The sequence below is a fragment of the Elaeis guineensis genome, chromosome 1 (genome assembly GCF_000442705.2).
Source record: "Elaeis guineensis isolate ETL-2024a chromosome 1, EG11, whole genome shotgun sequence".
NCBI classification, from domain to species: domain Eukaryota; kingdom Viridiplantae; phylum Streptophyta; class Magnoliopsida; order Arecales; family Arecaceae; genus Elaeis; species Elaeis guineensis.
In genome coordinates this window covers 90,855,876-90,927,964 of record NC_025993.2, presented here as the reverse complement: position 1 = coordinate 90,927,964, position 72,089 = coordinate 90,855,876, and the positions used below count along the sequence as shown (strand labels likewise).

The window sequence follows — 72,089 nt, the reverse complement described above, 5'->3', positions numbered from 1 at the left end:
GCTGTCAAAGTTGCTTGCAGGCTAGCACCTCCAAATCCCTGATCTGCGCTTGTCTTCACGTGATCTTCCTGTAGAGGCCAGATGACTCATTGTGGCTACGAGCGATTTGAAAAACCTTCTCCAACCATTGAACTAGAAGAGATCAAGATTAAATTTGTTTGGTAATGATCTCTAATCTATTTTGATTCCTATGGTAGATCTAATAGTTAGATCTAGAATTTCAGCATCGATGAGATTGATATAATTTTTATTTTCAGATCTAAAGTATATATTTTTATATTAAAGATTCTGATATGTAGTTTAAGATAGCATCTTATACATGTGATTAGAATTAAATCATTTAATTTATTATTTTTATTGTACAAAATTTTAAAATTGCATGTACTACACTACCGTATATTTTTTCAACTGGTATCAGAGTATGGTTGTTTTGATGTGAATCAATATGACTTTAGATCTGATTTTTTTTTTAATTTGATTATTTATAATTTAGATTAGATCTAAATAGTTTATTTTTAGATTGATTATTATTTGTTTAGATTAGATGTTCTGAGTAGCAAAATACTCGGATTGGATAATCACTAGGCCATCTGATCATAGGAGCAGTAGGTTTCATGACCCTCGCATCTCATTCAATGGGATACTCTTTATGGCGTGTAGGGTGCCACTGTAGGTCCCATGAACAAAAAATGAAAAGACAAAACTTACTTTCTTGTAAAATCTTAGATCTTGAAACTCTAGGTGTTGTTGTATGTGATGCAAGTTGTGAAGAAACTACTACATCTAATGTTGATTAATCAAAATTATTTTGATTTAAAATCATAAAAATTTAGATTTGATCTAAAAAATTTTATGATTTGATATAAAAAGTTTACATGAAAGATTATTTTTAAAATCTTAACCATATTGATGCAAAACTTAATTAAGAATTAAGTGTTATACTCAATAGATCTAGAATTATGATTTAGATCTAATGATATTGCATAAAATATGGGCATGGGTTAACTCAAATTAGGTCTTCTCTTTAATTGGTTAGACCAAAGGTTAGAATCAAAGAATTGATTGACCATGTAGAGAAATTAATTAAGTCTAACCAAATATTGAATTAGATTAATCAAAATTTTCTAGTACAATAGTTGTAGATGGTCAAGCCTATGTCTTTGATTAGACCAAATAGATCTTGATTGTGCTCAATGGTTGATCAAATCATTAGGTTAGTTAAATCAAAACTAGTTAATCAATTGGTGTCTAAGGTAAGTTTGCATTTCGATCGGTGATTTTTAATTGGAGCAGCTTATCTGACCATTTCGATGGTGTCCAAGGCAAGCTTAGCAGTCCCTCCCATCGATCTCACTTACCTAACCAATTTGGTGAACTAGAGTTTGGTTAGATCACTAAGTGATTCGAGTTAGCCCATGTTATTAAAGTTAATCGGTGTGACTGATCTAGGTGTCAGTTTAATCAGCATGATCTAACTAATTCAGTGACTTGGTGAAGTCAATGAGAGGATTGGGGTCTACTGATTGACCTTTTCTTCTCTTCTTCTCTAAATTATTAAATTTTTTAAATTATTAGATCTCTAAAATGAGCTAGTTATGGTGATAACTAGATCATAGCCTTCCATTAAGGTAAATGATAATAGGTCATTATTTATGATTGACATTGCAGTGCCATCCGTCTGGTATTCACTCTGAATAATAAAATTATCATTCATCATATGATGACTCTTTGAACTATCTAATGATGGTTGGGTTGATTGAGCCATCCTCAGACCTGATCATTCATTACGTAGAATCACTGAGTAGGTTCATGTTAATAGTTTACCTAATCGAAACTTTCAGTGGAGGTCCATCGCCTACTGAAATAAAATCTGGAGCTAAATTAAATACTAAAAGTTATTTGGAGAAATAATTGTTGAAAACCTATCCATAGGTGCATATGGATTGACCGAGCCATCCTCGACCTATATGTAGTCTTTATGGATTCTAGTACCCTAAGAATTAAAGTAATTCTTTGAATTGAGGTAGAGGTTACCAATTCATAGAAAATAGTAAAAAATCTTTAGACTAAAGTCCATATCTTTATGATCAACAAATTTATATACTAATTAGATTTTGAATTTTTCTTGTGTGTGCAGATATGACCTCAAACTTATTGCTCCAATCACTGTTGGATAGTGAGAAGCTTATCGGATCAATTTTGATAATTGATATCAAAAATTAAAGATAATCCTGGAGCACGAGAGGATCCTTTATGTGATAACGGATTCGATACCTGAGGAGCCTGCTCCAACACCCAGGTGCGATCCGAGACACTTATTTAAAGTGGCTCAACAACTGCACCATGGTTTGTTGCATTATACGGGCCTCTATGAATGATGAGTTCAGTCAAAAATTTGAAGAGGCTCAACTAGATGAAATGCTTCAAGTATTGAGGATTCTTTTGATACTTTTGATGACGTTGAGCGACACAAAACTAGTTACACTATTTTCAACATCCGAATGAGGAGGGTACATCTGTTACTATCATATCTTATATATAATTGAGCAAATTGAAAAACTGAGCAAACTCGGCTTTTTCTTGCATGAACAATTGGGGAAGGATGCGATCCTAAACTTTCTACCTAAGTCCTACTATCATTTCTCAGTCATTTTAGAATGATAAAGCCTATAGTCAACTACCACGGTCTTTGGGGTTCTACAAATATTTGAAAAAGATTACCAGCTTCACAAGAGACGGTGAATCTAGTGGGAGGATCTTCTTCGGGTAGTCATCATCCCTTTAAGAAAGAAAAAAAAAAAATAATAAGAAGGTGCTGGTGCTGGGAGTCAGTCTCAGAAATCTAAGTTCAAGGATGATCAAAGTCAGGCAGAGTGCTTCTTTGTAAGAAGCAGATTATGGAAGAGGAATTTCCTCAGTATATCGCTTCTCTTGACCTGAACAGGTCAAAAAAAAAAAAGCAATCAGTTGCTAGACAAGATACTTATGTGATAACACTTTGTAACTTCTCTCTTTTTGATACAATGATTTGGGTATTGGATACTGAAGCCCTATTCATATTTGTAATTCATTGTAGGGTCTTTAGGTCACTAAGAGATTTAGAGATGGCGAGAGATTTCTGAAGTTAGAGATGGAAGATCAGTTTCAGTTCTAGCTTTAGAATCATCAAGCTGGTATTTGAGTTTCAGTATATTATTTTGATGAGTGTTATTACTATCCTAGTTTTCTTTTAAATGTTATTTCTATAACCTTTTGGTCAATTTCAATTATGAAATATCAATAAAAAAAAATTTATGTTATCATTTTGAATGATGTTATAATTTTGCGTAGACAGTTGAACAATGGTATCTATGTTGTATCTAGGCCTAATGTAATGTACATTTCAAATAAACATCCTAGAATAGATGATGTCATGGATGCCTACTTTGGTATTGTAGGCTAGGTCATATCAATAAGAACAGGATGAACAGGTTAGCTCCAGAAAAAATTTTGATAAAAATAATTATGAATCGTTACTTATCTGTGAGTCTTGTTTACTTGGAAAGATGATCAAGTCATCTTTTACTGAAAAAGATGAACGAGCCAGTGATGTGCTGAGTCTAATACATACTGATGTATGTGGACCCATGAGTACATATGTCAGAGGAGGGTATAGCTATTTCATTACATTCATAGATGACTTATCTAGTATGGGTACGTCTACTTGATAAATATAAGTCTGAATTATTTGAAATATTCAAACGATTCCATAATGAAGTAGAAAAATAAACTGAAAAAGGTATTAAAATTTTTAATCTGACCAAGGAGGTGAATATCTCTCTGATGAATTTCTGACATATCTAGGAGAGAATGAGATTCTCTCCCAATGGATCCCTCCAAGGATACCATAACATAATGACGTCTTAGGAAGGGGAATTGAATCTTGTTGGATATGGTTCGATCCATGATGGGATTTGCAACTTTGTCGATCTCTTTTTGGGGATATGCACTTGAAAAACCTGTCTGTGCTTAATAATATTCTGAGTAAGTCAGTTAGTAAGACACCATATGAGATTCAACCAAAGAGCTATTATAAATAGCATCTGGGCTGAAGATATCGGAAGAAATATTAGAAAGAACAATCAAAGTAGAAAGAAGGGTGTTATCATCGATTATAAATTATCAAAGAGAGCATTATCTTGTGTTAATGAATTTCAAGTCACTCAAAATGATTAGAGGTATCCAATTATGCAATATCTCAGGGAACCATTGGGAAGAGTGGATAGAAAGACTAGGCTAGGGTCTCTACATTATGTCTTAATTGAAGCTGAATTGTACAAGAGAATGCTAGATGGTCTCCTCTTGAGATGCACTAAAAAAGAAAAATCCTTGTTGGTGATGGGAGAGATCCACAAAGAAATATGTGGAACTCATCAAGCAGGACCAAAGATGCATTGATTAATTATCCAGCATAGATATTTTTGGCTGAACATGCAAGAAGATTGCATTCGGTATGTTAAAGGCTGTCATGCATATCAAAGACATGAGCCGATCCAAAGAATTTCTGCAATAGAGATGCATTATATAATCAAGCCTTGGCTATTTAGAAAATGAGCAATGGGTTTGATTGGTCAAATTTATCCAACCTTTTTAAAGGGACATGAGTTCATTGTGGCAACTAACTATTTCACTACATGGGTTGAAGCGATTCCCTTGAGGTTAGTAAGCCAAATATCTATAATAAATTACATCAGAGAACATATCATACATAGATTTGATTTTTTGAAAACTATAACTGTAGATTAAGGATTCGTTTTTACTGGTCAAGAGGTAAAAAATGTTCTAGAGGAGTCTGAATTCAAAATAATTCATTCCACTCCTTATTATGCACAAGATTACAAGTAGGCCGAAGCTATCAATAAACTTCTTGTTAATAACATAAAAAGGTTTATTGGTGAAAGGCCAAGGGTTTGGTATGAAGTGTTGTCAAAAGTACTTTGGAATTATAGGATTTCAAAGAGAACGTCAATAGGTACGACACCATATGCCTTAACTTTTGGCCATGATGTAGTACTTTCTATGGAATTAACGATGAAATCAGGAGAGTGATGCATCAAGATATGTTAACCGAAGAGGAATAGTCACAAATTATGATGGTCGAATTAATTAGCTTGGACAAAAGAAGATTAAGTGCTTTGGAGCAGATGATTGCTCAGAAAAGGAAGATAGCCCGAATCTACAATAAGAGAATTCAATCAAAATATTTCAGAGAAGGTGAGCTAGTTTGGAAGGCTATTCTTCCATTAGGATAAAAAGAGCCAAAATTTGGCAAGTGGTCTTTCAACTGGGAAGGACCATTTTTGCTACATCATGTGCAACAAGATAAGATGTATTAATTGAGAAATCTGGATGGAGCTTTACATGATCGAATGATCAATGACAATACTTGAAGAAATATTACCCTACAATATGGGAATGCAAAAAGAAACAAATACACAAAGGCAAAATTTGGCTAGAGAGGATGATTAAACAGATATTTGAAAATTGAATTCAGCTAGATAAGTCGATTGACAATAGTACTCTAGTAGCTTTTTACACAAGAAAGGTAAAATTGAGTAAAGTTTAAGGGATCAAACAAAGAAAGAGAAAGATTTACAACTTCTTGAAAGTCGATCGAAGCGAGCTCCACTGATTTAGCATCTATATTCTTAAAGGCTTCATTTCATTAGCTTGCTAATGTGACTCAAGAAGGCATGCAGATAGTTGAATGAGCTAGTGTTCCAAGTCCTCTGGATGTTTTAAGTTTGGTCCATGAAGGTCATTATGGTTGGCACAATATTTCTTTAAGACTAAGATCTCAGCCTTAACTTGAATGACTTTGTTCTCCAGTTTGATTAGTGTTCTTTCCTCCTCCAGTAGTTGGTTCGACCATGTCTTAGAATCATTAATGGTAAGTTGAAGTTCTTGTCGAAGCTGGGCCCTTTTTTCTTCTAGTTTGGTCTTCTTGGTCAACACAGTGTCCACCTCATCTGATAGTGATTGAAGTGACTGGATTGACTCATATTGCTCTATGAATTGATTTTGATTATTACAAAATATTTGAGGGGGTTACTAATGATTTTTACTTGAAAAAAGATTTATTGTATTTCAAAGATAAAATCATAATTTTATCAAGTTTTGATTTGAAAGTCTCAAAAGTAAGAACAGAAGATTTGTGATTTATTGGAGGTAATTTCATATTTTTTAGATATATATTTTGAGAAAAATCAAGTTTAAAGAAAAGGATCGACCCTATGAGTCGATTCCTGTCAAAAGGGACTGAACGACATGTTATTTTTGGCTGGCACACCCAAAACGGATGATCCTAGGGGTCGACCTCTATTGTCTGTGCAAGCCAAAGATACAGAATAATCACTTTCTATTCTGCACCACAGAGATCGACCCTTGGGGTCGACCCCTGTGCAGGGGACGACCCTATGAGTCGACTTCTGTGACGGAAAATCTCTGTAATGACTAGTTTTTCAGCTCATTTTGATAGCATTTAATACACATTTAATATACTCCAACGGCTCTAATCCTGTCTAGATTACTCTCTACCATCTATTGATGATATAAAGGCACTTAAAGGAAGGAAAAAGATAAGAGATTCAAGCATTCATTTCAGTCCTAAGCAAAAAATCCTCTTCAAGCAAAAGAAGCTTTCATTTCAAGTTCACCAACCCCTCAAGAGCTCATTCAAGTCTTCAACAACCTTAAAAAAATCAGAAAAGCTTCTTTCTTGTTGTGTACAGAGTACTTAAAATTTTATTTACTAATTAAAGGAGCTAAACTTGTATTTCTTTGTCATTGACTCTTACACTCTATTTTTGTCTTGATCTTTTATTTTGGAAGGGTTCTAAAACTTGGATAGGTTGATCCAAATCTTGAATCGAATTATACTGGGTTGGCTTGTACTTGAAAAATAAGTGTTCTAGCTTGAAATAGCTAGAGTCGAAGGTACCGACGTTGTATTCTTGTTGAATACATTTTAGTGGATTTAAATTCTCAAGAGGAGCTTGAGGAGTGGATGTAAGTGTAAGGTTGGCACCGAACAACTATAAACCTTGATTGTTTGTGGTGTGCTTACTTGCTCTCTATCTAATTTTTTTTATTTTCTTGCATTCTTGCATCTCATTTCTATACTTTGCTTAAATTACTTACTACATATAACTTACTTATTATTACTTAATCCTTGTGGTTCTAAATTAATTTTAAAATTTTAAAAATCTAATTCACCCCTCCTCTTGAGTTGCATAGCTGGATAATAAGTGGTATCAGAGCTTGGTGCTCTAGCCCTATTTGATTTAACCATCAAAGAGCTAAAGATCTATGGCAACTTAAGTTGGTGCTTCACTAGCTGAGGGACAGTCCATAAACCGACCTCCACTTTTCAATGGATCAAACTACACCTATTGAAAAGCTAGGATAAAAATTTTTATTCAAGCACTTGACTATGATATATGGAGTATCATAGTTAATGGACCACACACACCCATTAAGATAATTGATGGTGTAGAATTAACCAAATCTGAAAGAGAATGGAATGAGGTTGACAAGAAAATAGCTCAACTCAATGCTAAAGCCATGAATATTTTATCTTATGCTTTAGATGCTAATGAATTTAATCACATTTCAACATGCATATTGGCTAAAAAAATATGAGATAGGTTTGAAGTAACACATGAAGGCGTTAATCAAGTTAAGGAATCAAAAATTAACATGCTTGTGTACAAATATGAACTCTTTAAAATGAAGCATGATGAATCAATAATTGAAATGTTTACTTATTTTACAGATATTATTAATTATTTAAAAAATCTTGGTAAGTCTTATTCTAACAGCGATCTCGTGAGAAAGATTCTTAGATCTTTATCAAGGACTTGGGAGGCCAAAGTGATCACAATCCAAGAAGTCAAAGATCTGAATATTTTATCCTTAGAAAAGCTTCTAGGATCGCTAATGACACACGAGCTAAGCATGAAATAACATCAAGAAGATGTCAAGAAGAAGAGGACAATCACCCTCAAATCCACTGCTCAACTCGATGAGGAATCTGATGAAATAGAAAATGAAGAGCAAGATGAAGAAATAGTCCTTATCACTAGAAAGTTTAAAAGATTTTTGAAGAAAAAAAAACAAGAAATGAGGAAGAGGCCACTTATAAAAAGGAAGCATAGCAAGGAGAAAGATATGGAGTAGCCCCTTATTTGTTATGAATGTAAGAAGCCAAGGCACTTTAGGTCCGAATGTCCACAATTTAAGAAGGGCCTCAAGAAGTATAAGAAAAAGACTATGGTGGCTACATGGAGTGATAGTGATGAGTCAAACTTCGAAGAAGAAGATTCGCATGAACAAGCCAACTTGTGCCTTATGGCACATAAAAATGAAGTAAATATTGAAACTCCTAATGACTTTACTTTTGAAGAACTTCAAGAAGTATTTTATGATCTAGTTGATGATCTAAAGAAGTTAGGAGTAAAGAATAAAGAATTAAAATCAAAGAATCAATCTTTACTAAAAGAAAATGAGATTATTTCAAATAAAAAATTGATCTTGACACAAGAAAATCTGAACTTGAAAAATAAAATTGCTAAGTTAAAATCTATGATAGAAAAGTTCACTCTAAGTTTAAATAAACTTCAAATAATACTTGATAATCAAAAGGTCGTTTATGATAAAATCGGTCTTGGCTATAACCCTCTAAAGAAACAAAAATTTTTGAAAAATATCTTTGTGAACTCATCAAGTAACACGTTTTCAAATATTACTTGCTTTAAATATGATAAAGTAGGATACAAATTCTATACATATTTCTCTAGTAAATCTAAAAATTCTAATATGAAAAAAATATGGGTTCCAAAAGGAACCATTGTGACTAACCAAAAAGGACCTAAGAAAATTTGGATACTTAAAGTCAAAACTTGATTTTTGTATATAGGTGTGTCTTGCATCCTAAAAAAAAAATCAAAAATAGTATCTTGATAATGGATGCTCAAGACACATGACGGGTGATGAAAGAAAAAATGGGATAGTAGAAAGAAAAAATAGAATCTTTGAAGAAATGGCCCGTACCATGCTATGTGAAAGTAACCTCCAAACATACTTTTAGGCGGAAACAATTAACACGACATGTTATATTTTAAACCATACTTTAATTAGACCAATTCTAAAAAAAATACCCTATGAGCTTTGAAAAGGAAGAAAATCAAACATTGCATTCTTTCATGTTTTTGATTGTCGATGTTTTATTTTGAACAATGGTAAAGAGAGATTAGAAAAATTTGATGCAAAATCCGATGAAGCTATTTTTCTTGGTTACTCCTCTTCTAGCAAAGCCTTTAGAGTTTTCAACAAAAGAACTTTTGTAATAGAGGAGTCAATACATGTTATTTTTTATGGGACTAATGATCTTTCTTCAAGAAAGAGTGAAGGTATTGATGATGCAAATCCTCTTATAGAAGGGATGAAGGAGCTCACCCTAAAAGACTCAACAATTCAAAATGAAGAAGATTATGAAAACAAACAAGAGGATGAATGTGAAGAGCAATAAGAACAACTTCAAGGTACAAATGATCTACCCAAAGAATGAAGGCATGATCAAAATCATCTCAAAGAATTAATCATTGGTGATCCTATACATAGAGTAAGAACTCGTTCTTTCCTTAGAGATGCATACAATCATTTTGTATTTGTTTCTCATTTTGAACCTAAAATAATAGATGAAGCTGAAAAAGATTATAATTAGATAAATACAATGCAAGAAGAATTTAATCAATTCAAAAGAAATAATGTATAGACTTTATTATCAAGACCTAAAAATTATCCAGTAATTGGCACAAAATGGGTATATAGGAATAAATTGGATGAACATGAAAATATAATTAGGAATAAAGCAAGATTGGTTGCAAAGGGTTATAATCAAGAAGAGAGAATTAATTTTGATGAAGTCTTTACACCTGTTGCTAGATTAGAAGCAATTAGGCTTTTACTTGCATATGCATGCTTTATGAATTTTAAGTTATTCTAAATGGATGTCAAAAATACTTTTCTAAATGGTTATGTTGCTGAAGAAGTATATGTAGAACAACCTCCCAATTTTAAAAATCATGTTTTTTCTAATCATATTTTCAAATTAAATAAAATATTATATGGTTTAAAACAAGCACCTAGGACTTGGTATGAAAGGTTAAGTAAATTCTTACTTAATAATGGTTTTTCAAGATAAAATGTAGATACAACCCTTTTCATTAAAAGAAATCACGATGATATCTTAGTTATACAAATATACGTTGATGACATTATATTTGGATCTACTAATGAAACTCTTTGTCAAAATTTCGTTAAGCTCATGCAGGGAGAGTTCGAGATGAGCATGATGGGAGAACTTACATTCTTCCTCAAACTCTAAATCAAACAAACAAAGGAAGGGATCTCCTGAAGCGAAAATTTAGTGCAGGGGCAAAATGGTAATTTTAAAACTTTTTCAAAATTACTATTTTACAGCAGAATTATTAATTAATCTCATTAATTAATACTAATTAACCCTACACTAGGATCTAAATATGATACAACAGCATGCATTTAAATTTGAAATTCAAATTTGAATCAGTAAACATTTTACAGTACTGTGTTCAGAACACATCACCTTTTGCGGGTAGTCGATCACCGCAATCTGATCACCGTCGAAGGGCTCTGATCGTCACGTCGCAGCCATCCAACTATCTGGCCTCTGCGGATCGTCCACATGAAGCTCCCGTCTGATCAGCTCCTCACGAATGCTAGTTCGTGATTTCACCCTTTTGATGGCAGATATTGATCGAACTCCTTCGATCGATGTGTGCCGACTTCTCGAACACTCTGGATCGTCTGCACAGTTACTTGAGAGGCTGATGGATCTCTCTCTGAAATTTGGTAGACTCACGACACTCGTGGCACACCAATCTCACTTCCCGAACCCTAGGTAGAAACCCTAGGGTACACACCAAAAACCCTGCGCCCAATTTTCTCTCTTTTCTTTCTTTTTCTCTCGGAAGGTTTTGGACCTTCACCTTGCGCAGAAGCCTTCCTCACGCCCCATCGGAGCAAATCTTGACAGCAGAAATAGCTCCGGAGTTGGTCACGTTCAGTGCAGATGTACCATTACATCTCACCTGTATGCCATACCAGTGTCTCCACACTCTTTGATTATGAGGACAACCAACCCATATGGCACACAACGATCTATGCTCGATAAATATTGTCGTCCTTGGTAACAACGTATCATTTGGTCGCGAACATGTTTAAGGACTAAACGACAAATCCTCCTTTGTCGAGTCTAAATAGTCCTAAGGACTTCACCACAACACAGGAGTTCATTAGAAGATGAAACATTTGTGATGAAAAAATATCAAAATAACTTTTATTTATTTATAATTCATGTACTAATACAAAAGGAGCACAACCGTCAACAGGCTGACGATTGGCTTTGGGACACTATTCTCAACAATCTCCCACTTGGCCTAAAGCCTATCGGTGCAGTATCTAATACCCATCTTCGACTTGTAGTCGTTGAACTCCTTCACCGCAATGGCTTTAGTGAATGGGTCGGCCAGGTTCTCCTTCCCGTCGATCTTCTGAAGGTCGACGTCACCTCGATCCACGATCTCCCAGATGAGATGGTAGCGGCGCAGAATATGCTTCATCCGCTGGTGTGCCTTTGGTTCCTTCGCCTGAGCAATGGCTCCAGAGCTGTCGCAGTAGAGCAGAACTGGACCAACAAGGGAGGGTGCTACTCCAAGCTCGGTGATGAATTTTCTCAGCCACACCGCTTCTTTGGCAGCATCTGATGCAGCAATATACTCCGCCTCGCATACTGAATCAGCCACAGTGTGCTGCTTGGAACTCTTCCAGCAGACAGCCCCACCATTAAGGGTACAAAATAAATCCTGACACACTCTTGCTATCATCTCGATCAGACTGGAAACTAGAGTCTGTAAACCCTATAAGTCTCAAATCCGATTCACCATATATAAGCCACTGGTCCTTAGTATTTCTCAAATACTTCAGGATGGTTTTAACAACCTTCCAGTGATTCTCTCCTGGATCAGATTGGTATCTACTCACTACCCCTAGTGAGTATGCCACATCCGGTCGTGTACATGTCATGGCGTACATGATAGATTCCACTGCCGAAGCATATGGAATCCTACCCATACGCTCTCTCTCTTGAGGTGTTGTCGGACAATCCCTCTTCGAGAGAGAAATTCCATGGCCTATCGGTAGATAGCCTTTCTTAAAATTTTCCATGCTGAACCTTTTCAGCATAGTATCAATGTACGTGGACTGGGATAAGCCAAGCAACTTTTTGGATCTATCCCTATAGATCCTCATCCCTAGGATGTAGGAAGCTTCTCCCAGATCCTTCATGGAGAACTGTGACGATAGCCAAATCTTTATTCCCTGTAATGCAGGGACATCATTCCCGATTAAGAGAATGTCATCCACATACAATACAAAAAATACTACTGCTGGACCATTAGCCCACTTATAAATGCAGGGTTCTTCTCTGTTCTTAACGAAGCCATACGTTTTGATCATCCTATCAAAACGTATGTTCCAACTCCGAGATGCCTGCTTAAGTCCATAAATGGACCTCTGTAGCTTGCACACCTTAGACTCATCTGTGGATGTGAACCCTTCAGGTTGTATCATATACACCTCTTCGTCCAGCTCTCCATTTAGGAAAGCTGTCTTCACATCCATCTGCCAGATTTCATAGTCCAGATGGGCAGCTATCGCAAGCATAATCCGAATGGATTTGAGCATTGCCACAGGAGAAAACGTCTCGTCATAGTCTATACCATAACGTTGCGATATCCCTTGGCAACCAGACGGACTTTATAGGTCTCCACCTTTCCGTCTGCGCCCCTCTTCCTTTTGAAGACCCACTTACACCCTATGGGTTTTACTCCTTCGGGTGGGTCAACCAATGTCCACACATCGTTGACCTTCATGGACTTCATTTCGGATTTCATGGCCTCTAGCCATTTCTCAGAGTCAGGTCTCTGCATTGCATCTATGTAGGTGATCGGATCCTCATCATTTTCATCAAGTTCGATAGGATCACCATCCCGAACCAAGAAATCATAGTATCTGTCCGGTTGATGTGGTACTCTACCAGACCGCCTTAAGGGTGCATAATCAATGGGCTCCAGATCTGATCTAATCAAATCCGGTTCAGGTTCAGTAACATGTGTCGGTTTTTTCACCTGTCGAACTTCGTCAAGTTCGACTTTAGAGGCAACAGTTCCTTCACTAAGAAACTCCTTTTCTAAAAAGATTGCCTTAAGGCTGACAAACACCTTTTGCTCATCAGCAAGGTAGAAATAATACCCTTTGGTCTCTTTTGGGTACCCTATAAAATTACACTTGTCAGACCTAGGTCCAAGCTTGTCTGTAATTAAACGTTTAACATAAGTCAGACACCCCCAAACCCTAAGGTGCGAGAGTACTGGCTTATGTCCTATCCATATCTCATATGGCGTTTTGGCTACAGACTTACTCGGAACTCTATTTAGAAGGTAACAAGCCGATTCGAGCGCATATCCCCAGAGGGAGATCGGCAGACCAGCAAACCCCATCATGGATCGAACCATGTCTAACAGGGTCCGATTCCTCCTTTCAGACACACCATTATGCTGTGGTGTTCCAGGAGGAGTCCACTGAGAGAGAATCCCATTCTTCCTTAGATACGTCAGAAACTCATTGGAAAGGTATTCACCTCCTCGATCAGATCGAAGAGTTTTAATACACTTCCCAGTTTATTTTTCTACCTCATTTCGGAATAGTTTGAACATTTCAAATGATTCCGACTTATGCTTCATTAAATAGACATACCCATACCTAGATAGGTCGTCTGTGAAGGTTATGAAGTAGAAAAATCCATCTCTTGCACTTGAGCTCATGGGTCCACATACATCAGAATATACCAGACCTAAGAGTTCACTGGCTCGCTCACCTTTTCCAGTAAAAGGTGACTTGGTCATCTTTCCAAGAAGACAGGACTCACAGGTTGGAAGTGATTCACAATCACTAACTTCAAGAATTCCTTCTTGAGCCAACCTGTTTATCCTGTTCTTATTGATATGACCTAGCCTACAGTGCCAAAGGTAGACTTCTGACACATTATCTATTCTAGAGCATTTACCGAATTTTTGAACCACATTAACAGGCTGTGATAGTAAGTAAATTCCATTATTTAATTGTCCAACAAATATTGTAACACCATTCAAAATGATATTGCAAATATTTCCTTTTATTAAAAAATCATAACCGTACATGGCCAAAAGGCCTACAGAAATAATATTTAATAAAAAACTTGGACAATAGTGACATTCACTCAGAATTACATTACGAGAATTGATTACAAGACTCATGATTCCTAAAGCTAGAACTGGAACTTTGCTTCCATCTCCAACATTCAGGAACCTCTCACCTTCATCAAATCTCCTACTGACCTGCAGACCCTGCATCGAATTACAAATATGATAAGGGCTTCCGGTATCCAATACCCAGGCAGTAGTATCACAAATCGAAAAGTTGCAAGGAGTTATCATATAATTACCTTGCTTCTTCTTTGGCCTGTTCGGGTCCAGGGAGGCAATGTATTGAGGACAGTTCCTCTTCCAATGCCCGTGCTTCTTGCAAAAGAAGCACTCTGCCTGGCTCTGGTCATGCTTGCGCTTCTTGGTCTGACCCCGTGCTACTGTCCCAGCATGAGATTGCACCTTCTTATTTTTCTTCTTCTTGTTCTTCTTCCCTTTCCCAAAGGGTTGACGACGAGAAGAAGACCCTCCCACTACATTCACCGACTCCTTATGGAGTTGGTGATCCTTCTCAAAGTTCTGCAGCAACCCCAACAATCCATGGTAGTTTACTGCAGGCTTTGTCATTCAAAAATGAGTAAGGAATGGGAGGAAGGACTTGGGCAAGGAATTAAGGATCGCATCCTTACCGAGCTGCTCGTGCAGAGGAAAGCCCAATTTGCTTAGGCGCTCAATCATCTCGATCATATACAATACATGATCAGTGACTGAGACCCCATCCCTCATCCGAGCATTGAAAATAGCACAACTAGTTTTGTGCCTTTCAACGTCGTCAGGCGTGCCAAAGGAGTCGTTCAACATTTGAAGCATCTCCTGTGGCTGGGCGTTCTCAAACCTTCGGCTGAACTCGTCATTCATTGCTGCCAACATAATACATCGAACGGTGGTGCGGTCATTGAGCCATTTCAAGTAAGTGTCTCGGATCGCTTTACTAGCGTTCGGAGCTGGCTCCTCAAGTGCTGGATCCGTTATTACATAAAGGATCCATTCATGCTCAAGGACAATTTTCAATTTTCGATACCAGCTATCGAAATTAGGTCCCATGAGCTTGTCATTATCTAATAATGACCAGAGCGACAGGGTAGTGGCCATAGCTGCTTAAAGAAAAACGAGACCTCTATTAGTACATAAATTAATACTAAAGACTTGGACTTTAGTCTAAAGTTTTTCCCAATATTTTTACGAACTGGTAGCCTCATCCTCCAATTCGAGGAATTACTTTAATTCCTTAATGGGTACTAGAATCCACACAGACTACACACGAGCCCAACTTTGGTTGGTCAACCCATGTGCATCTATGGGTAGGTTCTTAACCAGTTGTTTCTCTAAACAACTTCTAGTAATTTATTTTGCCCCAGAACCTAATCAGTAGGCTTTGGCCTCCACTGAGAAGATCTGGTTAGGTCCAACCATTAACATGACTTAATTTAGTGAATCGGACCAATAAATGATCAGGTCCGACTTTGGCCGGCCAACCTAACCACCATCAGAAAGACTCAATCAAATTATCATATTATGAATAATAATTCCATTAGCCAATGAGCACCAGGCCTTTGGGCCTCCAATGATCATTAAACTAATGGACTCGTTATCATTCACTTAATGGGAGGCTATGACTTAGTTATCATTATAACTTAATCATTTTAGGGACCTAATAATTTTGAGGATTTTATTAAAGAATAGTAGAGAAGAAATCATCCAGCCAATTTCAATCCTCCCACTGACTTCACCAAGTCAGATTAAAAAGGATTTAATTAAAGCTGGCATTAGGAGCACCTAAATCAGTCATACTGATTTACCTAATAACATGGGTGAGCTCTAATCACCAAGTGATCTAATCAAAATCTAACTTACCAGATTGGCCAGGTAAGTGAGATCAGTGGTGGGGATTTGCCATTAACTCGTCAATGATCGAATCAATGCGAGTAGCTCCCGCTTAAGAACCACTGGTCAAAACTGCCGAACTTACCTTAGACACCAACCGGTTCATTAGTTTTAATTTTGATCAACTTAGTAAATAGAGCTCCACCGCGTAGCCATGAATTAAGTCCATCTTGGTCTAGTTAAAGACATGGACCCATTCAACTACAACTATTGAAGTTGAGTCTAGAGTATCCTTGACCTAATCTAATTCAACTTTTGATTAGATTTGACCAATTACTCCAATTAGTCCATTTTTTAAACTAACCTTAGGTCTAACCCAATTATGGACCTAATTCATCTAACCCATTGATCCAAAAGTTTATGCAATTGTCTTAGGTCTTAATTCACAATTCTAGACCTACTAGACAACACTTAATTCTTTTAATTAAGTACTTGGACTGATGGGTCAGGGTTTGGCATTTCGAAAACAATTTTTAAATTTGAAAGATTTTATTTTCTGTTCACCAAATGTGTTAACTCATTTCACAAACGGGTCAGCACATTTCATAAACAGCAATACTATTGCTCATTTCATAACAGAAAATAACTCAAAATAAATCATAAATTTTTTTTTAGATCTAATCTAACACATTCATGATAAATTTCTTAATTAAGTCCTTTCGCTGCTTCATCGGCATGGGATATAATTGCATCGGCACCCCTACCGCCATAGGAGACCCCATCGAATGGGAAGAGAGGACCTTTAAACTCTACTTTTCTCCTATGACCGGACGGCCATGGCAACCAACCCAATTAGATTACTTGCTACTTGGATCATGTATATCTAAATATACAAATTTCAAAATTTAAATTTTGAATTTCAAATTTCAAATTTCAAATTTCAAATTTTAAATTTCAAATTTGAGATTTCAACCAAATTTCAAATTTTGAATTTTCAATCTTTGAATTTTAAATTTTGAATTTTGAATTTCAAATTTCAAATTTCGAATTTCAAATTTCAAATTTGAGATTTCAACCAAATTTCAAATTTCAAATTTTGAATTTTGAATTTCAAATTTCAAATTTCGAATTTCAAATTTTAAATTTGAGATTTCAACCAAATTTCAAATTTCAAATTTTTGAATTTTGAATTTCAAATTTCAAATTTCGAATTTCAAATTTTAAATTTTAAATTTGAGATTTCAACCAAATTTCAAATTTCAAATTTTGAATTTCAAATTTGAAACTTCTAACAAATTTCAAATTTCAAATTTCAAATCTTTTTGAATTTCGAATTTCGAATTTTGAATTTCAAATTTAAACTTATAGATTACACCTTAATCTACGCATGCATATGTATATCATATTGTAGAACCTGCTCTGATACCAATTGAAGCAAAAATTTAGTGCAGGGGCAAAATGATAATTTTAAAACTTTTTCAAAATTACTATTTTACAGTGGAATTATTAATTAATCTCATTAATTAATACTAATTAACCCTACACTAGGATCTAAATATGATACAACAGCATGCATTTAAATTTAAAATTCAAATTTGAATCAGTAAACGTTTTACAGTACTGTGTTCAGAACACATCACCTTTTGCGGGTAGTCGATCACCGCAATCTGATCACCATCGGAGGGCTCTGATCATCATGTTGTAGCCACCCAACTGTCTGGCCTCTGTGGATCATCCACACGAAGCTCCCATCTGATCAGCTCCTCACGAATGCTAGTTCGTGATTTCACCCTTTTGATGGCAGATGTTGATCGAACTCCTTCGATCGATGTGTGCCGACTTCTCGGATGCTCCGGATCATCTGCACAGTTACTTGAGAGGCTGATGGATCTCTCTCTAAAATTTGGTAGACTCACGACACTCGTGGCACACCAATCTCACTTCCCGAACCCTAGGTAGAAACCCTAGGGTACACACCAAAAACCCTGCGCCCAATTTTCTCTCTTTTCTTTCTTTTTCTCTCAGAAGGTTTTGGACCTTCACCTTGCGCAGAAGCCTTCCTCACGCCCCAAAGTTTCTCTCCTAATTTTTCTACGCACGTCCCACCTTTCTCCTCTTTTTAAAACAACGTCGAACGTGTCTTATCCGCGTGAGAGGATAAAGACAAGAGGTTACACATTTGAATTCAAATCAAATTTGAATTCAAACGAAAACCAACTTATCCCTATCCTTTTGGGCATGAGAAGAGAAGGGGCGTGGCTCTTTGTGTGTGGAAAAGTTTCACGAGAAACCTTTTCTCATGTAAGTAATGTGGCGCACAAAATGGATAAGGATGAAAGGGCAAGTGATAAGTTATCCATTTAAATTCAAACATGCTTTGAATTTGAATGGCTAACTAATTAATTTATCCATCCATATGGCGCACAAATGAGGATGTGGGAAAGGGTTTTACGTGAGAAAAATTTCACGAGAAGTTTCTTCTCGTGAATTCAAATGGGTGCAAGGAAGTTGGGTGACGCAGGGAATTTAAAACAAGGTGGTTTGATTCAAATTGAGCCAACCTAGTTTAAAATAGGTTGAGTACAATTAGAGCAAATTAAACCCAACATAATTAGGCTTAATTAGGCTTAATAAAATCCTAATCAAATCAGGAATTAACTAAACCTAACCCCTGATCAAATCAGGGACTAAACCACCTTAGCGATTAGGTCAACATTTAACCTAATCGGGTCAATCCAAACTGAATCCAATTCAATTGGACTTGATCCAAAAATAATTACTCAATCAAATTGAGTTAATTAGTGATTAAATCACTAATTAAAACTCTCATAAATATTGAGTCCAAATCCGATGGGCAATCAGGCATCAGAGACCATCGATATGAAACCCTGATCAAAGAGTTCAAATTTCAAATTCAAAATTCGAAATTCAAAATTTTGACCCCGGTACCCAAAATGTGTGGAACTCATGATTAGAGAATCCTAATTCTCAATCATAGAGTCTCAGATAGATAAGACTCATAATCAGCCATCAGATCAGAAAGGAACCTCTAATGTGTGTGACCCCGCAGGTTCGAACCTAAGCCGGTAGCACAGGAACTAATTTCTGTACTAATCGAAGTGACCATCTAGCAATGGTACCCGACGACTGGATAGGTCGAATAATCGCAATCGCAACATTCAGAACCTACGTGAATATGGTTACCGTATAATTCATCCCTTTTGACCCCTGTGTTTAGGATGACTCAGGGTTAAACTGTCAACCCTGATGATATCATCCGAATCGTGCTCAACTCAATTAGTCCTGTGACTCCTCACTAGGACTACCCTGGTCAAGGTTTTGCTAAATTGAAACACGACTGTACACAGCTCCTAAACTGGAGTGGTCAATCCCATCTTGACACACGCACCGACAAGTCAAGTACTTAACTACACCCAGCAACCTTCCGTCACTGAATTAGAAATTCAGGTAGTCCAGTGCCTAAGTGCAGTGAGTTGCTTGCAAGTCACCGTGGCGGTCTCAGGTCGGAGGGACATTTATACCCATATCCCATCGGAGCAAATCTTGACAGCAGAAATAGCTCCGGAGTTGGTCACGTTCAGTGCAGATGTACCATTACATCTCACCTGTATGCCATACCAGTATCTCCACACTCTTTGGTTATGAGGACAACCAACCCATATGGCACACAACGACCTATGCTCGATAAATATTGTCGTCCTTGGTAACAACGTATCATTTGGTCGCGAACATGTTTAAGGACTAACGACAAATCCTCCTTTGTCGAGTCTAAATAGTCCTAAGGACTTCACCACAACACAGGAGTTCATTAGAAGATGAAACATTTGTGATGAAAAAATATCAAAATAACTTTTATTTATTTATAATTCATGTACTAATACAAAAGGAGCACAACCGTCAACAGGCTGACGATTGGCTTTGGGACACTATTCCCAACATCTCCATCATCCAAAGCAAGTACACAAAAGAACTACTTAAAAGATTTGGAATGGAGGGCTCCAAAGCAATTGGTACCCCCATGAGCCCATCATGTAAGCTTGACAAAAATGAAGGAGATAAAAATGTAGACTCAAAACTTTATAAAGGCATGATTGGTTCTTTATTGTATTTAACTGCTAGTAGATCAGATATTATATTTAGTATTTGTCTATGTGCTTGCTTTCAATCAAATCTAAAAGAATCATATTTAAATACAGTTAAATTTTTTTTAAATATTTAAAAGGTATACAAACTCTAGGATTATGGTATTCTAAGGACTCATCAATTTACTTAATAGGATATTCAGATGCTGATTTTGTTGGATGTAGATTAGATAAAAGAAGTACTAGTGAAACTTGCCAATTTTTAGGAGTTAACTTAATCTCTTGGTTTAGCAAAAAGTAAAATTCGGTGGCACTGTCTACGACCAAGATCGAATACATTGTAGTCGAAAGTTGCTGTACTCAAATCTTATGGATTAAGCAACAACTTGAGGACTTTGGCATCAAACTCAATGAAACTTCCATAAGATGTGATAAACTAGTGCTATTAATCTAACTAAACATCTAATTCAGTACTCTAGATCAAAGCATATTGAAATTAGACATCATTTCATAAGAGAACATGTCCAAAATAATAATATAATTCTTGATTATGTATGTACTGAAAAATAATTAGCTGACATCTTTACCAAGACCTTAAGTGAAGATAGATTTTGTGAAATTAGGAGAGAACTAGAAATCTTGATTCATCAGCTTAAGTATCTTTCTGATTTCAAGTTCTTTTTGTCAAAAATTTATTGAACCAAATTTTGAGCTCAATTCTCATCTCTCCTTTCTTAAAAAGCTCAAAACTATCTTTCATATGATCAATCTCTTAAATAGATACCCTTCCCTCAAGTTTCATTTTTTTTTCAAAATTGTTTCATCATTTTTTAAATTTTTTAGCCATGAGTCGACCCCAGGGTCGATCCTAAGGTAAACATATAATTTTCATTAAAACCATCAGGCACTCTATTTTATTGAGAAATCTCCGTTAGTTAAGAGGCCGACCCTTTGCCTTTTGTCTTTTCTTCCCACCGAACAAAAATCTCCTCCCTCTCCACTCTCTCAACCGCAAAATTTTTCTAAAAATTCCTCTTTCCATCGGGTTTCTCCTTTCAAATCACCCTTTTAGAACTAAATTCCTTTTCTTTTTCTTCTTCATTTGGTGGATCAAGCTTACCCTAGCTTCAAACTCTCTTCTCTAAATCGGTGGTCTATTTCTCCAAAATCTTTATTTTTTCTCTAAAATCTTTTCCACTCTATCTCTCATTAGGTCTTCTAAGCTGTTTGCAAGTCTTTTTTGTCCGAAATGGTTCCAAATTGAAGCTACCACAGAGAAGAAGTCTGTTCGTGGGTTAAAGGAGGATGTGCGCAGAAAAAAAATGGCAGCCGAGCCCTCTCCTGCTCCAACCCCAATTTCAGGTCCTACTCCAGCTTCTTCATAGTCTTCACTTAGTCCAAATAAGGTACCACTCTCCAATCAAAAAGTAAAACCCAGGAAGAACATAGATTTTAAGTTTTTTGAAAAAGAGGGATTCTCAATTGGATCAAAAATTAAAAGTTAAGGATGGGAGTTTTACTGTCTATTGAAGAAAAATACTTATATTGATTTAGTCGGAGAGTTCTATTGAATTTAAGTTACTATAATAGAACAGTAAAGTTTCAGTGAAAGGTGTTAATATTATTCTTGATCCATTGCATTTGGATAAATCTTGCACTTGCCTTATGAAGGTTATACTCATATGGAGCTCCCAATCAAAGAAGAGGGACTAAGTTTATTTTAGAGAGAGTATTTACTAAAAATTTAAATAAATTAGAAGCAAGGATACTTTCAATAGAGATGAGACTTTTGCATCACATGGTGATCAAACTTTTATTCCTAGGAGTGACAGGCATGACCTCTTATCTGGTAGGGATATATGCATCATGTACCATGTAATCACAAGAGCCCCTTGAACCTTCCTACTCTGATCATTGAGGCCATGAGAGAGATCCTAAATAGGTCTAAGGCTCACCTGCTTTATGGTATAGCACTCACCCTGATCTTTAGGAGGTTTGAAGTCTGTTTGAGGGGACAGACATCAGATTATCGCATTCTGACACCATCAACCCCACACACTGCACTGCATGGGTTTTTCAAAGACTGATGGGTTGGTCGAAGGGTGTTGAGGAGAGAGCAGAGGAGGAGGGACCGTCTTCACCTCTTTGTGATCACAGAGCATCTCCTGATATTCAGTTCGTGTCTGATCACGAGCTGTCCCTCAGAGTCAGTGAGGAGAGATGCTTCTGTACCATATTAGGCAGCAAATAGATCTTTCAGTGTTCAAACTTACAGACGATCAGATTCAGTTGATTTTCTAATAGGTTGCCTCTATCTCTTCCCAGCAAGTTGCCTATCTTATCCCAGCAGGTTGCCTCTATCTTATCCCAGCAGTTTACCACCTCAGATTTTACTCAGAGGATGATATCTCAGGCTTTTCAGATCATACTTGATCCCTCATGTCTCTACTATCTTTCAGATGCTTACAGCTCAGTCTGCATGACTTGAGGAGCTTGAGGGATGTGTTCTGAAACTAACAGGCAGAGTTTTTATTTACAGAGACAGGTATTAGTCTTAGCCTATCTCCAGCACGAGAGGACATCACGGAGGTCTCCAACCTGTCTGCAGAGGTGGCTAGACTTCGAGGTTTTTGGAGAGTGGCTTTAATTTTTTGAGGAGAGAGATCAGGGGCTCCAGTGAGGCTATCTCTACTCAGATTGGTACCTTGATACAGTCCATGTCGAGAGTTTTGGATCAATTGGACACCATCAGACTTGTTCTCCTAGCATAGTCCATATCTCTCCAGGCTCAGGGCCTTCTCGCCCTTCTACTCGTGCCGGTACTTCTACCTATGGTCGAGGGAACATGGTCGAGGACGTGCCCGTGCTTTTATCCTGAGTCTCCTCATCACATCTCTGACTCTTCTGTTCTGATGCTTCTAGCCATGATATTTATTAGATCTAGCATAGTTAGTCTTTTATATCTAGGATCTAACTTTTGGCCTTTGTATTTGTTGGCTGATTGACTCATGGATAGTGGTATTTTTTGTTACCATGATTTTTGTATGCCTATGTATTTTTGACTTGACTCTTATGTATTGTGGTACTTATGTATCTATAACTCTTCAGTCATATTTTAGATATATATATATATATATACTTTTAACTTCTATGAATGTCATTTGGATTGATTTTTATGAATGGATCAATTGAAATATCTTAATTATGTGATAAGAAAATATCTTAATTATGTGAATGGCAATATCTTCTATATGAGCAAATTGAAATATCTTTATGATTGCTATAGTGAGGGGAATCTTTTTCATTTTTCTTTAAAATTCTTAAGATTTAATTGATGTTGTCAAAAAGAAGAGTAGAGAAATAAAATCGGATAATAAGCAAATTTATCAAAGAAAATAATCTTATAAGTAATTTTCAAACTAATCTTCAAACTACTCATGATTATTTTATTCAAATAATTGACTATAATGTTTAAGTGATGCATCTTCATAAATTTAAAATTCTTAATAATGCTTTATATATTTATATTTTACTTTTGCTCAAGTATTTTGTCATCATCAAAAAGGAGAGATTGTTGCTCCATGAATTGATTTTGATGATTATAAAATATTTGAGGGGTTATAATGATTTTGGTTTGAAAAAAGATTTATTATATTCAGAGGTAAAATCATAATTTTATCAAGTTCTAATTCGAAAGTTCAAAAGCAAGAACAGAAGATTTGTGATCTATTGAAGATAATTTTAATTTTTTAGATGTATATTTTGAGAAAAAATCAAGTTTAAAGAAAAGGGTTGACCCTGTCAAAAAGGACTGAACGCACGCTATTTTTGGTTGGCACATCCAAAGGAGACCTTAGGGGTCGACCTCTGTTGTCTGTGCAAGTCAAAGATACAGAATAATCACTTTTATTCTACGCCATAGAGGTCGATCCCTGGATCGACCCTGTGCAGGGACGACCCTATGAGTCGACCCTGTGATGAAAATTTTATAACGACTAATTTTTCAGCTCATTTTGACAGTATTTAATACTCATTTAATGTACTCCAAGGCTCTAATTCTATCCAATTACTCTCTACCATCTATTGAAGATATAAAGACACTTAAAGGAGGAAAAAAGATAAGAGATTCAAGCATTCATTTCAACCCTAAGCAAAAAATTCTCTTCAAGCAAAAGAAGCTTTCATTTCAAGTTCACCAACCCCTCAAGAGCTCATTCAAGTCTTCAACAATCTTGAGAAAAATTAAAAAAGCTTCTTCCTTATTGTGTAAAGAGTACTTAAAGTTTTATTTACTCATTAAAAGAGCTAAACTTGTATTTCTTTGTCATTAACTCTTATACTCTATTTTTGTCTTGATCTTTTATTTTAAAGGATTCCAAAATTTGGATAGGTTGATCCGAACCTTAAATTAGATTGTACTGAGTTGGCTTGTATCCGAGAAACAAGTATTCTAGCTTGGATAGCAGAGTCGGAGGTACCGATGTTGTATTCTTGTTGAATACGTTTTAGTGGATTTAAATTTTCAAGAGGAGCTTGGAGAGTAGATGTAAGTGCAAAATTTGTACCGAACCACTATAAACCTTGATTGTTTGTGGTGTGCTTACTTACTCTTTATCTAAATTTTTTTATTTTTTGCATTCTTGCATCTCATTTCTGTATTTTGCTTAAATCACTTATTACATATAACTTATTATTACTTAATCCTTATGGTTCTAAATAAATTTTAAAATTTTAAAAATCCAATTCACCTCTCCTCTTGGGTTGCATAGCTGGCAACAACTCAGCAAGAGTGAGCAAATTTTTCTTTAGCTTCAGCAAGTCCAAAGATGAAAAAGACAAGTATTTTTGAGTAAGATATCTAAGGCTCTTTGGGCTTCAGATAGTGCGGATGAAGATATGAGGTCATCCAAGGATAAATCAGCAAGATTGGATAATGTATAATGGGCTTGAATGACCTTAGCTGGGGTACCACTCAGGGATGGTCTTGAGGAGGCCAAAGAGGCAGAGGACATGGCTAACTTAGCTTTTAGCCATGCCATTGAAGCTAATGGAGGATAGTGAGATGGTAGAATATCCTATAAGAGAAGGAAGTTAGAACTACTAAGCAAAGAAACATTGGCATTCATAGTAAAGACTTATAGATTGGACAGCTGATGCTGTAGGTTTCAGAGATAAGGACACCATAGGATGTGAGATTGAACTAAGAACAATTGCAGGGATATATTGATCTATAGGGGTGGTTGGTGGAAGTGGAAGTGGTGATGGTACTGTTGAGGCAGTATTATGCATCGACAGGGAATCTTTTCCTTCTTCATCCAAGTCAACTTTAGTGAATATGGGATTTTTGGTTTTCCATTGTGAAGACAAAGACTAATAGCCAAACTAGGGGGGAGACAATGTGCTAATGGTTTGCATCTCTTCAATGCAAGAGCCAAGATAGGTTCAGGTTCGGGCTTGGACTTAGGTTTAAGCTCGGCTCCTTGATAGGAAGAGCTTCTGAAGTACCTGTAGAAATGAAGAATGATGAGTTGGCACAGAATAAAAGATTGAAGGATGAAAATACTAATCTTACCCATGAAGGAAGGGTCGACTGCTATTGCATTTTGGTAAGTAGGCCACTCAATGTCTGAACAATACAATCCGAACCAAGCAACCTTGGGGTCTTTTGTAGACTCAATGAGTGTAACAAGATCGGCCAACCCAAACTTAGCAAAGGGCTCAGGAGGCCAATACTCGTCTAGCCACTCATAAAATTGCTATAGCAAGAAGACCAGTCAAGCACCTACCTAGGATATTTCTAACTATGTTTTAGAATGAAGTTGGAATTTATGTTTAAAATCTTTTGACATTCGATCTTTGGCCTTTTTTCTACAAAGCATGTTAGTGTGCTCTTTCCATCTAGTGTACTTGACTCTATAAAATTTTTCATATTTTTTGATTGATTGTAGAGCTCCAGGAGAATACCTTTGTCTGAAGAGAATACTAATGAAGTTCTATCTGTATGTTGCATGAAAACTAAGTTTTAGCTGGTAGAGAAGCTTCACCTTAGACAATTTAGGTTAGGACATTGGAAATCAGCTCTCGTCGGATGGTCTTCAAGTGAGCCTTCCACCATGTCGGGAATTCTTCAGCAGTAGCCAATTTGTATCGAAGGGATGGAATTCAAAAGTGGTATAGGACTGATTGTAAAAGTAATCGGCTAACTCCACGGTGGTAGGATCAGTAATGGATGTTCAGTCAAATAGATTGAAATTCAAGGAGAACAAAAAAAGACAGTATAGCCTGAGTGAGACTGAATTAATGAGCTACTAAATTAAGAGAATACCGTTCAATAGAATACCTATTGTTATCGGATCAATTCTATTACTGAGCCAACAGAAAATCCTAAGAGAGAAGAAAAGATTGCCAAAGCAAGCTGGTGGATTTCATTTCATCCTCGAAGGCAGTGGTCGAAGGCATGAGGAGCCATGAAGGATAAGGGGCACGGAGAAAAGGAAAGAAAAAAAAATCTTTTCTCAGAGAAGGCCCTTCATATAATTTATAGAAGTATTTAGAAAAAAATAGAAAAGAACTTTCTAAGTGTGCCAGTTCAAGTTTGAGAGGTATCGAAGAGAAAGAAATAGCCAAAGGCTGGAATTCGAAAAATAGGCATAAGCCAAACCTAAAGCAACCAAAGGAGTCACCATAATTTGTGGAGTCTGAACAAAATTCTTTCAAATCCCTGAACCAAAAATCTAGTAGAAGGGGTGAGAGATAGAATGGGTAATTTTCGACTAGCATTGCGACAAGCCTAAGGTGGGTTTTTACTACCTTAACGGATTTATAATAGAATAAAAACTTATAAAGCCAAACTAGGTAAAAGCCACTCGTTCTTAGTGTGTAAGGGGCCACTTCAGTAACTATGGAACTCAACATAAGATGAGTAACTAGCTATCTTACCTAAATAGAGACTAAAGTTGTGGCCAAAATGAAGACATTAGATGCAATTGAAAAATTTTCATCCATCGGTCAAAGATCTAACAAAACCTTAAATCAAGAAGGTTGGGGTTGATATGCCATGATTAAAATAGAAAGTATTGGTTGAAGGACACGAGAAGCATAACATAGCCAGTAACAAAAGTCGATTCTCTACCATTTCAAGGATGGAAAACTTTATAAGGTTCGAGAATCCATGCCATTTCCAATTGATATTTATATAGGTTAAAACACAGTAGATCTAGCAGTCCCAAGAAAGGGAGAAGATAAGCTAAGGTCTATGAGGGTTGGTACCCTCCCACACAGTAGTCCTAAAGTTAGTTTGTTAGTAAAGAAAGGCCTCTTTCTAGTGGAGTGAAAAAAAAAGACAAAGATAATGGAACATTAGAATTGAAGATGCGTCCTAGGATAGTAAAACGAGAGGATTTGGGTATCAGTACCCAAAGATTTATAGAAGCAAGAATATTAGAAGCTTCAAGTTCCTTCTTCCATTTCTCATACCACTCGGTAGAGAAGGGATGATGATGCCATGAATGGAGTTTGAAATAAGGGTACAGGAGTCAAAGTGGAGCAAGGTAAATGAGAAAGGGACTCATTAAGATATGGCATCCTAAAAACATCAATTCAACGAAAATATCCAAAGAGAGTGACATGCATAAGAGATTTTTAGTATTTTGGAAATAATGAATCATGGCCAAATTCTTATTAATTGCTCATTAGTTAACTGAGGCTGAGAAAAGGGGATGCCAAAGTTAAAGTCATAGGTATATTTTAGAACCCTCCTACCTATCAATTATAAGATGTAGGAGGCATTATTTGCACCACAAAATTGTACCCACATACTATTTGAGCTTGATGAACCAACTATTGAGGCCCGATACAAGAAGTGACATATGAAAAATGCAAAAACAAAAAGTTGAATAGTGGTGGGAACTGTTTAAGAAAAAAAATAAGATTATTAAGAAGTGGGCAAGTGGGATGTAATCGTGTTGCAAATCTATTTAACATGGATGTAACCATACTATGAGAGGTATCAAAAATTAATGGAACTCTTTGGTTATCTTTATCCTTATCTTTTTCTTTTGAACTCATATTTCTTTACATTTTCTTTAGGAGTAGGCGGTAGTTTGCAATCCAAAAGTCCTTAAAGTTTCAAGGCAATTCTGAATCTAGTCTCTCTCTTCGAATTTTCAATATCACGCTGGTGGCACACCATGTGATTTTCTTTGTGTTGCCAAATTCATTGATTTTCCTATGCTTTGGCCACAAAAAAATAGAAAAATACTAGCGAACACTATATTAGAAAAATTATGTATCGATTTATCTATAGGTATGTAATGGGTCGCTACTGGGTGTGTATAAAAAATACTTATAATATATATCAGTAAGCTATCAAGTGTATATCATTTGGCCATGTTCTATGTACCAATGAGCACTATGTTCTAAAAATTGTGTATTGCTTTATCTAGAGATGTGTATTGGGATATTAGATGAGTATTTTGCTAGGTTTGTATCAACTAGCTATATATTATGTCGTGATGAACATCATATTCAAAAAACTATATATCCATTTAATTATAAGTATCTATTGAGTTGTTGTTGGGTGTATATCAAGAAAGTTTATAGTATATATCAATAAGCCATTCAGTGTATATCATTTAACCATGTATTGTGTACTAGTGAGCACTATATTCTGAAAATTATATATCGATTTATCTAGAGGTTGTATTGAGATCTCGGATGAATATTTTGCTAGGTGTGTATCAAAAAGAATGCATAATTTTACAATATTTGAAACAACCATGCCATTTCTATTTGAATGAAATACCCTATATATACATACATACATGCATGTATGCATCGATGCATACATACATATTGCAATTTTGTATATTTTTATCTACTTATTTATGTCAAATCATGGCAAAATAAGTTTGTATTATTTACCCATGGAGTGCATATCCAAATCTGTATTTATATTTAGAAAAAATTATGGGAACACCCCTCAACTTTAGTCTAATTTCACTTATATCGCTTGTACTTTAAAAAGTAAAACTGATCTTTTTAATTATCAATATATTCTAATATGGTCCAATTATTCACCTATCAATAAATAGTGTTAGCTTTTCTTCTCAATGGATGAAAATATCCCTTACTCATATGGAAGGGGTTGTCGGTGAGGAAAAGGTAGAGATGGAGGGAGCCACTATCGAGGGAGAGGATGGGGTCGTGGAGGTCGGCATGCATGAAGGAGGAGGATGGCATTGAAGGCCTCATGGATTGAATTGGAGAAAAGGTGAGAAGGAAGAGGAGGGGGAAGAGGTCACTGGCAATACATGAGTGGACATGGAGTGGGAGGGCTCATGGCGGCCTTAGAGGAAGTGGATGACAAGGAGATAAGGATAAGATGGAAGGGGAGAGGGAAGGATAAATTATCAGTGAGAAGGGACGGAGGTAGAGGGGGCTGCCATAGTGGGATAGGCTCATAGATAGCTTGGAGGAGGAAGAGGAAGAGGGGGAGAAGTGGGTGAGGAAGGGAGAGAGGCTGCTAGTAGGGCTAGAAATGGGTTAGGTTGTGTTGAGCCATACCTCTACCCGAGCTCGGTCCGAAATAATTTTTTGAGCTTTGGACCAAACTTAGACTTGATTTTGTTCAGACCGAGTCCATAGCCCAATCCAAAGTTGCGTCAGCCTGAAGCCCATCTACCAGCCCGAGCCCATTTCCAGCCTTAGCCATTGGCAAAGAATGGGTGAAGATGAAAAGAACCACCATGGAGGGGGAAGGCTTATAGGCGATTTTGGAAGAAGTGAATGACAAGGAGGAGAAGAGGATGGGGAGGAGGGAAGGAAGAAGGATAGGTTGCCGGTGAAAAGGGTTGGAGGTGGAAGGAGCCCTATAGAGAGGGATGGCTCATGGGTAACTTGAAGGAGAAGGAGGATGAGAAGGAGAAATGGACGAGGATGGGGATAAAGAGGTCATCAGTGAAGAATGGTTGGAGGTGGAGGAAACCACTATGAAGGGGAAGGGCCCATGAGTGAGCTTGGAGGAGGAGAAGGAGATTGAGGAGGAGAAGTGGATGAGAAGAAAAGAGAGGAGGAAGAATATGAGTTACCGATGAGAAATAGATGGAGGTGGAGGAAACTACCATGAAGGAGAAGAAATAGAAGCTTGACAAAATCTCCTGCTAACTTTTCATTTTTCTTTAACTCCATAAGCCTCTTTTCAATATTTTTTCTTGTAAGACAAAAATTAGTGGAGTAGTAATTTATATAGATCCCAGACTTCTCAAGATTGGCATTTTTTAATAGTTCTCTTTCATGGCCTTTATGTGGCAACCCTAATATGAGTCCAACATCCTCTCCAACAATGGCACCTTTCTTTTGTTTATTAAAAAAATACCTTCTTTGTCATTCTATGACTCTAAAATATTATCTAATCCAATCCTTATTGGATCTTATGTTAGAAATATGAAGAAAATGATAAAATAGGATTTTTGCCAACAATATATGGTGGTTTTCCATCACACTTTTGACCATATTAACTTTGTGCTACTTTTAAAATGGGTGATATAACATCTTATATCTATCATTTCATGTATGCCATTTTTCTTATATCATTCTCTTTTAGGTTCATGTCCCTCATGAAAAACTAATTCTGCATTTGCATTTCTAACTTTTTATAAATTCTTGATGTTTTTCTTCTCCTTTGTTTTCTTATCTCTTATCTTTTCTCTTTACCCAAATTCTCATCAATTTTTCTTCTTTTTTTTTTGTAATTCTCCCTTTTTGCTTCTCTCTCATCTTATTCTCATCTATGTTTTTTGACTATAAACCTTTTTCCTTCTTTCCAAAATCAATTTGCATAAAATATATTAAGGTAGAAAATGAATGTCATTAATTTGGAAATAAAGAAGTCATATTAATTCATGCTCTTTATTGTTACTTTTAAATTATTTTTCTGATTTTCTTGTCAATATATATCTTTTCTAGTACTAGATACAGAGTTCTTTATCTTTAAAACATTGAGTTGAGATAAAATCTCAATGAGACAACAACAATTAAAATATGAAAAAAATCATACTTCAATAGATAAAGATCAGGATTTAAAATACTAACTTCAAAATAATGATAGCATAGTTATTTCCAAGTATGAATCGAAATAATGGAGAAAAAAATCAGTTCTATAAATGTGTTCTTTTTAATGAATTAAAAGTATCATAGCAAAAGCCTAGAAAAGGGGGGTAGAAATAATGTTGTTATGGCTCCCAAGGAAGGGGCTTTCATGGGTGGAGCTCTATCGACCTTCAATTCAAGATTAAAGGGGTCAATGACTCTCCTCTCAGGAACTCAGTCCCGAAGCAAGGAAATGGATCCTCCGATACTCCAATATCCTAGTCACAAGCTGTAACAGGATAGCACAAATTTCGATGGGAGGCATCCTCAGCATCAGCAGAGGAAATAGCTATTTTGGGAGTAGTTTTCTCAGGTGGTTGCTTTTGAAGATGAAGAAATTAATCTATTCTGTGCCCGATGGAAAGCTTTTCTGCTTGGTAAGTTCATGGGTAGAGAATTTTCTATAGATTTTATCGAAAAAGAGATGAGAGTCAGATGAAATGTGAAAAAAAAATTTCAAGTGTACTCTCTCTCTAATGGAGTCTTATTTTTTGACCTTCCATCAGTGGAGATCCAAGGTCAATCCTAGCTAAAGGCCCTTGGTCCTTGGCTGGTCAGTTACTTACATTGGAGAGCTGGAGATCGAATTTCAATCCTAGCTGGGATGATGTTCACAGCTAAGGATTTGGATTCGATTGCCAAACCTACTATGGAATTATGGGATAGGGAGAAGATTTTTAAAATTATTTCTGTTGCGGGCTCTCCTTTGTTCCTTGATGATTGGATGGAATCATCTACTAGGAAAGGATTTCCCAGATTTGTGTGTTGTTGGATGCTAGGAAGGCTGTGTGCCTAGGAACCAAGATTAGGATGAAGAATAACCTCTTATGCCAGCAAATCAGCTATGAAAAGCTGCCAGACTTGTGCTTGTGGGCTTTTGGGAAGGACCTTGGAATTTTGCAATTGTGCAGTTGGTTCTTGGATCGTGTGGCCATGATGCCGTCAATCCGGAAGAATTCAAGGAGGTTGCCCAAATCCCTAACACTGGTACTGTTGGTGAAATAGCCTTCTGAAGCTTGGTCTACTCCTAAAAAGACTTTTAAAAAGTCTCCTCCTAAATCCTCACCCAATATCCTAAAAAAAAGCTCAAACTAGTGAATTGGATATCAATTTGCCCTATTGCAATCTAATACTTCAAATGAGTCTTCAGAACCTCCGGGCATGGATATTGTAGTAGCCTCACCTACTTCATCTACTTTATGGGTCCTGAAGGATAAGTGTAAAAGATCCCCTACTAAAGTACCACCAGCTAATCGATCTTCTAAGTCAATCTCTCCCCCAACTTCTAAAGTTATAATCCTTGAAGAGCCAACTGCTAGAGAGGAGGAGAGTTGACTGCAATTATCCAATGCTCTAGTTCCACCACTGAGGGGCACTCGTAAGAAAATTTGGAGACCAGTGGGCATGGTTAACATGCATGTAGTCAATCACCAAGATAAGACAATGCCTAGCACTTCATGTACATCTCCTTCTAATCCAACATCAGGTAAACTTCACTTTCCCTTGATGCTTCTTCATGTTTCAATCAACTTCGATTTACTTTACAAAACCTCTCTGGAGGTTGTTTGTCTGTGGAAGACTTTTTGAGAATACACCATGTGTGACCAAAGGGAGTTCAGAGCTCTACACCAAGAAGATCCTTATATGGAACTGTAGGGGTGCTACTAAGCCCCATTCATTACCTATTCTAAAATGTTTATTGCCCAATATAGGCATGATATTTGTTGTTTTCTATAGACACGTCTGTCTGATCATGAGAAAGGGAGGGTGCAAAAGATGTTAGGATCTGTCCGGAATCTATACATGATTTCAGCTATTGGGCTCTCTCGTGGTATTCTAATTGCCTGACATAAAAGAGTCGGTAATGTTAATTTTACTCACACTAACCAACAAGTTGCTTTTGGTATTATCTCTGATGCTCAGCATCCTCCTTGGGTTTTGGGAGTTGTGTATGCTAGTACTTGTGGATTGGAGGCGGATTTTATGGCAGCAAGTGGAAGCGATCCTATCCATGGGATTGTCCTTGATGCTAGCTGGTGATTTTAATTGTATAGTCAACCCTGAAGATAAAAAAGGTGGAAAGCCATTTTATATGGATCGAGATACCAGGGAGTTTAGAGATTTCTTGTGGAGATCTAGTCTTATTGATCTGAGGTATCAAAGTCCTAGCTTTACTTGGTATAATAATCGTCTTAAGTTGGCTAGAGTTTGGGAAAGAATCGATCGTTCTTTGCATCTCACTTATGGTTAAAATATTTTGAGGATGCTACTGTTTCCTATCTTGCTAGATTCGCCTTTGATCATTATCCTCTTTTAATTTCCTTGACTAGTGGGATTGTTCATAACTCCCCACCTTTCATTTTAAGAAATTTTGGCTTCAATATCAGGGTCTTTGTGAAGTGGTCACCAGCGCTTGGCATTGCACTGAAAACTACTCTCCTAGTGTTAGACTTATAAAGTTATTGTCTAATACTAGGAAGGCCATCATGAGATGGAAGTCTCATATTGGGAACATTTTTACAAAGGGGCAGCAATTATATGATCAAATTTATCATCTTCAATTATTGGAATCTCAAAGTCAAAGTCTCACTGCAGATCAACACTTTCAACTTCTATATCTTCTCTAATCCTATAATCAGAATCTTCATCTTCAAGAAATTTTATGAAAACGAAAATCTAGAATATCTTGATTGAAGGAAGGTGATGCTAATATCTCCTTTTTCCATCGTTCCACAATTCTTAGAACAAAGGGTAATCGGATTTCAATGCTTGATAATGCCCAAGGTGAAGAGGTGCATGACATTCATGAAATCACTGATCTGCTCCTCACACATTTTCATGATCGATGGACAGTTCAACATGATTTAGAGGACTTTGATATTCCAATTCTCTCATCTATTGTTTCTGAAGCTCTAAATGCCCAATTAACTAAAATAATCACCATGGAAGGACTAGAGAAAGTTGTGTGGAGTCTAAAGGCTGACATAGCTCTGAACCCGATGGCTTTTCTGCTATGTTTTATCAGTATTTTTGGGATATTATTAAAGGTGATGTTTTTCAAGTCATTCATTATTTTTTTACTAAGGCTATGATGCCAGATGCTTGGAAAAAAACCTATATTACTTTGCTGCTCAAGAAGCAAATCCTATTCAAATCTCTGACTTTAGGCTAATCATTTATGTAACACTGCTTACAAAATAGTTACTAAAGTCTTGGCTAATCGAATCAAACATTTGCTGCCCACCATTATATCATCTGAGCAAGGTGCATTTATCCAAGGCCAAAATATTACTGATAATATCCTTTTGGCCCAAGAAATATTACATTCTCTTGAAAGTGCCCCTCCTTCTAGGGGATTGGCTTCGATCAAGCTCGACATAAAAAAGGCTTTTGATTGTGTGCATTGGCCATTCCTCTTTAAGGTTTTATCTCAATTGGGAATTGAGATTTCATTCTCAATTTATAGCCTCGATCAAGGGTTGCATCCTTTCACCTCAATTTGCTATTCTTGTCAATGGCTCCCCATCTCATTGGTTTCCTACTTCTCATGGACTGAGGCAAGGCTGTCCCCTGTCTCTTTATTTGTTTATCCTTTTGTTCTGAGGTCCTATCAAAATTCTTACATTAGGTAGTGGATGTCAATTTTTAAAAGTCTATAAGGTTCCAAGGGGCAGACCTACTGTCTCGCATCTCTTTTTTGCTGATGATTGCTTGTTAGTGTCTAAAGCAAATGTACAAGATGCTGGGTGTATGAAGGCCGTTATTGATGCCTATTGCTCTACCTCTGGTCAGGCCATTAATCTTTCCAAGTCTCAAATTATGATTAGTTCTACTGTTCCTAGGAGAATCAAAAGATAGATTCATCAGCTTCTTGCTATGAATGAGGTTGCCGGCGTGTGGAACTATCCGGGGGTTTCCTTGTCTAGTAGGCCTTTAAGATCTGGGGCCTTTTTTGATTTACATAAGAAGGTAACATGGAGAATTCTAGTTGGCAATGGAAAGATCTCTCTTTGGCCAGAAGAGCTACTCTCCTCAATTTGGTCCTGACTTCCATTCCTCTTTATACATTGTCATGCATTCATATTCCGGTGGGTGTAATCAGAAAAATTGAAAGAGACTACAAAGCTTTCCTTTGGGGCCATGCTATTGATCAAGAGAGGCTTCACTTAATTGCTTGGGAGAATGTTTGCTCTCCAAAGAACCAGGAGGGTCTTGGTCTTATATCCCTTCATGATCGTTGAGATGCCTTTTTATGTAAGCAAGCAGCTGATCTCATTCTTAATCCTCACTCACTGTGGGCTAAGGTGATTACTGCCAAGTACAATTTCAACCAATCTTGGACTTTATATACTCCTCCCTATCGATGTTCCAAGATATAGAAGGAAATTACTGCTAAGGCCTTTATGTTCAAATTCAATTCTTTTGGCTCATTGACAGCGGACAATCTATTAATGTGCTTCATGATTCGTGGTTTTCTAATATGCCATGGGCACTTTGGCCCACTTTTTGGAATAACAATTACTCTATTAATGATCTCCACCTCAGTGATCTTATTTTTGCTGAAGATCAGTGGAATATGGATTTATTGCATGATATCTTTCCAACTGAAATGATGAATCACATTACTCGTATCCCTATTGCGATTGGTAACTACTCTGATCAGTTGGTATGGTATCCATCTAGATGCTCTTTTGTAACCCTCAAGGACATCCAACCTCTCATCATCACACTGTAGTTTTCTGACAGGTATTTACCCATTAACTGGATTTGGAAATTGGATGTCCCTCCTAGAGTTAAATTTTTTTGGTGGAAACTGCTATGGAACAGGCTACCTTGCAAAGTTTTTTGCATAATAGAGGGATCTTACAAGCATCTCAGATCTATTGTGATGTCTGTGGTAATATTCCTGAGGATGTTTACCATATTCTATTTCAATGCCATGTAGCTATGGATTGTTGGCAGCTTCTTAATCACTTTATTCACTCATCTGTGCCTATTTCTCTGTTAGGTTTGGTTGATTTTCTTTCAACTCCTGGGGTGGAGAAAGGTGCTAAATCTTTGATAGCAACCGTGGCCTGGCAACTTTGGATGGCTCACAATGAAAGGGTTTTTCAGCAAACCTACTTATCTTCTCTCTGTATTATCCGACGAGCGCATCTTTATATCCTGCCTGGGAATTCTTCAGCTAATGATACATACTTCGGGTGCCACTTAATGCACTGGGGAAGTCATTTACCGTCTCTCCATGGTAAGTTTCACACTTCTTCTCATTGGCTCCCTCCTCCCTTAGGCATCCTGAAAATCTATTTCGATGCTGTGGTGAATTAAGGAAAATGGCTGTGGGTTTTGTCATTCGTGATGCTCATGGAGCTTTAATTTGTGCTGGTGGAAAACTTTTCCCCTCTGCTCCAATCTCCTATGTTGAACTTCTAGCTGCGTGGGTAGGTTTACAGACTGCTATGATTCAGTTATAATCTTTGTATATCTGGTTAGAGGGTGATTCTTTATCCATTATTTTCTTTATCAATAGTGGTATTATCAACAAGTGTTCAAGCCCTCCCATCCTTCAGGATATTTTATAATGGAAAGCTAACTGCTTAACATTTTTAGCATCACATACTCATCGGCATAATAACTGTGCTGCTGATGTTGCTGCTAAGCCTGCTCTATAGGGTGATTTTTTTTTGCTCTGGAGGTGACATCTTGAACCAGACTCTCCATTTTATCTTGCAGGCTGATTGCTCTCACATCCCGGCTCTTGGTGGGCAGCATACTCCAGCAGAGGTGTTACCAGTATAGCCAATTTTCTGTTGGTCATCTATTTGGTTACACAGGTCTTCATCGTTGCCTCAGTTTATCTGTTCTGTTAGTTGTGCTATTACTTTACTTCAGTTCTGTTGCAAGGATGGTAATATTTATGTTTCTTATTTTCAATTTGTTAGTTTTAGATTGTTCTATTGTTGGTGTCATGTTGTAATGTTAAATACTCTGATCTTTTATCTAATAAAAGCTCAGTTCTTCTTTCTACCAAAAAAAAAAAAAAAGTCTAAAAAAGAAGGTCAATGTGCTTCTTGACACACACACACACTATATATAAAAAAAAAAAAATATATATATATATATAGGCCAAATGTCTTTTTCTTTAATGATCTTGAAACCTTAATATTTTTGTAGATATCCCAATGAAAAATTCTTAATTTCTACAAATTAACAGTGTGTGATTCAAGCATATATAATTTATTTGATGGATTAAAAAGTCTATATTGATAGCAGTTATTATATTAACCTTTCGTTTCCACATGAATCCAAAGCATTTTGTATGAAAAAAGTCTGCGTTGATGTGATGGAATAAAAAGTGGCTGGGAGCTGTTACTAAGACATCTATTAATCCATATTGACTATATGAATCAAATAATTATATCCATCCATACTCCTTTTTTTTTGGGGCGAGCGGGGGTAAACATCTGTCAAAAAAAAAAAGGAATACGGACAAATACCCTTTCCTTGCATCCGTATACAGCCCAATTTGTCCATATATAGCCCACATACTTATCTGCATATAGGTAGTATCCTTAATCAACTAGTTATATTCGTTCATATCTTTTTTTTTTTTTTCAATAAACATCTATAAAAAGAAGAAGAAGAAGAAGATATGCCGAAGTATCCCTTTCTTTCATCTATATACAATCCAAATATTCATCTGTATATAGTGCAAATACTTATCCAGGAAGGATCCTTGATCAAAAAGTTATATTTATCCGTATCTTTTTTTGGGTAAATGTCCATCAAAAAAAAAAAGGATGGATGAATATCCTTTCCTTTCGTCGATAAACAACCTAAATATTCATCCATATATAGTCCTAGCAGATTCAGGAAGAATGAAGATCTTATCAATGGATGAAATGGGATAGATGTCTCCATATTCATAGGATAAAAAGATTTGGAGATGAGAAAGACTTGATGAAGAAAAAAGAGGATACAAACGGTCTCTCTTTGTAGATAGTCTTTTTTGATACATGAATTTTTTTTTATTATTTTTTTTAACTTGTGGGATTGGTAGGCTCGATAAGTCATATTTCTATTTGACATCTAAGTTTCTATTTTTTTTTGACACGATGGAGCACTCATACATGTCTAGTATGAGTTTCCTCTCAGAGATGAGGGGAAAGAAAAATATGGCATGGTGCCTGCCCCATATAATGGTTCATGTGATTTTTATTTGCAATTATTGGAAGATGGAGTGGGGAGGATATTTAGTGCTAGTTATTGGAACTCCTGGAGAAGTTGAAGCTGGATGTGGACAGCTATTGGCATTGGAAGTAGGCAATTACCATATTGCTTGCTATGTAAATAATGGGATGCAATCCAAAGAAAAATCCCTTTGACCAGTTAAATAGTTTATTGTTATCTTTATCTTTAGTTTATCATAATTTTTTTTTAAATTTTCTTTTTTTAATTATCCCATTCTACTTTAGTTTGTTGATAGATGCAGCAAAGAAAACGTAACCCCAACTACATCCTACCTTCTTCTTTTTCTAATAGATGATATAGTGGTAGTGGAAGTTCTTGAAAGTCATTATATTAGTGCCCATGCTATAAACATTTTATCCTATTTTCTTTTGAGCTATTGATGCCAGTAGGATACCTACACGCTCATACAAACTTGCTAAGGGATACTCGCATCATCCAGTTCCCACCTAACGGAGGATTCCACGGCTAGTAGGGACAGATGCAACATGTGTCCTAGCTATGAGGGCCATATATTTCTTGGATAGCAAAAAAAAAAGCATTTGGATAGAAAATTTTATTTTGAAATAGGTTGAACCGAAAAGACTTAACTACCAAGCTAATAGTTGAAACACATAAACTCATTGTAAATAAATACATTATATTGCAAGTCTAGTTATTGTAGGCAAGTTATGGCATTTCCATAATTAGTTCTTTCCATAAAAAATGAATCCGTTTTCTTTTTGTTAGAAAATGAAAGAAAAGAAAATATACTTGATCATATCCTTTGATATTTTTGAAACTTTATTATTTTGGAATAAATAATATACAAGGGAATAATTAAAATACTGGTAAATTTGGTATATTTTTACAATATGTAATATTTTGTATAATTTTTAAGAAAAAAATAGATGGCTTATGATTATTTTTCATTTATGTTACAATTAAAGAGCAATGTAGAATATTGATCCATACGATTTAGTGGTACTTAAAATAAATATTTTCTAAAATAATCTAGACCAAGTGATTCACCTAATAGTTGTAGCAGTGACAAACCACTTGGTCAAGTTGGTTTGTGATCTAGGTTTAAAAAGTATGACAATTAAAGCAATAATATAAGATTGAGTTTTTCATTCCTTGAAATTTTTTGTCTGACTCCAATGATATTAGTTGAACTTATAAGGTGATTCATTAAAGAAGGACAATTGTGATGGATCAATTATTATATTACTTTTTTTTCTAGATGTAAGATGAGTCGGATTAGGATATTGGCCGGGCCAATGGTTAGCCTGCCAATGATTCGAACCAAAAAAAGCAAAGAGATGGAAGCAGGTCCTACTACCTTAAACCTTCTAAAACTTTTGCTACTTTGATACTATCTAGTTGGAGGGTGGTAAAAATCAACTAAACTAATTGAAATGAAGAATACTATTGATTAAAAATAGGAGAGAGAAATAGAAAAATGTAGTAATGATTTGCGAGGATGGACCTCTTTCCATCGTTACAACTTGGATTTATAGACCTCCCTGACTGATAAAAAAAAAAAAAAAATCTAATTATTAACTTGCAATTTGTCTATGCAACATTCCAACACTTCTGGATAGTTGTCATTTCTGATTTAACTACCAACTATTATACATCTTGAGCTTTCGTAATTGTCCATCAAACTTTGGATTTAGACTTTATTTCAAGCATTTTATCCTAGGCCAATGGCCTTCCCCTCTTGATCTAATATTTCTATGCTCGGTTTGCACTCCAATATAAGCTTGAATCTTAGTACTCGGCTTGCCACCTAGTAATTTGGCTTCAATTAGCGGCCTCCGGACCCAGCTTGTTAAGTCAAATCCTAATGCTTGGCCGATCCTTTGTCCCTTAATGCTTGGTCTGCTGCGATTGCCAAGGGTGAGCCCCTCTTTCATTATAACTTAGCTTTACTCTGATATTCCCATCTGGCCGTTACTTAATTGGCCTTTGGAGTTCTACCATCAGTTAGGATAGGCCTTCTACAAACACATCGATATTTTGTTTTCATGAAAAAAATTTTTATGTTCCATGATGGCAAATAAATTTCACTTGTAGATCCTATATTAGTTATCAATGGATTATAAGATGGATCCCATCAAAGAAAAATATATTTATGCATCTTTTTCAATTCCTGAATTAAATTAATCCTATAAGAAATCTATTTTTTTTTTGCATTTCTTTTAATTGTGTATTGTCTTATTAGGTTTGATAGATGAAGTGTTGAAAGGAATGTATGCTCTTTTTTTTTTTGGTTGGACAAGGATCTATCATAGAATAACTAAGAACTAATAAACTAATATGGAATTTGTAAATAATTTTCTACTTACCATCATCGTGCCATAAAAAAAAAAAAAAAAAAAATCATTGAAAGAAATAATTGATCTCCCTTATTGTTTTCTTGTTTAAAGAAGCCACCTTGTAGCCAAATTGCATATAAATTCAATTGAAAAAGGAGCAACAGTTAATTGCTGCAACAATTATTTCTTAAAAATCAAACAAGACAAAGTTATTAAATTCAAAACAAGGGATCTACTGACGTAGGATAAACAAGAAGAAGAGGAGAGAGAGAATAAGAAAAAGAAGAGGAGGAGGAAAGAGGAGGAGAAGAATAATGCAGAGCGCGGGGATGGTCCATTGTTCTCAAATCTCAATAATGCCAAACTTGTATTTTTAATTATATAGCAATGGGTTTATATGTACCCAAAATTATAATAAAAATTTATATAAAAATAAAATACTAGAGTCATCATAAAATTTTAGTCCTACAGTCTAAATAAAAAATTAATTTTTTATTTACATCTAATAGATGTACATCTAAATTTTTTATAGAATAGTTCACCAACATTACCTACCCAAGATATAGGGTTGCTAGGTCACTGGTACAATCACCAAGCCACTCAGATGACCTCTAAATTAACATAAACTATAAAAATAAATATTTAAAACCTTAGAATATATTAAATCTCATGGATTTATACATTACTCTTGAATTGCGGCATAAGTGTAAAGTATTGATGAATCATATATATTTAAAACAATATAAAAGTTAATAAATTAGAGAACATTATGTAGAATTTATTGATTATTTTTAATATTTTAAATTGTAAAATTTTTAAAATATCCAAAAGAATAAAATATAGTCTATTTTGATATTGCAGTATCATAAATTGTCATAAATAAATTTATTTAAGGACACATAACAAATATGTAAATAGTAGTTAGTAGTGAAATTATGTTGAGTTAAAAGTTCCACTATATTTTAATATGGAAGTTTTATTAAAATTTTAAAACTGATTTGTAATGTAAAATGTTGGCTGGTGGGGTCTATTATCTTCTTGGAAAGGTAGACATATGCTAAGATCTGTGATCGCTAGTAGTTATGAGATTTGAATTTTTTTTTGAGAATTGGTAAATTTTTTATTTACCCTTGAACAGAGAAGGGTTAAGGAGTAAATAATGACAAATTATCTTTTTAGCCTTAGTGAAAATATGTAGTTATTATGAAAAAAAATGTGGGATAAAGCATCATTTAAACTAAATGCAAATAAGATAAAATTTGCTGAGATTCATTGCCAAGTCTCCAAGCCAATTAGGAATCCATTTTAGTTAGTCATTAATTTTAATGACTTTAAGATTTTATTCTTGTGTTATTTTATTTAATTATTTTCTTTTAAAAGTTGTTAGAATTTATATCCTAGTGGATCCAATTTATTTATTAGTGAAGATAGAAGTCAAATCCCCACCCACATGGTGCTCTATTTAAAGAAACCTTTAGTATCTCCTTAATATATAAAAAATCACTTAGAGAACTGTATGGAAGATTGCATAAGAAGAAAGAGAGGAAAGAGATTATTTATACATATGGAGACTCTCATGTGAAGACCTTTATGAGGTTTTGATCTTTATTTTTTTTGAATAATTTATTTTCTCTCTTAATTTTTTCCTTCTATAGTTATTTTTTTCTCATGATTCGCTGTATATATATTTTTTTCTTATTTGATATTTATTTTATATCTTGGGTTGGTACAATCGATCTTCTCTATATAGCATGCAGTTCTATATGATATCAGAGCTAAGGTCTCAAGATTGGTGGCCTATGTGTTTGTAGTTTTACATGGTATCATATTGAGATTTATTGTCAAGTTCCAATCCAATTAGAATTTTATTTTTTATTTGATCATTAGTTTTATAGACTTTAGAATTCTACTTCTAGAGTTCTTTTATTTAATTATTTTCTTTAAGATTGTTAGAATTTGTGTCCTCATGGGTCTTTAGTTTGTAAGTCAAGATAGGAGTCAAACTCCTATCCATATGCTATTCTATTTAAAGGGACCTTTGGTATCTTCTTACTATGTGTGGAATTATGTGGAACCATGAAAACCATGTAGAAGATTGTGGTGAGAAAGAGAGAGATGAAAGATTATTTATGCGTATGGAGATTCTTTGGTGAGATATCTTTGTAAGATTTTGATCTTTATTCTTCTTTGAATATTTTTTTTATTTTTTATTTTTTCATAATTTTTTCTCACGATTCTCTACAAATATTTTTTTTGATTTTTTATTTGGTGTTTGTTTTGGATCTTGGGCTAGTACTGTCGATCTACTATATATAGCGTGTCATTCTACATGGTATTAGAGCTAAGAATTTTAAATTTATGGCTCATCTATTTGGGGCTTTATATGATATCAAGCTAAGAATTTGAGATTCATAGCACGTCTATTCATGGCTTTATATGGTATCATAGTGAAGGTTTTTTGACTGGTGACTCATATGTTTGTGGCTCTATATGGTATTAAAGCCCTAGGCTTGGAGAATGGTTAAACAATTTGTGGCTTCGATCAGATTTATTAAGAGCACTATTTTTTGGAACAGCGACTTGATTATTAGTGGTTCCTATGTTTTAGCTTGACATGGTTGAAAAACTTTCAAAAATTTGTTATGCGGTGGTGCAAGCATTTGAATTCTTATTTGATGATTCAAAGGGTAAAATATTATGGCCGCTGCTATTATTATCTCTATCAATGGGTTTAGCTATGAGCATACCAACATCAATAAGGCTTTTTTTAGTACTACCACTACTCTTTGTAAGTTGAACAATACATGTTATACATATTGAAAGCTCTTATCAAGTCTTATTTGACATGCCAAAATTTATGAAATATTTTGGATGAGCCAGTGATGATGCCAACAGATGAGATTAGGGGAAGAAAATAAATTTTAAAATTCCAAAAGGTAATGTAGATTCTTTAAATTTTAGTTGATAAAAAAAGTTATCTTCATATTTAGGATGCAAAGGAGCTAAAGAAAGTATAGGATATTCTTGCTGCTGCCTACTCAAATTTTGGCAATGTGCGAAATAATAAAGAAAAATTACCTGAAAAGTAGATTTTGGTTTCAGATTTTTTCAAAAATTTTAAAGAGGAACAAAATTGGTTTAAAGGTAAAGATTTGAAATGGGAGGAAGCTTGATTAGTTAGAGATTGAAGCAACTTCTGAAGGCTTAGAGCATAATAAGGTATATCAGCTTAAGGATCAAGCAAATCCAAAAAAGAATCTTGACAGGAGAAGCTTGATCAAATGGCTACTATATCAAGTTCAAAAAAGATCGTGATTGAAGAATCGCTAATTTTGAAATTGCTCAAGAAGAGTTGGAGAATGCTACAATAGATTCAATTATGGAGATCTATATTGAAAAATCAAATCATGCAGTAGAGTTCTATATTGAAGCTATCCAACATCTAGATGTTTCTTATGGAGATTTAGTCATCTATATAAATGATCTACTGGTTGATCTTAAAATAGCTTCGGAGATCAAGAAATAAGAAGATATACTTGATGGAGATAATTCTCGCTATGTCTTAGTACTGATTGATTTTGAAGCTACTCTAAAATCAGAGCTATTAGAAGACTATACATGAGGAGTTGATTTCATATTCAGAAGAAGCCAACTATGTACAAATACTTGAAGAAACACAGTGAGGATATGTGGATATGATCAAATTTTTAGTTTTGATTTTATTTGTGTGCAAGTAATGGCTGATGCTCATGGTTATTGCAACTGACAATTTGATATTTGTTGGATGAGCTAGATACTTGAAGGAGTCTCGGCACTATAATTGTAGAGTCAATATGGAGAGAAAATACTACATGACATCATCATCTTTGACGTATATATTGAAGAGGATGAGCCAGCGGAGGAATTATTGATCGAGCCAATAAAGGAGTTTCACTATTCAATTGTTGGTTGGACAAGTTGCTACTTATTGCTGTTACTATGGCAATGATGGTGCTTCATGACATCGATAATTTCAGCATTGTCGGTGTAGATTTTGTAATAAGGGGAGTGTTGAGATTTATTACCAAGTCCCAATCTAATTAGGATTTCATTATTTGGTTGGTCATTAATTTTAATGACTTTAAGATTCTATTACTAGTATTATTTTATTTAATTATTTTCTTCTAGAGATTGTTAGAATTTATGTTTCAGTGGGTCTTTGATTTGTGAGTCAAGATAAGAGTCAAACTCTTACTCATATGATGCCCTATTTAAAAGGACTTTTGGTGTTTCCTTAATATATTGAAAACTGTGTGGAACCATGTAGAAGATTATGATGGCAAGAAAGAGAGAGAGAGATTATTTGTGCATGTGGAGATTTTTTTATGAGATATTTTTGTGCGGTTTTGGTCTTTATTCTTTCTTGAATAATTTATTTTTCTCTCTCAATTTTTTTCTTCCATAATTTTCTTTTATGATTTTTTGTATTTTTTTTGTTTAATACTTATTTTGGATCTTGGGTTGACATGATCGATCTACTTCGTATAGCATGCCGTTCTATAGAATATTTTATTTTAAATTTTTTTCATCAAAGTTTGTGATTGAAATAGCCTGAGTTCTTCTTCACAAATATCTATGAAAATAAATACAATTAGGTAGTAAGTCCACATATATCTCTATATATTTATCTTTCTATTTTCCATATCCATAAGAAATCTCTATCCATCTCATATCCACATCCTCAATCAATTATACTCTTCTTAAAACTAAAAATAAATAAAATTATCTATATTTTTCATTGGATCCATATATCCTCTCTCTCTCTCTCTCTTATTTTTATTTTTTGAATTCTTTTTTACTAATTTATCTTTTTAACCTATATTGTATGTTTTTATTATCATAGTCCAATGAGGCTGGAGTTTAATATAATCTTGAAATTTTTTCATGACCTTATGGAATAAAAAGTTATGTTGAGTTATAGTATGTCTCTTATCTCACAAATAGTTCTCCATTTTATTGCTATGCTAGCAAGTAAACCATGTTGCATAGTGTGAACTTTACTTAAATGATGATAAAAATAATTAATAAAATATAATAATAATAATAATTAATATTTTTTTAGGATATATTTTTTTTCTAAAATATTATTTTGGTCACCTGAAGGAGATTGAGGGAGATCGAAAGGGAGCATCGATGCTGGTAATAATAGAGAGGAAGATGATAGCAGAGATCGATGGGACGTGGCATCGAGGAGAGCGGGATGAAGAGTCCAAAGCCTCCCACCCAATCGAGACTCTTGAAAATAGAAAAGTCAGAGGAAAACATAGAAAAAATCAACAAAAATAAAAAAAATGAAAAAAATTAAAAAGGAAGACATTTTGCCGCATAGATTGTTCAATTTTTTTTCTTTTACCCTTCTATTTTTTTCATTTCTTTCTCTTTTTTAGAGATCTATGGGAAGGAAAGCACCTGAAGGAGATTGAAAGGGAGGGCCAATACTGGTGATGATGCGAAGGAAGGCGATGGCGGAGATCGATGGGAGGTGGTGTTGAGGAGGGGGGTGAAAAGTTCAAAGCCTCCCACCCGATTGAGACTCTTGAGAATGGATAAATAGAGGAAAAAATCAAAGGGGAAGCATAGGAAAAATCAACGAAAGCAAAGAAAAGGTGGAAAAATTAAAACGGAAGGCCTTTTTCTGCATAGATTGTTCAATTTTTTTATTTTTTATTTTTTTTTTTAATTTCTCTCTCTTTGTCGGAGATTTATGGGAAGAAAAGCACCTAAGGGAGATCGGAAGGTAGGTCTGGTGATGATGGGGAGGAAGGTAATGGCAAAAATCGATGGGAGGTAGCATCGAGAAGATCGAAAAGGAGACGAACATTCATGAGCGTTCGGAAAGATTTCAAAGAGCTCGGGAATGATTCAAAGGAAAGAAAAAGGGAAAAAAAATATTGTGGGGAAAGCAAAAAAAAAAAAAAAATCATGGAGAATTCGGAGCTCGACACGTGGCATATTGGGAGAGCTCTAAACTTTCTTTTAATATATAGGTAAGATTGTTGTGACCCATCCATCATGATTGTACTGAGCTGATTAACAAAAAAAGGAAAAAGGTGCATTGAGCTGAAAGAATTTGATGGGGAAACCATAATGAACCAGCTACCCATTTTTCTTGCCTACACTACTTACCTTCTGTGTTCGAACCATCTAACCATTACTCTTCTTTCTATTATGCATTTTTTTTCCTTATATTATTTGTCAAAATCTCAATATCGTCCTAGATTTCTTTGGCATCCTGCACTCCTAACTTGGTCCCACGACCTACTATCAGCCATAAATTTGATATGCATTGGTAGTTGATGGTGACTGCAAAATTTTATACTACCAATATCTTGGAGCTATTTCTCTTCGTATTGTTAGTGCTGTTTGCTTTAATAGTGGCACTACTTTGGCTGGTCAAGCCTTGGCATTTCCGGACAATAAGATATAACACTTCAGCATCCAAACATCCAAACGTATATCTACAGTAAAATCAATCAATCAAACAACTCATCTAGATGCATAAAACAAATTTCATCAAAATAAAAGCCATAAAAATGACAATAAAAAAGACAAGAAAAAAAAAGGGATCCTCATATTTAAGCAATTTCATATAAACTTCTTAAATAGAAACTAGTGATGCACCAAAATAATGCTTTCTAAAAAACCTATCTGTATTACCTCAAATAAAAATTGCTTTTTCGAGGAGGAGACGAAGTTCCTGGAGAACAGGGTTTCGTTTCACACACAACGTTTGAACTCTGATAACGGCTAGTTCGCCGAGGACATATCCGTAATAGGTTCATATATCGGTGGCGTTTACATTTCTAGTTTTAGATATAAAATAAATCAACTACAAGGAAGAACGTACGGAGACGTCTCACCGGCTACATCCGGTCTCTTACCCTCTCCGACCGACAATTCCCGTAGCTTGCTTCAAGTAACCAACACCTCGCTAGCTCAGTCCCATTTATCGGTCTCTAATTCCCATCTGAGGGACTTATCGCCCGTTTCCCTCGTCTGGCTCACGCCGGCGCTCCGCCTCCAGATCCAAAGCCTTTTGAGGCCTCCTAGGGTTTCCCTTCATCGATCCGCGCGTCGCCGAGGAGATCTTGAGCTTATCCGTGGTGTTGGCGGGATAGAAGTGGTTCCGAGGGTTGTGGAAGCGTTGGCTGGCCGAGAGTCGGTGGAGGTGGGGTTTGTTTGGACCCTCCTTTCTGATTTCGGCAATGCCGTGTGGAATCTCTGCTCTTTCTAGGGTTTTTCCGATGGATGTGAGCGATGGGGGGTGGTGGAGCTCCTGCAAACCCTAGGTTGAGCTCGAGTCGTGGATTGCTTTGTGGGAACGATTTATAGGGTTCGTCTTAGCTGATTTGAGTGGTGGTTGGCAGCCAGAGCTGTCGATTGTCTTCTTGGATGAGTTAATGATGGAAAAGCCTTGAGCTTTTCTTGTTTTTTTGGGTTTTGGATAGGACGAAGCGGAGGAATTTGGTAAAACTTGGAAGATTTTGGGATCACGGAGTAGTACTTTTGATGTCGGGACCGCCAAAAGTCCGGTCAATCAATGTGGCTGATCTTGAATCGAGGCCGGTGCTGGTGCCGGCCGGGAACAAAGCCAGGTCGGTGGCCACAGCACGAAAGCCGGCTTCAAAGCCTTTTAGGAAAGTAGAGAGAACAGAGGTCACGGCACCTGAGGGAAAGAGGGAATCGAAACAGAGTACAGATCTGTCTCCTTTATCTCTAAGTGCTCCTTCAGTGTTGGGGAGGCATGAGCTGCTGTTGCACTCGAACCTGTCGCTCAACGCTTCTTGCTCCTCCGATGCATCGACTGATTCTTCTTGCAGCAGAGCATCCACTGGGCGAAATGTAAGGGCGAGCTTGACGAGCCAGCGGAGGCCAAGCACTCCAAGGCCTGAGAAGATCACGGCAAAGGTGGAAAAAATCTTCCTGGATGATTCCTCTGTAGGTCTGCAGGAGCTCTTACATGTAAAGAAGAAGTGTGCTTGGGTGACGCCAAATATGGGTATGGTTTCTTTGTTTACCAGCTCTTGGGATATGACTTGTTACTGTTAGGTTGATGCTAATGCTCTGTTTTTTTTTTTCCAAAAAAATACAATTTTATTTGAGGACTATGTTTTCTTACATGTATTTATTGCCGAAAGAGTCTGAGCCAGTGATAACTAATCGTTTCATGAATGCTTTGTCCGCTTTGTTTTTACTAGCAGAATAAGGCTTTATGCCGGAATGGTCAATTCATGTATGTGCTAAATAAAGAAGTATGAAGCTACTCTTGGATTAGTTGTATCATCAAACTAGGAGCCTATTCCACGTAGCAGAATGCTAGAGTTTGAAGTTTTTTTGCATAGTAGTGTTTTGGTGCCAAATTCTTATTTTTGTTTTTAAATTCAGGGTGCTTCTGGTCCCTATTATTTTTTTACCATTTTCACCCAATTGATTGAATATTATTGATGAAACCTTGGATGTCCTCTTCATTATATTTGATCGGAAGGCTTCAAATTTCCCTTTTCCCATCTTTAGCTTGCCAAGTGCCTTGTAATGGTTAACTTTTTTATTTGTTTCCATCTTTTTTGAAGGTCACTCTTTATGTTTAACTAATTTGCTAATCCTGAGTCAGTTGGAACCTTACATTTGGATAAAGGATCATTCCTCAGAAACTTTTGTGCATCCCATTGCTTGATTGTAATTGCTATCTTTCTTAACCCTTTCTCTTATTAATGCAGTAACTGCATTTGAAACCTACGTTGTAACTAGTGTATTGACCACAGATTTCCATGTCATCCACCTCTTCTGCTCCAAGGCCTCATTACCTTTTTGGGTTCCATAACTGCAATGCCGTGGTGGGCTCCTGCAAATCCTAGTTGAGCTGTAGTCTTGGATTGTTTAATCTGAGCAATATCTAGGGTTTGTAGGAGCTGATTTTAGTGGTATTGGCAACTAGAGCTGTTGTCTCTGTTCTGTATGCATTCATGATGGAAAAGCCTGGAGTTTTTCTTTGTGATTTTACAGATTTTTGGTAGGCTATATATCTGGATCAATCCAGTTGATTCATTTCAGCATTCTATTGCAACTTAAAATCTTTTCTCATGCATGCATGTTCTTAATTCCATTCCTCATGTTTAGTGTTCCCTTGACGCATCAATGGATTTGTTAGGTGAATTCATTTGTCTTGCATTTTAGCCAACTTATATATATATTATATATATATATATATATAGGTTTCTTATATGTTTACTCTGCTTAGTCATTACTGTTCCAATACTAATACTTGGTATTAAAACTAGACATTTTAGCCAAATTATATATATATATAGGTTTCTTATCTTTTTTCTCTACTTAGTCATTACTGTTCCAATACCAATACTTCGTATTAAAACTTTACGTCCACTGATCCACTGATCTTCCCAGTCTTGAGATTTGCTGCAATTTCAAGACACCTTCACATATTAGATACTCGTGTCTCAGTCCTATCTAGATTGCTTCATTGTTTTAAATACTTGGAATGATTAGCTTTGCCTTGTGGGAATATCTCCCAGCTGCCTTGGAATTATTGCCAAATTCTGCTTGTGGTGCTTCATCATTGCTCCTTATTTTGAGTTGCCGATGTAATGTGTCATTAGTTACTTCAGCTGCTAGCTCCTTTTTGTGCTAATTGACTATTCTAGTTTCACCTTCTGCTAACATTGTTAGCTTATATTTTCTTCACCTCTAAGTTTGCTTGGTTGGAAACCTGCTTTTTTACTTGTGTCACCTTTAGTTAAAGGTGTTAAATGATCTGAAAATTTCGAACTCAGTTTTAAAAAAGCTTGGTTTAAGCTGGATTTGAAGGTAAACAAACCAAGCCTGAACCAGCAATTCAGCTCGAAGCTAATTTCAAGCCTAGACAAAAATAGACCGACTTGATTGGCTTGGGCTTGATTACCTTGAAAATAAATAAATATATGCACAAGCATGCCCGCATGCACACGCACACACATATGTATATGTGTGCATATATGAAGTTCAAACAATCTAGTGGTCCATGGTATTAAGATTATTTCAAGCTTGAATGTTTGTTGAGTTTTTGAATCCATTAAATGTTAGTTTAGATCTGAACCAAGCTTGAATCACGCATGAATGTAGATTTGTTCAAGTTTGAATTGATTTCTAGCTTGATTTACAACCTTCAAGCTGATCAATTAGGCTCGTCTTCGGCTCAATTTGAATTGAAATAGTGGTAAACAAATCAAGCTTAATCTCAACTTTCAAGCTTGAAATCAATTTCAAAAAGCTTTACCAGACCCAGGCTTGGTGATGCTTGGCTCATTTACATGCCTACCTTCACTGCTTATGCCCTACACGACCTTAGATTTTGCACTGCAGCTTCATCGATGCTTCTCTTCAACACTGAAAGCACTTGAAGTACTCATAAAGCTTTTACTAATAAATAATATCATTAAATGCCATTTGACTTGTAGTTCTTGATCTGCTACAACAGATCCAGCTTATGCTGCTTTCCATGATGAAGAATGGGGAGTTCCTGTCCATGATGATAAGTATGCATTCCCAACCTTCACTCGTTCTTTCCTTTAAAGAGCTCAAGGTTCTTTGTCCTACAAAAACTGCAAATTAACAGGGTTCTAGGGTATCTGTTTTTTCTTAACAATGTACAGGAAATTGTTTGAGCTACTTGTACTGTCAGGTGCATTGGCTGAACTTACATGGCCAGCAATTCTCAGCAAACGACATATTTTCAGGTAAATCTTATTAGCCATGAGACTTCATGGAAATATCAAATGCAAATAATAATATCCCATGTTGCTTCTCTTAGGGAAGTTTTCATGGATTTTGACCCCATCTCAGTCTCCAAATTGAACGAGAAAAAAACTGTAGCAACAGGAAGTGCTGCCAGCTCCCTTTTATCGGAACCAAAGCTACGAGCAATCATTGAGAATGCACGCCAAATACTCAAGGTCATTTCCTTTCTCTTGTAGATGGCTTCAGTTAAGTGCTTTTATTTGTGTACCTGGAATTGTTTTCCAATAAGGTCCTCATTACAGCCATGATAACCATCTCTGAATGCAATGTTGTTGGTTCTGGAGAGCCATCCACGTATCTTCACCCGATGGCTATGATATTTGAAGGGCTCCTGATTTTCTTTGATTCTAGTCTGAGTTGTATTCCATTTATTGGGAAACCAATCAGTAAAACCACTCATGAACCTTTTTCTTTTGGTACACCTGTCATTTCGACTTTGATATTACATTGATGCAGATCATAGATGAGTTTGGATCATTCGATAGATACTGCTGGAGCTTCGTGAACCACAAGCCCATCATCAGCAGATTCCGCTACCCACGTCAGGTTCCTGTCAAAACCCCTAAAGCTGATGTGATCAGCAAAGACTTGGTTCGAAGGGGATTTCGCAGCGTGGGGCCAACGGTCGTCTACTCCTTCATGCAGGCTGCAGGGCTAACAAATGACCACCTTATCAGCTGCTTTCGGTTTGAAGAGTGTATAGTTGCTGGATCATTAGGCAGGGACGAAGGGAATGAAATCAATGCTAAGGCTAAAAGTGCGGTGGAAAAGAAGACAAATACATGCTAGGAGATGGTAGGCAGTAATTTGGATCTGTCAATATCCATGGACGCGCCTAGCAATTCAAGCAGTTTTTTGGGGATGGGTGGGGACTTTTGCCTGTATACCACTGAATACTGCTGGATTACCTTGGAAAAAGAAGTGGCAGCCCTGTGTGTATAAAATATATTTTTGATATTTATGCATGTTGCTTTGTTGATTTTTTACCGGAGGCAGAGAAAAGACAAATTATACCTTACACCATGAGCACCATACAGTGCACCATGCCAATCACAAGTATTAGTTTTTGTGGGGCTTACTCATCATGGATTGCCGCTCCATTCATCTTGTTGCATTTGCTCTTATGGCGTGCTGCTCGCATGGTGATATGGTGTAGGATATAATTTCTCTTGAGAAAGGGATCTTCAATATTTCTCACCGCTCATTGCTTTAGTTTGATAATTTGGGAGAGTTTATTGTTTCCCTTTTGGGCAGAAGGTGAGCCTCCAGTTCAGTCGGCTAGGATTTGCAGTTCATGCTGTATATCATGTTTCTATGCAGGGTCCTTTGGCTTTGGATTTCCCTATCAATGGTAAGGGACACAAACACTGGTGGTCCTATAGATTGCCAAAATATTATCGCCACAAGTTTAGATGTTTCATTCAGGTGAGGATGGCATGTATTCCATGCATATGTACAGGAACGCAAGGGAACTCTAATTACAAAGACAATTATATATATATATATAAAAAAAAAAAAAAAAAAAAAATATATATATATAATATATATATATCTCAATATTCCAGTACCAACAACAATTAATGAGAGAATCTTTGTTTCTGGTCTACTTGGCTTTGTAGTTAACAGCACTTGACCGATGGCCATTGGCCAGCTTTACTCTCCTTGATTTCCTGTTATAATTTAATATGCAAAATAATGTAAATGCGCTAACCTGCATTACTATTTAAATGATGGTAACTTAGTATTTGATTTCTTTGTCCTTGAGCAAAAACCTGTGCAAAGGCTTTTAGTGAGTGATGGAACGTTTTGATTGTCTGTTTATCGAGATTGCCGTCAAGCTATACAGTGTGACTCTTGTATTAGGGGTTGTTTTAATGGAGAAAGATGCGAAACTATTTTTTAGGAAAAAGAGAAAGGTTTAGAGACTCCGCTGAGGGGGTGCTGAACGAAAGTTGCGCTCGCCGCCCCCAACCCCGGCCTTTTTGAATTTTTCGGAATGTCTAGGGGTGATGCGATGGGACTATCTTCTACTGCAAGTTACAGTATAGAGAGGCGTATGACAAGCTGAAGTCTGTTATAAAGAAATTATTTCCTGCACACATGCATACTGTCAATTACAACAGCTCATTCCAATAAGCTTCATTCAGCAAGCACTCATCTTGATGTACTATTACAGAAACAAGCAGTTAAGTTGGTGTTCACAGCCAAGTGGTGCACACCATGTAAGATAATTTTCTGTTCTGAGCCTTATGGCTGTGGTACCGGTGCACGGCCATACGACCATGTTTATTTCAAAGGGCAAATCCAGGAGACATCCATGAGAGAGAGAGAGAGAGAGAGCATGCTGATCTAATTAATAAAAGAGAATACATTAAAAGAAATGGTGACATAACTTGCTCTTCTCCTCAAGAAACATGAAAGTCCGAACCATCAACACACTTATTATGATTAATAAATAACAAATTGTCTTTATAAGTTGGTCATGCCTATCGATCCGGCTTCTACCACAAGTGTACAGGCATGGAAATCTATACAGTGCAACGAAACTGTGCTTCATAACTGCAATCAGTCTGCTCTTTATGAACTGATGATACTATGAGGAAATGTCTATAATCTTGGATCAGGGACGCCACTACCAGACTATACAGAAGCAAATATAACAGAAGTAAACAACAACAGCAAATAAACAACATACATCAAAATTTAATCAAACTTTTTGATTCAAGAGTTTTGAACTGGCACTGTTGCAGGATTTTCACTAAAAAGTGGGCGTTTCACACCCTCAGAATTAGTTCTGTTGGCCTCCCCAGATGCCGAGTTCAAACCAATGCTTAGAAGAGTTTGAGCAGATTCCAATGCCTTTTCACCTCCAAGCTCTACGGCTCTCTCACCTTCTAAGTTACTGCCTACATCTGCTTGCTTTTCTTTTGATGGTTTTTGATCTGATAACATGTCAGAAGTATTCAGTTGTTCACCAGTATCAGCTGTGCAGCAGTAATAAGAGAAGCAGCTGGTGAATCACTGCTATTTTTGGGGGCCAGCCGGTCATGGTTGTGTGTACCCTCATAAGTTATAACAATAGCTTTTGCATCATCTGAAGCCCTCTCAACATGCTTACGAACAGGACATCCATTATGCGTGCATCTATAGTAGCTTCTAAAAAAATATCATTGGAGGATCAGAAAACACATAAAAGATGATACAAGCAGCAATTATGATAGAAAAGCTAAAGCATAACCTACATTAGTTCAGTGTCTATTAACTTCTGCTACTTAACCAATTTTTACATAGATTCATATATCACATATTTAAGAATCTCAAAAAAATGACCTTGAAACATGATAAGTTGATTACTATCTATAAACATGTGGTGTAACCAAGTATGATATTTAAACACCAATAACATTAACAACTCATGGACCTCCAATTTAGGTTGATGAATAAATTTAGAACAGTTTATAAAACATAAGGATATAGCGTTCTTTATACAAACTGTTATAAGCTAACTGATTCAGCATTCTTCCTTTGGTGTGGCAGAGTTATTTTACACATCCATGATCAAATATGAGATGTGATTATCTGATGTCCGAACATGGAGATAAGCTTAGTGGTGCTGCCTGATAACTGACATGTCACATATCTATCAACCAACTCATAAGCATGTTATGCAATTGACAGTTCTGTTCCATTAAAATTAGTATTGCATTCTTAATTGCTTCAAAAAACATCTTATAGTACATTTCCCTTCAAATGTATGTCAGACTAGATTCAACCTTAAAAGTTTACCTCCAAGATTAGCAATTATATGGAGTTGGCACCGATACAAACTGGAAAGATTAAATAAATTAAATTGCTCAGGCAGGTCGCTCTGCCTATAGTGCTAATGCAAATCTGGCAGGATTAGACCGTAAGAATTAATTAAATTCCAGTACTAATTTTCATATCTGATTTGCTCAACAGGTGAAAAGTGGAGAAAGTAAAAGGATACGAGAGAGAATAAAAGCATTCAGATAAAAATCCACATAAAGAACAGAAGATAGAAGAATCATAACACTTAACAGAGAAGAAAAATACTCCATTCTATTCATTTTTTCTGACCAAAACTGTTTCCACACCTTTCCCTTCCTCTTTTAATAGTGAAGGACATAATGAGACTTCCTGGACTCAAAGAGCTCAGCTGCCTTAAACTTTTCCCCCAAAGAAAGAAAAAAGAGATAAGAAAAGGAAACAAGATAATTTTTGACATCCTAAAAAATAGAAAAGAGACGCCTAGGGAACCAACATAAAAAGACATAAAAGACATTCCAAAACACAACTCCAATGACTTCAAATCTTGACAAGCTGAACCTAGACATAAGGACTTGGTAGACATCAATCCTATTCAAAATAGGACTCAAAATCCTCACTACGAAAAAAGCCCCAAAATTGAGCATGAATATCATAAGAAAATAGAGAACACCTAACATTCCCTGAAAGATTTAAATACAACAATTCTCAACTCCTAAAACTCAATAAAACAGCAAAATACTTGAAAATAAAAGCCAAATGTTTTAAAAAAGAATAAGATCTAAACCCTGATTCAGATCCAACTCCATCAAGTGTAAACTTCAATGATAGACAAAAGCAAATGTGTGGACAACCATGACTCTAATGCACAGATGACTCAGAAAACATCATGTTGGTTGGATCTGGTCTCTTTCTCGATGTTTGAGACAGAAGATTTATCTTCCATCACCTAAGCATGCTACATTTAGTTACATCACATATATTTTAGGGCACATGTTCTTGTGTGTTCTTTATACATGTATTTCTTTCATGAGTTAAATAAGTCTACAAAATTAATTATATACAGTTGATTGCTGTTCTGTTTGTGAGAGGTCGATCTCCTATAGCTGCATGTATCTGGATTAATACCCTTATCATACTATCATTTACTTGCTCAACTTTGATGGCATTAAGCATAGGATCATGACATTTGATCAAAATTGTATTCCCTATTATATTAATAAGAGATATCCTATACCATATTTCACTGTTAAGTAAATAACCATATGATCCTTTATGTGCCTGAATCATCAGTAGTGACAAACATTCATCCTACCACTTTTAGGGTATAGCATCTTTGCCATTGACCAACCATCAAAAGATCTTCAGATATAGCCACCGAATACAAAGCCAACCTCCTACAGATAAAATAGAGATTATGCTTCAACTGGTGATACTAAGAACTTACCTAGATCGGGAGAGGGTGCTGTAGCAGAATCGAGCATATGAGAGGGGAAGCAGAGTTCTTAAAGAGATTAAGGAAGCGGTTGGAATGCAGTTGCAGAACCAGAATTCTGTTAGTTCCTCAAGGGGTAGAATTGAGTACATAAGCCCATAAAGTATCTGCTTTGGTCATTTCAATTGCTACTGCACTACTAGAGGAGCTGATTTTGGCTGTTTCAATTTGCTAATGCCTTCCATTTCTTCTGTGTGAACTCTTGAAGCTTCTCTCAAATTTGAGCAAACATCATTGGTCCATCCAGAAGCCCCTTTTGGACCTAAATTTAACATGTCTTTTCCTTTTGCTATTGAAATTTTACTCATAATAGAAACTTAGAAACCTGTTCTTGTATCTTAGCATATATTACACAGTTGAGGGTGAGCTTTGGCGCAACATTAAGGTTGCTCCACTCTGACCTGGAGGTCATGGGTTGAACAAGGAAATAGCCTCTCTGCAGGTGGGAAAGGCTGTATAGTGCATACATCTGACCCTCGCTAGACCCCGTGATGGTGGTAGCATCATGCAATCATCTGACCTTTAGCATATATTACATCATCCTTTTGGTTTTCTCTGAGTCATTTGCATTAGCTTTTCCAAGTGCTCATTATGGTCTACTTTGGCCACAACACTCTTTGATTTGTCTTTGTTGGGCAAAGATTTACTTTAATTCTGCCAAAATCCTCTTTCAAGTATGATCATTTTTTATGCAACAATCTGATTCATCAATTTGACATGGATAGTTCTGTTCGGTTTCGCACCAAACCTTCTGTTTGCTTGTTTGTTGTCCGACATATTCATGTTTTCCATTTGCCAGCGTTGGCTATTTTTGGATACAAGACCCTGTATTTAGTCTTTGCTGGACCATGATCCCTTCTCAGGCCTCCAACTATCTCAAGGCAACTCTAGAAACTGATGATCTCTTAAACCTTGTTACATTTGTCTGCAACATCCTACTCAATTTTGACATTCAAGGAAATCTCTAAATCCTTTAATAGTTATTTTAAAGCTTGCTAAGTGTTTAACCCACAGCCACCTTGAGGCTTCTTATCTCTTGCTTCTTCTAGTAATTGAAATTTCCTAGTTTGTTTTAAATAATATTCATAGAATAAGTAGCATAAATCATCCAAGTGAAACGGCTTCAAGCTGGATCTCAGTGGTTGGATGGATTTTAACATCCAAGCGGTTCGGGGTTCAAATCTGTTTTCCATTAACTTAAAATAGAAACTTTCAAAATTTACCGCACCCAACCCAACTTGGTTACCAACGTGCCTGGTTGCCAGTTCTCTAGAAAGCTGGTTGGTTTAACCTAGTTCCATGGGTCAATGCAAATCCATTTCTGTTCGAAAACCAAATGGGCCAGGGCTCTGGATCACCAGTTTTCCAGTTTGATTGGCCAGTTCAGTCTGTTTTTTATAACTATTGATATAGGAGCAAGCATGTGGGCTCCATGTCTAACTAACCTGAACCCGATCTAGATGGCTTTTCATAACATAACATTGATAAGCTCTGAACCAAAACAATTGAAAATTTGCCCCAGATTTAGCATTGGATTGTCTGATCTGGTCTTCTATGGCAAACATTGTAAAATTACAACTTTGGATAAGGTAACCTGAGTCTAATTTTTCTGGACGTTGGTTGACGAACCAATTCAGTATTGAATTACCTTTAGGATGGTTCAGATCTCTCATATGCATGCACCACTTTTAGGTGGTCACCTTACAAGATGACATCTCATATATTTTCTAAACAATCTAAATATTCTGGCCAGTGAGCTGTTGAATTTTGACTGGTCGTATATTGGGATATAATGCATTTAAAACACTGACCAATGAGGAACAAATATGAGGGAGAAGCACTGTTGACTTTAGGATGCATTACAATAAAGGCAATCTCACATGTTCAGTGTCAAGTTCTGGACACATGATGAAGTTTCCACCATCCTTGCACTCCTCCTGTATTATCAGGTTGTCCTTATAAATTATCCCTTCAACTTGAATAGGTAAAGATTTTAAATTGTAGACAGTTGTTGATAAAAGACTATGCAGAAGCTTAGGAGGATATTGGCTTGATGGTGGTTGACATCATGGGGCCTTAGTGGGGTATGTCAATCATGGGACAGTGGTGTTCTCAATGTTAATAAGCAGGCATGTTGTTCTTGAAAGTTGCTTGTGCAAGAACCATAGTGGATCATTATCACTTTTGATTGCCATAATGATTCTGGCAGCCAGGAGTCAGAAAAACGAGGGGTTTGCAAGAGAGAGTTAGAGGACAATAGCTCATAAACCAGTCATCATATTGTCAACCATTAACCCTTGAGAGGAGGTATTATTTCTTCTGAGTTCAAAGAAACATGATTTGGCGGTGTTGCTAAAACAAATGGTGAATTTACATGGAATAATCTCATGGTGGACATCAGTCATGTCTTGAAATAATGAAATCTTGGTGTCTGATGAGTGATGCATTCTTTTGATAGTTTGTAAAGTTGGCCTTTCAAGACCTATCTCTGATGACACACGCTTTAGTCAAAATCTGATCTTGCACTCTAACAATATCTGAAAATTAGGATTTACTAGGCCCTTAAACAATCCTACATCTACCCAAATTCCTCTTCTTTTCTTCTAATCTCTGTGGCCAAACCTTTTTCTTATTCTTGTCCTTGTTTTTTTTTGGCAAGATCTCTATCAAAGTCCTATTGTTTCTCATATTCACTCTCCTCTTCATTGACTGGTATCTTCATTTTATTATCAGACTACATATTCTGATGGACTCTATCATTTGGCGGCAATAATTTTATTTGTTAATGAAATCTTTACTTTCCTGGTAAAAGAAAAGGAGATTCTTCAATATTACTGAGCTTACTAATGTCTACTACCAATTATCAAATCATAATGCAGAACATCGTCAGGACCAAATTTTTGTCTAATGGCGTGAAGGGCTATGTTGTCCCAATACATTATTCCATGCTTGAACATTTATCTTGTGTATTTTGCGTCTCACCTGGAAATCATCTGGAAATATATGGATGTGATGAATCCTCCAATGGATAATGATGGGAAGATTGTATCATGTCATATAAATTCTGCTATGCTTGGGAAAAAAGATCAATAAGAGGTTCAAAAGCATGCATAGCTTGAAGAGCTGTTCAGAGATTGCCAAGATGGGGTTTATGACTTTGGTTAAATTTCCATTTAAAATTGTGCCTGATATGAGGCCTCAGCTATTTTGAGCCTGGTTTAGTGATTATCAGGTCACAAAGAGATTAAATGGCCTATATAAAAGTCCACATAGCCCCTAAAGTCTGCAAGAAATTTTGTTAAGGCATGATATAATTCTTTATTTTCAAAAGAGGAGCTGTACCGGGGCAAGAGACTTTGGTTTCTTTTTGAGACATGAAGAGATGCCATGGGATTTAGAGGGGAGTAAAATCTATCCGCTCACTTTCTCTCACATTGTTTGAGAAATTATGATTTGATCAGTTTGGCACCTTGGCTTACAATTTATGGACCAAAGTTGAAAACAACTTCATTGTTAAATATTGCCTTCTTCATTAGACTTCATATTTAGATAAACCAAAAGAAAAAAAAATGCTGTTTTGTGATTGCATGAGCATAAAATTTGTGGCCAAGAATGTAGGTCTTCCTATAACTCATTTTTAGGCTTCATAGCAGGCTCAATTCGTCCAACAAATCAACACCCAAGATTTGCCGTATCATACTAAACTGAGCGGTGCAGGTTGTACCATACCATACCATTTGATATCAGTACATAATATGGAGGTGTACCGATACTCGGTACGCTGAACTGGCCTTGTACTGACATTGTAACAAGTTGGCACCTATGGGGCTCGGTACCAAAATGGCAAACCTTGCTAGCACCAATTCAAAAGGTTGACATCGGGTCAAAGAAGATCCAGTACTCTCTAATTCTGAGAGACAATTTCTTGATCCTTCAAGCCCACATCATATAATGGCATTGCAACTGCTAGTTAATGTCCTAGTTGTTTCTTTCATCTTGGTAACGGTCCAAACTTCGAATTATATACAAGTCACTGTTGCAGTTGGACATGGTTTCAAAGAGCTGCCTTGGCTAACTAAATGGTCCATCCAGGTAGGACTACCTAGTACCTGCCTTAACATGTGCCATATTGTTTGTTTAGGATGAGATTGATCTGTAAATTAGTATGAGGTGTTTCTTAGTTGATAGTTCCATTAACTTTCTCTGTTTTATCTAATAAGTAATCTTCATTTATTAGATATTATATCTTTCTCATTTTCTCCTTTTATTTATTGTTTATTTTAAACATATTATTTTTGGTCCTCCTTGAACTCTAGGCAGCCACCTAGGCATTTGCATGGCACCTATGCACTGGTGGGCCCCTCGCTGCCTATCTGCCATCTACAGTCTTCTAAAAAATTGCAACTAGTCATCAGCATAAGTGGGAATGCCAACTTAGAGATTGAAAAATGGATTTTATGTTGGATATAGTGAGAAAATATGTCCATTTCAACTTTTTCCCTTTCGTTTTCCTTTTCTTTTACTCCCTACTTTAATTTACTCCTCCTTACATATCTTGTCTGACATAATACTAAAATGAGGCCAGCATTAGTGGCACATAAAATCTTCTATTCTCATTTCTACCATTTCCTGAAAAAAGTTCCCCTACTATACTTATGACTCATCTAAAGCTGTTTAAGTGAATGTGGTCATATAGATGTAGAAATTGAAGGGTACAAATAAGATTTTGTACTACAAAATCCTTATTTTTTCACTTTTAGAAATGCAAAAATAGGTAACTGGGACTTGATGGATATCATTTACAATTATGCAATGATCCCAGTATCATTATTAAAAGATAACCATATGGGGAAAAAAAAACTGAAATAGCAGTTGCAAAGTAGATTTCCAGGACAAACTGGCTGTCCTGTAAAAGATTCAAATGTCCTGATACGCGGAGAGTGAAATCTACATGGTGTTTACATGGTGAATAAATGTAAAGAAGGGAGAAGTAATTAACATAAGGTACTCTTTAAGACTTCAAGCAAAGCAACTTACAAGGTGGCCGGCTCAGGTTGAAAATTTCTGGAGGGTTAATAACTGAAAGTTGCTAGTTGCTGACAATAACATAGCGGAAACGTCAATGAGTCACAAGAATAGACATAGAGCAGATTTTGTTCATTTCACTTTAAGTTATAAAGCCGGCTTCATGGATTAATTTGAGCAAATCCAACCTTACCTCTTTTGCAATTTGACGTCAAGGCTTTTTCCAGATTTATAGTTGAAGATTGAGGATATTTTTGATAGTTCATAATTTTGTAAGGAGCAAATAACTCAGAAGGCTGTCATAATTTGTGTGCATGTTATTGACCCATGAGATGGTGAGTGTCATACACATCATGTTGTCCAGAAAAAATAATATTAATGTTGACTGTCAAGGTTACAATGATACATGTTAAGACTCCCTAAATGATAGTGTTTGCTGACATGTACCAGCTGCCACATATCTCAAGGACTAAAAAAAGATCTCTGATGTAACGATGGGCTTGATTACTCTTCTTCATGACAACAAGAAGTGGCATAAAAAGAATCTAAGCATGGTATTACAATCTGTACAGTCAAGAAGTGCAAGTTGTGCCATGGTGTTTCAATTCTCTTTGGCATCCTATGTTGGGATTGCAAAGTCTGATCCATCCCCTTAACCCAAGTCTTATTTATGTGCTATGGTTGGTAGTCGTGCTATGGTAGAGGGTATACACTACTGATGGCTGTGATTCTTCTTTCCTATCTCATTGGAATGGAGGACAAATCCAGAAACACTCCTACCAGTTGTTAACCTTAATCCTTGGTATAAATAGATAATCATTGGGCATCAAATGTGCGAGAGCCGACGGTTGTGCTGTGTAGAAGAGAGGGCATGTGAGAAAGAGTTGCTTCCCCATCTCATGTACTCTTGTACTCTTGTAAACTCCCTGATTATATAATAAAAATTTTCTGTGCAGCCATGGATGTAGGAGCAAGAGATCCGAACCACGTAAATCCATGTGTTCTTGTGTGTGTGCGATTTGCTACTCTTTCCTTCTTCTTCCCGCTATTCTTCACATCTCACTGCGCATAAGGCTGAGCCTAAGTTCCTAACATCCTACATTGTCTGGTCATCCGAAATGTTTGAGACAGTAGAGAACCTATATTTGAAGTTTTTAGGTTAGACTGTGAAGGTGAGGCCTGAGGAGTGTTATTATAAGGTTGATCATTGTAGGCTTATGATCTGTCAGAGATCTTTTATGTTCAATAATGATGGAAATTATAGGGTTTTGTTAGCTATGGAGGAAATGCACAAACTCATGCATAGATTCCCCATTTTTTTTGTATTTGTAAATGGGTTTACTATGGGCCTTCCTATTTTAAATGGAGGCTATACTGGCTACACCCAATTGTCTTTGTATCCTTCTGGATGGTTTCTGAAATTTGGAAACAAGGAAAGAAACTCTATAATAAAATCAGTTGCCTCCACAACTCTTTGGTTAATGTAATTGCAACTTGTTCAATACATCTAGCTGAGTATATGAAGCAAATCTTCAAATATTTGCTAAATTCTTGGGGATTATGATTTGACATATTTTCAGTCGAGTGGTTAAAATATGGTGCCTTGTTTGAGGTAAAGGGTGGAATTGGTGCCATCCTAATTCCATGTACTTGTATATACAGGTCTCACTACATAATCTGAGACCTGGATTAACTAATGAGTATGCGGTTCTGTTGGCATCGAACATCATCAGTTCTCAGGTCCAGCAGGTGAGACGGGTGCAACTCATTTGGGGTTTTATGAATTACAGAAACAGCAGCAGTTGTGCTTTTTAAGTAATTATTGATAACTAAAAATCTAAGTTGTTGATATAAGAAACAAAGGGACATCACAAATTGAATCCTGTCTGCATCCACATTTGAAAAGGTTAATGACATGTCGTGGATGGCTTTTCAACTGTCCTTGAGTTAACCTGTAAAATATTTTCTCTGTATACTGACAGTCAAAAAAATTCAAATGAATGTTCATAGATGGCGAGAGAGTCAACACAGGGCAGTGGTTAAAATGATGTCCAGTTGTTTGCCATGTTTACTGGTGAAGGGACCAGAAAATTATTTTGGGGTAAAAAGGTTGCCAATGCTAGGGAACTCAGATGATCCTAGAGGAGATGAAAGGCTTATACGCAATAAAAGAAACCAACTCAAAGAAGAGCATATATATTATTTAGGTTTAAATGCACCTATTCTTGCAAAAAGTTAAGTACAAGCTGACCAGTATAGCATACTTTACAACAAAAACTTAATGATACTTATCAAAGCAATGTAGATGCATAGGGAAGATGGTCATAGATATGTGATGGCTGCATCAGCTTTTGTTAGTTGTAAGACTATAGAGGGTGATCAAGACTAAAACAACTATAAAGAATTGTGTAGCTACCCAGATAAGCTGAATGGGCCAAGCCACAAGAGATTAGTAAGGTAGTGAGTACCTAGATGCTAACAAGAGGCTGAGTAGTCCAAATAATTATGAATTCTAGGCAAGATATGTAAGCAGAACCACACTGCTGAGAAAAATGTTCAACTAGTAAAAGGTTGAGAGCTTTTCTATTAGGTATTTTCAAAACTTTACTATTTAAATGGTTAAAAATATCAATAGATTATAAATATTTTCCTACATTATATACAACTTTTGCTTTTCTTTTCTTTTAAAAAATACATGATTTATGATTATTTCATATTAATGTTGTAATTAAAATAGCTTAACATATAAATCCATGTGATTTCAAGAATAAGTTTGCAAATTTTTTTAAAAAATTCTCAATAATTAGGCATATTATTCTTACATTACGTCTATTTTTTTTTTGGTCATAGACCAATCCAAATGATGGACCTAATGATTGAACTAGTGACCTAGTTGGTTGGGTCAACCTCCACTCTGGACTTAATGACTATGTCTATGTGATGCCCTGTTAATCTTGACCCAGTCTAACTCAGTCAAAATGGCCGAGTGGCCCAGCATTGTGAGCTGGGGGCTAGCTGGATGGAATCCAATCAAGTAGGTCGGTATCCTCATGTGAAGGGGCAGCGTAGCATGAATCTGCCGAAACCCTCACCTCCTTCCATCCTTGTGAGTGTTGGTGCAGTGAGCCACCATTTGGGAAAGTGAGCACAAGAGCATTGCAAGATCACTGACCTCCTATTTCTCCCCTTAGCTTCCATGATCACCATGAATCTCCTCCTCTTCCTCTCTTCTCTTCCTCCCTCTCCATCTATGTCCTACCTCCTCCTTTCTTCGCTTTGGGCTTGCGGTGCCTCACCTCCACCGGATTCACAACTACTACGCCTCATCCAAGCAAGGTAACAATCTCGGTCTCCTCCATCATTTTCCTCTCCCCTTTTCTTCTATTTTCTGGCCTTGCCACCCCCCTCTAGGAGGCCATTTCTCCGCTGGCTGTGTCCCATGACCAACACCCTCACCGGGCACTACCCCTTACCCCTGGCGGCTTCCCTTGATCGAGAATGGGTGGGTTCATACCCCATATTTTAGTAGAGAAAAGAAGAAAGAATGAAGAAGAAAGAAGAAAAGAGAAAGGAGAGAAAGAAAGAAAGAAAGAAAAGGGAAAAAACGAAAGAGAGAGATAGAGAAAGAAAAGAAAAAAAGAAGGAAAAAAAGAGAGATGAGAGAGAGAAAATTGGGAACAAATAATAAATAGATAAAAATAAAATAAAAGATTCCATCCCTTGCTTATTCCATTTTCTATGTACCCCTAGGGTGGACCCCGAGAAAGGGCCCTAGATCGATGTTGCAACAACCGCTTGGAGCAATCTTCTCTACCTCTTTTCCTTGGTTTGGATTTGAAGCCTCATGAACTCCATTCTGGTCCCCTATGATTTTCTTATCTTGCATATAGATTTCAAAATAGTTAAATTTGGATTAACTTGTGTATTTCTTTTTAATGGTTTTGGATAGGTGTAGCTAATTGTCCACTGAATCTAGTAATCTTTGGCTAAACTAGATAAGTGACCTTGACACGAACCTTACTGATTTTCGAATTATTGGTCAATTTCAATGAAGAATAGAAGCATAATTATAAATTATATGACATTATTGGCTCCACATTTTCTTGAAAATTTATAATCAAGCATATGATTATGAATGATTCAAGTTGTTATAGTATTGTCTCATAGATATATATGTGCAAATAATTTTTAAATTATGAAAAAATATATTTTGCTATGAAAGCAATATATATAGGATCCAATTATGGATTATAAATTTTTATAAAAATAGTTGAATTATTAAATAATCTATGATAGTTTTATTTTTAAAGACTATTTATGAATTACGAACTCTATAAAGCCATTTAATATCTTATTGATGTACGATTTAAGAAAATATGCTTTAAGAAAATATGACATAAAGAAATATGACTTAAGAAATAAGATTACGGGCTCTCAAATAAATATGTACGGCCCTCGCCAACGATATAATAGTTGGCATATGACCCTCACCAATAGATATAATAGTTGGTATACGGCTCTGCCAACGGGTACAATAGTTGACATACGGCCTACCAGGGATATAATAGTTGGAGAGCTATCTGCCTTATCACAGGTATAAAGTGACCTTAGCATTCAAAGAGTATTATTTTTATTCTATAGTATGGCTATTTATGAAATTTGCATGATTTGTGCATATGCAATAGCATGATTGGTTTTATGATTTATTATACAATTATTAAGAAATGCTTTTATTACCTGGCTAAATTGTTTGATAAATTAGGATCATATTTAAGTTATATACTTGGAAATGTAATTAAGAATCTGCATGATTTATGAATACATGATTGGATTTTCATGTCATGGATTGATATATTATTAAGCCTGTGAAATGCTTGCCTTGTAATATAAGTTATTTTCTAATGATGTATTAAATCATAGAAAACTTGTGCTTGATCTAGTAAGATAATGTATGGTTACTTATTGAGCTACGAAGCTCATCCTTTTCTTTGTTCTTTTTAGATAAATAAGGTTACTAGGAGTGCGAAGGGATAAATCATGTGGAGGTTGAGATAATATGCTTTAAAGCATAGTAGCTGGCTATATTAATAAGTCTAGTTGATGATTATGAAATTATGAATTATGTAGCTTTGAATAATTAAATGTTGGATTTAGACACTGTATGCCCGCACCTTTTTGTTTAATAAATGAAAAAAAAAAATTGGACCACTTTTATTATTGTATAATTTTATACAAACTTTCTTTTGTGGGCTTCTTCTTATTATGGACGACACCCATGGTAACATGGCCATGTCATGTTCCGGATTTGGGATGTGACAGCCTATACCACCTTATGTATATAATATGTCAATGGTGCAACACAGGCATACAATAAAACAGTTATGAGCACAATATATCTGATTAAAACAAAATCTGATCATCTCACTTATAGGAAGCAACAAATTTTAGTAACATACTTGGACTGGTGCCTTCATGCACCATAATAAAAGAACATATTTAATAATGAAAAATGCATCTTTGAATTAGTTTAGGATAGCTATTTGAGCAGAAGAAAGAATGTCATAGATAAACAACAGCTTTAGAAGCCATTTGGCATCACTTTCATTTTTTTATTTTTAAAAATAGAAAACAAAATGTTATTTCTATTTTATTTTTAAATTTAAAAACATAGAGATATCTGATATAGTTAAGTATTTTTCAAAACATCAACATGATGGTGATGGTAGAGATAGTGATAATGGTGGTGAAGACAATAAAGGCCATTGTGATGGTGGCAGCAAGTGGTAATAATGCTCGGGGCACCGATAACGTGGTGGTGATAGCAATTATGATGGTGGTGGTGTGGCAGAGGCCATGGCTGCAATGGTGGTAACATGAACATGATGGGGTGCCGATGGCAACGATTGGTTGGGGGCGATGATGGTGGCAGCAATAGAGATAGTAGCAAGAGCAATGGTGATGATGAAATATTGGTAGCAGTGATGGCAATAGTAGTGATGGAGACGATAGCGGCGGCGACATTAGTGATGGCAATGGAGGAGATGACAATAGTAGCGGTGGCAGTGATGGTGACAATAGTTAGAGATGGTGTTGATGGTGGTGATAATAGATAGTTTCTTACATTTGAAGATAGTGAAAGCAAGAATTTCTTACTTTCATTTTTCTATAAATAACAAAAATGGCTTTAGAAAAATAGAAAATAAAAATAATGGTACCAACCATGTTTTTTGCCATGATGTCTATGTTGTTTTTTTTTAAGGAATAAAAGCAATACCAAACATGCCCTTAACTTTATATGAATTAACAATAAGCTTTGCATGTAGTATCTATAATCCCAACAATATTGTATATTTGAGTAGGCTTAGATTGTTAAGGAGTAAAAGCGATATCTCCATGAAATAACAATCCAGGCTGATATAAACACAAGATACAGATAACCATAAGAGGTAGACAGAGAAAAGAAATACCTAGGATTGGGATTTCCCTTGACAATTTTCTGTCCATACTTACGCCACCTATAGCCATCACTTCCATGCCCCGCGTCAAATGCAGTCTGCACAACAATTTTGGGTTCCCTCACCGTTCTGAGTACTGGTCTTGAAAAATTCATAGTGCTTTCAATAAGCCTGCCTCCAACAAAAAGAGAAGCTTCAGCAAATTTTGTTGCGAAACAGAATGAGAAACAAATTCCAAGAAATCTTAACTACTTGCCTGCGCTTTGGATCTGTTTCCTCACTGATATCTTCTTCATTCTTCATCCCTGCATCCCCTTCACAATCACTTGAACAGTATAGCTGTCGTGCAGGGTTCTCATTGCCAGAGATCTGTTCTGGTTTACATGTTGAAGGTTCAGATTCATTAAGTTCACTGCTTGGAAGCTCTAAGCTTTCATGCTCTCCAGTAGTTCCACCAGACTGAGCTCTCTCTTTGAGCATCTAGGTTTTTGAGGAGGGTCATGGTTGTGTTCGCCTCTGTAAATAATTTCAACAATCTGACCATCAGGACAACGCTCGACCTTCTTCTTAGCAAAACAATTGGTATTTGTGCATTTGTAGTAGCTTCGAGAACTCTCACTGCTTTTCACCTGCTTCTGACCATATTTCCGCCAGTTGTACCCATCACTGGTAGTTGTCTTACAACAATATGAGCAGATTGAGGTTTCTGGACAGAAGGCAGTTGCTCTGTCTCTGGCGTACAGACACGGTCAGGGACTGTTGAAGGCCTCTGTTGCAATGGCACAGGGCTATTCGTAGATGACATAGGCTGGGAAACTGAAGTTGACACTAATTCTGATGAAGAAGAAGGATATGCTGCTTGCAGCTGCATCTGTGCTTGAGCTGTCACAGTCGCCAGGACTGCTTGATGGGTCATAGCAAATTGCCCCTAAATTTCAAAAGCAAGAAGTAATTGATATAAGTAACAGACAGCTATACACATCATAATTTAGGTAAAATAAGGAGTACCAAATCACAATATAATAAACTGCCCTTTGCAAAACATTATAGCAATGCCAGTTGTCTTTTATGCTAACTAGAATGGTCGAATACTTCATACAAAAAAAAACTGCCAAATTAGTAAAATACAAAGATCCACAGATCATGTGGAGTATAAACAGGAAGATGAAATCCATATGAACGTTATCAATGTAACAGGCCCAAGTGATTTCTAGAGCATAGAAGAACAGCTAAGCAAATGATATATCAATCAGAAGATAGACCTGGCTACATATTTCCACTTTTGCAACTGACAGATCAACTGCCCTTTCAGGTACATACACAGGTTATTATCTCACCAATAGTTCCCTTGGTTTGACTCAGCATTTTCAGTAGGTCATTATAAGGTTGATTGCCAGTTGTATAATTTTTCTCAGATTCTGATGAATCATATGTAGATCTTTAAAGCCAGTTCAAGATAGATGGGTTAGGCTGGCTTTAAAATTACAGTAATGTTAAGGAGCACCTGTTTGTACGCATGAGAAGTTCTCCTGCCATGTGGCAGAAGGGGATTGGTGTAACGTCCAAGAATTGATGCAACACGTGGGACGTGGTCGATCATTTAGTTGCAAATCACAATTAGTGAGCCTGAGGAACTTCTTGTGCGTAATTAACGGATGCTCCAGAGCATTTTCCTTAAATAAAAGGGAAGTCTAAATACCTCACTAAGTTATCCACAAGATACCTGACATATATGGATGAGAGGATACCTGCGTGCAAACTTAGTTAAAGTTGGAATCTCTAATCAAATTCATTTTAAAAAGGTGATTTCAGTCTCATCATAAGGTACTTGGAATTTTGGAAGTAATGGCCTCTTCAGCCCCTATTTTGCCCTACCTCCATCTAGCTTCCTTAGCTCAGTTTCAAACGAAGAATTCAAGCTTTCCACCCAGTAGTTGGGCATCCAATGAATTCTAAGGAATACCATTTCTGCAACCTAGTTTCCTCCAAGTGGAAATATATCAAAGTAAGTGACCTATCCAAGATTACGTGACCTGACAACATTTACAACTTTATATATCATTTTATGCTTTTCTTAAGGGAAAATAAATTGCTAGACACCACTTAACAGAATGCTTCAAATGCTCTTAGATATTCCATATAACAGTGAGAATCCTAACATCTGAGCTAAAGGACTAAAAGGAAAAAAAAAAGGCACTCTTTAAACCTAGAAACGGAACATAACAGTACGGAAAAGAATGGGTGTTGAAAATATATACATATATAGATAGATAGATAGATATAATACTGAAAGCTTCAACAACAAATAGTGCTGGTAAAGAAAATAGTCGCTATCTCGTAGCAACCCCAACTTTACTACCGAGCATAAAATCCAACTGAGAACTACTGAAGGAATTATCTCTGAAGAGTTAGCAACACCCAAGGCGTAATTCGGAATCTAACAACACGAATAAAGAAACATAAAGCACAAGCGAAACTATTGGAACAAAACTAACAGAGGTTTAGGGTCACCAACCGAGAAACCAGGCGACTCGAGCAGCCCGGCAGGGGCCAGGAAGCAAGGCACGGCGACCACCGGGAGCCGCACGGCGTCGACAGGCACCGCAATGATCGGCGTCGCGTGGGGACTTCCCACCGGTGATGACATGGCCCCGGCAAGCAGCTGCGAGAACGACCGCCCGTCGGCGCCCACTGCCGCCGGATGCTCCCTGGCGGTGGAATTCGGCGCTTCGACAGCCTCCGAGGCGGATTCCTTCGCGGCGGGAGTAGCATCAGGACCAGGATCGGCAGGTGGGCAGCCCTCGGCCACAGGAGGCGGCGTCGGCGACGGTGGCCTGCCGCCGACCTCAGCCGGGGCGTCGGAGCACGGCCGCTTCTCCGCCATGGAAGCCTCGGGAAGCTTCCGTGGGTTTCGAGCTTCGGAGAGAGCGAGAAAGAGAGAGAAAACAGAGCAGAAGATGGAGGGGACGGAGAAGAGGACGAGGTCGAGAGAGGGGCAGAGGGATCTTTGGCTTTTGACTGCAATTGACCAGGGGGATAATTGACGGCGTCGTGTCGTCCGTTAATGGAGGATCAGGGGCGGGTTCACCTGGAGACCGCGGGGCCACTCTTTGGGGGTGACGGCCGAGACGGCCGTTCGCGGTTTCGGGTTTGACCTCAACATAGTAACCCTGCGGTGTGGGCCGCAGCTTCTGCTGCAGCTGCTGCTGCTTTGGAGCTCTGGGGGTTTCTTTTTCATTCATTCTTTTTCCTTTCTGTTTGTTGTTTTGTTTTACTTTTCTGGCGAGGGGTTGGAGGACTGTTTCTAACTTAGGGGAAAGGGGGGTTGAATGAATGGTTGAGTAGGTGAACAAGTTGTGTGTATAAATGTGACTATGGAGGAATGGGCATATCAAATTGTGATGACAGCGCATGAAAAGTTAAATATGCTAATCTATGGGCTTGTAATTAAAATTGATGAGGAAGAATTACCAAGCGATATGTCTGGTTTGGTA

The 72,089-nt window shown here is 36.5% G+C and overlaps 2 protein-coding genes across 2 annotated transcripts; one reads left to right on the top strand and one right to left on the bottom strand.

Moving 5' to 3' along the window:
• Positions 1–48,014: 48,014 nt before the first annotated feature.
• Positions 48,015–52,820, top strand: LOC105034696 (uncharacterized). Its single transcript, XM_010909945.4, has 5 exons — positions 48,015–49,042; positions 51,515–51,572; positions 51,690–51,773; positions 51,848–51,989; positions 52,291–52,820. The coding sequence occupies exons 1-5, from the start codon at positions 48,553–48,555 to the stop codon at positions 52,621–52,623; spliced, it is 1,107 nt and encodes a 368-aa protein (XP_010908247.2). The 5' UTR covers positions 48,015–48,552; the 3' UTR covers positions 52,624–52,820.
• Positions 52,821–54,251: 1,431 nt separating this feature from the next.
• Positions 54,252–71,809, bottom strand: LOC105034695 (probable WRKY transcription factor 4). The gene is given in 7 exon segments (XM_010909942.4): positions 54,252–54,824; positions 54,827–54,990; positions 68,608–68,770; positions 68,856–69,062; positions 69,065–69,277; positions 69,280–69,523; positions 71,111–71,809. Coding segments are annotated over 7 exon segments (1,629 nt in total). The 5' UTR covers positions 71,480–71,809; the 3' UTR covers positions 54,252–54,555.
• Between the last annotated feature and the right edge of the window lie 280 nt (positions 71,810–72,089).

Coding starts and splice junctions, on each gene's coding strand:
- LOC105034696 (XM_010909945.4), top strand. CDS start 48,553: ATGTCGGGACCGCCAAAAGTCCGGTCAATCAATGTGGCTGATCTTGAA. Junction 49,043..51,514: donor TTGGGTGACGCCAAATATGG/GTATGGTTTCTT, acceptor CTGCTACAACAG/ATCCAGCTTATGCTGCTTTC. Junction 51,990..52,290: donor ATGCACGCCAAATACTCAAG/GTCATTTCCTTT, acceptor ACATTGATGCAG/ATCATAGATGAGTTTGGATC.